At 41.4% G+C, this 60,948-nt stretch overlaps 2 protein-coding genes across 2 annotated transcripts; both read left to right on the forward strand.

Moving 5' to 3' along the window:
* Nucleotides 1-31,706: 31,706 nt before the first annotated feature.
* Nucleotides 31,707-36,355, forward strand: aipl1 (aryl hydrocarbon receptor interacting protein-like 1; the record flags this gene model as incomplete). The annotated part of the gene is made up of 6 exons (XM_083984549.1): nt 31,707-31,811; nt 33,369-33,548; nt 34,928-35,116; nt 35,301-35,477; nt 35,577-35,718; nt 36,156-36,355. The coding sequence occupies 6 exons, from the start codon at nt 31,707-31,709 to the stop codon at nt 36,353-36,355; spliced, it is 993 nt and encodes a 330-aa protein (XP_083840675.1).
* A 3,916-nt stretch (nt 36,356-40,271) lies between these two features.
* trarg1a (trafficking regulator of GLUT4 (SLC2A4) 1a) lies at nt 40,272-58,759 on the forward strand (the record flags this gene model as incomplete). The annotated part of the gene is made up of 3 exons (XM_083985634.1): nt 40,272-40,679; nt 56,933-57,059; nt 58,722-58,759. The coding sequence occupies 3 exons, from the start codon at nt 40,272-40,274 to the stop codon at nt 58,757-58,759; spliced, it is 573 nt and encodes a 190-aa protein (XP_083841760.1).
* Nucleotides 58,760-60,948: the final 2,189 nt, after the last annotated feature.

The raw sequence follows: 60,948 nt of genomic DNA on the forward strand, positions 1-60,948 counted from the left end.
TTTAGCGGCGGTGACATTTAAAGGCCACCGAGCAGGGCGCGCTCCGGTGCGACCGCAAAGCCGTTTAATTGCGTTTTATCGTTTTACAAAGATGTGGTGCTAGTAAAAAAAAAAAAACTGGAGAAACGGAGCGATCTGGTGCCGCTGATGGTGATGGTAGTGTAGGTGGCGCTCGGTCGAGGCCTATGTAAAATCTTTATTTGCTGTATGTGCCAGCGATACAGTGCGAGGACAGAAGTAGAAAATGATGGGGAGGGTGTGTCTTTATAGCAGGGCAAACGTCTGGGGCGTTCAATGAATCTAAATCCAGCAGGCGAGGAAGAAGGGACGTAAAGAGTTGAGGGGGGAGGAGGAGGAGTGTGTGTGTTTCGGGGGGGGGGGGGGGGGGGGGGTCTACATTAGCACTAGTCTCTGCCCGACTTGTCCGAGAATATCGAAGAGTCATTCCGTGGTGTTGGGCCTGAGCGACGCGTTTAACTCAATCATAATTGAGTGCACCGGCGGACTGACCCTGTGTAGTCCTAATTAAGATAAGCTTCAAGTCGAGAGGAAAGCAGATAGAGTGAATTCCTGAAGGCCCCACCCTTTGTAGCGCAACATGGATGTGGAGAGTTGCCCCCTCCTCCTCCTCCTCCTCCTCCTCCTCTCTCTTTTTCTCCCCCACTCTCTCTCTCTCTCTCTCTCTCTCTCTCTCTCTCTCTCTCTCTCTCTCTCTCTCTCTCTCTCTCTCTCTCAATGTCTATCTCTCTTTCTTTCTCTCTAGGCATCATTCGTTTCCCCTTTCAAGCCTTTTTCAACCCCCACCCCTTCAGTATTACCAGGTATCTACATTTGATCTTCTTGTCTTCTTAATCAACTTTATAGGTCATACCATCAGGATCTACTTCCTGGAGTCTGCAGAGGTGTGAACTGATGGAGGTAAGGGTTGTGTTTGCGTCTACCTGTGGAATACCGCTTAATGGTTAAATGTGGAGCTAGTGGGGGCACGTAGTAATTTTTATACCTCCAAAACTTTTTTCTTTCTTTTTTTTTTTTTTTTTTTTACATTTTCCGGTTGCTTGCTTTTTTCAGTCTTCCTTTTTTTATTATTATTATTATTATTATTATTGGCACCCTGGTTATTGCACTGTGTTCATCACCCTGTTGCAAGTTTAGACAGTTTATGTACTCTGCTCCCCAAACACACACACACACACACACACACACACCACCCCTCCCAAATCCAATTTTCTATGAATTCTAGTGGCAGGGGGTTATGTAATCTTAAAAAGCTTCGTTCAGAGCTCTCAAACCTTTGCTTATGCAATCTTGGTTTAAAGATTTCAACATTAAGGAAAGCAATGGGCAAACATATGACAACTTATCAACACTCAGGTTCCAAAGCTGAAATTTCTGTGGTGGGAAACCTAAGTCTGCCCCCCACCCCCCACCCCACACACACTCCTTCTCCACCTTCACATCGTGTTCAGCAACCAGTGGCTTTTTCCACCTGCATGCCATGTATGTCAACCAGAACGCCAGCTCAGACCTTGTCGTCTCTGATCTGTGCACGACATAAAAGCATGTGATGGATAGTTTGACCTTGTGTAAATCACAGCCACATCTATCGGCAGATGCCTTTTTTTCCCCCTCAGGTCATATTTCTGAAGGACTCATCAGCGGTTCCCTTTGCTGCCTATTTTCTAAGTGGCTTGACCAGTTTGCTTGAAAAAGTAGCATTGTCCTTTTTTTCTCTCTCTCTATTCTTCTTCGTTCCTCCTCGTCCTGACAGGATGTCTCAAAGACAATGTACTTTTCAGGCTGGAGATGCTTTGGGAAATGCTTGTTAGTTGCACAGGGTTCAGTTCTGCTCCCCCCACTGCTTACTCTTTCCCCAAGAGTGCCAGGCCCTGCTGTAATTATCCTCTCCTTGGCTATGAATAGTGAATTATACATGATGCTGCAGGCCGGTCAGAGTCCAGGCCACTGGACACATCTGGATTATGAGGATGCCACCATTTGAATGTCGAGGCCATGTGCTGTTTTTTTTTTTTTTGATTTAATGAAAATGAAGCTCTGTTTTAATAACGTCGGAGTCCCAGTACATGCCCCACCCACATTCCATGCAGGAAGTGCTGTGTTGGAACTAGTTTCTCCTATGGGGAGTGGATTGTGATAATGTATTTACAAGGCCTCAATGACTTTAGTTACAATGGCGTATTATGAGTGTTAAAAGACAAGTATGGGGGAAAAAAGGATGTGAAACTTGTTATTGTTAGGGGATGTCATTGTGAGGAATTCAACTGCATGAAATAGGCTCCAGATTACACAGTGCACATCGCTGTCATGTTTTTCTTGTTAAAAAGGAACTGAATCTGCAGCCTCAGTAGCTGCAATGACTGTTGATTTCTGAAGATTTTAATGACTTCCACTGAATCGCTGGTCAGATAACATCCTACTCCACTGCTGTTCTATACTGTACAGTGCAGTGTACCACTCTGTACCATTAAGAAGTTATTCTTTCTTTCCGCCCGCTCTCTCTCTCTCTCTCCTCCTTCTCCTCTTTGCCATTTTGTTTAAGTGTTTGCTTTGTCTGGGCTCTGATTGTTTAGCCACAGACTCACTGAACTACATACGTGTGTGTTCGTGGTTAGCCGCCACTGTCGTTATCTCTGCGTGGCTAGATGTGATTAATACAGCAGCTCAGCAGTGATGTCCATTGCACCACTCCCCACACGCGCACACACACACTTGCACACAAATACGCACACGGGGCATGTAAGAAGGGAGAAAGATTGGAATCTGGTGTTTGTCCTCGGGTCTTATTATCTAGTTAAATGTCAAGTCATCCTGAAAGCCGTTATTTAGTGCATATGAATGCATTTATTGTTGTGCGTGTGTGTTTGAATATTTGCTATATTTTATGCAGGATGTGTTTGTGGCTCTGCAAATTGGGAAGGCAAACAGGCCTTTTACTTAACTTCACTTTCCAAAATACCCGCAGAGGGATCTTGAAGTGTTTTACTCTTGACAGATTTGCTAACATTGATCAGAACTAATGGAGGATAGAAAAAAAAAATCTGTCGTTTGATGAGTCACTCCTCTTTTGCTAACTTAAGGTTATGAATGAGTACCACACCAAAGGACTTGGTGTGACTGAGCAGAGCTGAACATTGACTGTTATTGATGGCCAATCAGAGAGGGGAGGATCTGCGGAGGAAATGCGGTAGCTGCAGTGAGGTTGCACATTTTTCTGGACACACCCTGACAGCCTCATAGGGCTAGCTTGGACTAGCTTAGGCAAACATTAGGATGCATACAGCATGGTCGATTGAATATTTAAACGTTGCCTGTTGTTATATTCTTGTGTGATTGTAAGAGATTGATTGGTACAGAATTTGATTTATTTAAATCATTTTTTTTGTGCAGCGCTAAATCACAGCATGCATTATCTCAAGGTACTTATACAGGGTCAGGTCAAGACCTTAGAAACATTATATAGAGAACATAGCGACAGTGGATACATCTGTGTAAAAAGGGTGTGTGTCTGCATCTGGTTAAGAAACCCAGAGCTCCTTGGCAGGTGTTGTCACGCTGTGCATCGGTGCGTTCATGGTATCGTCTGATGGAGAGACAGTACGTCCTCTTTGTCTGTTGCTTGCATGTGCACACGCACACTGGAAAATGATGAGTGGGTGGGTGTGTGTGTGTGTGTGTCACACGGCAAAGTCTGCAGATATAGTCGTTGGCGAAGAGGCACTAACAGTATTCCAACTGTGTCCCACAATATAATGTGAGGGCTCCATATGGAGAGAGACTGTCACCACTCCTCAGCAGGGCTGTGTGTGGTTTACCAGCCTAGCCCCACACTCATATGGAAAACACATGTTGCACTATGTGTGCCTGTCCACTGGAAAAGTTCTCTCTGGCAGGAAAAAAAAAACTCAATGCTTAGGCTACATCAGATGAATTGTCATCTGTTAAATAGAGATGTAATGTGAAGTTAACCTGCACTAGTTTGGTGGAGTAATAAGAGACACCATTTCTTAGGTTCCTGCTAAGGTCCTATATGGAGTTGCCAGGTTTAGCTTTTCACTCTTTTCTGTGGGTGACCCAGTTAAAGAACAGAGGCTATTGTAGCCTATACAATTTACACACACACATACACGTAGATAGAGACAGAGCTAGTAGCCTGAGGGTATGAAACCATCACAGCCTGTATGCAAAGAAAGAGCTAAATGAAATGTCATTGATGGCTCTGGTTGGGTCTTCAGTACTTGAGTTTTAATTGATGCTTAATAAGGTCTAGCCTCATTCAGGCATAGGCTGAGCTAAAGTAAAGCTGTGTTCAGATTATTTTAGGTTGAAGAAATGCTGTAGCACACTTAGCTGTGGGCTGGTCTCTGCCGGGCCAGCGGTGAGGAGCGGTGGGCCTCTCGGCAGACCGGCTGGAATGTGGACCATATGTAGCAGGCATCCCAGGAATGTAACTCAGCCTTGCTGAACTGACCAACCTAAAGACACAGAGAGAGCAGAGCAGGATAAGGAGGAGAGGGAGGAGAGGGAGGGATAGAGCCAAGGTGCCACAAAAGCGGTGATACTGAAGGACGAAAAGAGATCACAGGAGGTGAAAGGAAGATGGAGGAAAATGAAAGCTCAAATGGCATAAGAAGTGAGCTTAACAAAGTGCATGAGAAATGAGCGTGGGGGGAGAAGTAGAGAGGCTAAAAGTACTAAAGGCAGGTAGATGCTCCAAAAACTCTGGTGCAAATTATTTAGTAGAATGAGGTTTACTTCAACAAATGGTTTTCTTCGGCATACTGCATTAATGGTGAGTATGAGATGGTTCTTTTAGTGTAAAGGACACTGGGGTTATCAGTATAATGACCAACTCCACTAGCTAGCATATCAATTGCATTAAGTCTTAAAATATTAGCTTCATCTACAATAGGGATGATTTATGAAAAAAAAACTTTAAATATTCAGTTAATCATGTTTTGTTTAAGTTTGATTTAAAAAAAAAAAAAAAAAAAAGTGAAATATTTACTCAAGTGAACAGCATTTGAACTTGAATATGTCACTTGTAACAAACAAAATCCAGATATCAGCCCTCGCTTTTTTTTTTTTGACATTTCATAAACTAATGGATTCATCGATTAAACCAAAATGTGAGAAGTTAATTGATAATTTATTTAATTACAAGATCTAGAGTTTTAAAGTGTATGTCTTCCCTATTTCTTAGGGGGGGAAAAACCTGATTACCTCTTTGCCTCACACCTCATTAATCCAGGTGTGACGTCTCATCAGCTGTAATTAAAGGAAGAAATGTCCGAGGTCTGAGTCACAGTTGCTATCCTTCTCCATTTGCAGAGCCAAAAAGAAATTACCAGACAACCAGGGAACTGGTAATTAGAGGGAAAACTGTGTTTATTAAATGTCTTTAAATGTCAGGATGCAAGTAAACTGAAATAAAGAGCACTCAGAATGGAGTTGGTTGGATTTTGCTTGTGAAAACGCATCAATAATTACAGTTTAGTCATGTGTTACTTCCATTAGTAAAGGCTTCATTTAAGACCTTAAACTGTTGGATACTAGCTTTGAGACATATCCAGTGTATCTAGTGAACAACCATACAGTGTAATAGAGAATTAGCTGTGTCCTCTATGGGTGAAATGTGGATCTGTGTTATGTGCATCCAGAGGTTTGGTTGATGAGGTAAATGGTGTATAGATGGTGTCAAACTGCAGCACTCCTCCAGCTCACCAACTCGGGGTGAATGTCTCTTTCTCGTTCTTGTCTCTGTTAGCTTAGCACTCTGTGCCTTTGGGCCATCTGGGTACAGCTGGGGCCAGAACAGCAGGAAGCACACACACATACACACACATACAGAGAGAGAGGGAGACAGAGATACACACACTTGTACAAACATTCTCTCTCTGTCTTTCCTTTTTTTTCCAACTCCAACATACCCCCGGTCATGCCCCCTACAGACACAAACACACACCATGTGCAGTGGAGTGTGATGGGTTGGTGGATCAATGGTCAGTATTTCATTGAACAACCAAACTGTCATCATCTTATCATTTCACCATCTGATAGACACAAGCTTCTTGATCCTGTTTCATTCTATCTAATGGGGAATTGAATTCATGAAACAAGGGGCCGAGTGTGAGAGACCTGGCACAATATTTTTATGGTTGGCTGAGAAAAAAATGTAATGTCCAGCAGAGAGACGTTCGTCGATCACAAAAGAGAAATTTGATGTAATGGCGTTAAAATAGAATAGCTCCACCAAATTCCTAAAGCAAAAGGTGAATGTTCGCCTTTTCCCCATTGCTCCACTTCAGCCCCTCTGTTGAGTTCCTCTCAGTTGGGAGTGAACCTCAAAAAAGATCAAACTGAGGATCAGACCATAGATTCCAGCTTTTCTGCAGTAATAAAAAAGGAAAATTTGGTCCTCTTTACACATTGGCTTTGTAAAATTGTGTCTGTGCTCTGTTCCCCTTAAGGATTAACAATTGCCTATTTACACATCCAATATGGTGCAGCAGTAGCATTCATTCGAACAAGTCTCTGTGGCCACCCTGTGAATGCATGTCCCATAGTAATTGTCCTTTGAGCTCTGTTTTTGGTCTCCACCAACTCCTAATGGAAATATCTTGCTCTATCGCTGCTAAATGTTCCGCCATGTTCACCTTTTAGTCGCTAATAGTGACCACCTGCTGCTTGGCACTGCGGCGTACAGTGGCCACGTAGAGCTTTTCTTTAGCCACTGACTACTTTGGCAAGGAAATGAGATTGATCACTGGCGAGATGATCTATGGTGCGTTTCAGCCCTTTACCCCTTCTCTGGAGGGAGGATGGGTGGGGTGAAGGGATGACACTGAGGAGAGTCTCTGGATTCGTACCACGCATGGGCAGCTGCCACTTCTTATTCATTTGCCCTACAGGCATTTCCTGTCTTTCAGCACGCAAACTAAACTGCTGGTTAGAGGGGGAGGGTGACAAAGGATATATATACAGAAAGAGGGAGCGAGAGAGGGAGGATGAATTCATGGGGACTACAGCGGCATTTAGCCAGAGCAAGGGATGGACACAAACAGATACATAGAGAGAAACAATGTACTCTTTGACACACTTCATCCCAGTGGTAGGAAGGGAGATGACGGCCAGGCGAAGCACACAAATCTTTTCTTTATGTTGGGCCTCTTTACCCAGCGTTCACACCCCTACTTCCACCCCTCTGTTTCTGTATCTCACTGTCTCAGGAGCCCATTTCTCCCCCTCATTTGATCCTTTTTGTGTCTGTTTATATGTGCGTATATGTAAAAAAAAACAAAAAAAAAACACACACACGTACGCACATTCAGTTATGCTGTGTCACTGTCTCATCTGCGCCTGGTGGCAACACCGATACCAGGTTGTGTGCTTCTCACTTTATGACATCACTGAGGCAGATACCATCTCAACACACACACATCCAACACACACACACACACACACACACACACACACACACACACACACACACACACACACACACACACACACACACAGACTCCATATTGTTCCCAAGCTTGCATTCCTGGCCACAGATGCTTGGTATAAAATCCTGCTGGACACTCTGGACGACTTTACTGGAAGAGCTATTTCCTCCTATCTTTTTCCCACCTGCTGACTTCCTGCCAGTTCACATCACCTCTTCCTCAAGTAAATAACACCGTGCACTTCCAGGAAATCAGGGCATTAACAAGCTGTGCTCTTTGGATCAAAGGCTGTTGCAAAATTTCACGTGTTTGGATAATGACTATAGCGTAATTGCTGTCAGGTTGTTGTAGTTTGAAGTGTATTTTTGGAGCAAAAATGCCCTGGTGAGATACATACTTGTTGTGTGTGCATGTGGCTGAGTCACTTGTTTATGCCTTGTTTCATGGGCCCCACCCAATCTGCTGTCTTTCTCCGCGTCCCTCTCCTTCACCCCCTCAACCCTCCCTCGGCCCCCAAATTAGAAGAAACCTTCTTATTACAGCACTTTGTGACATGACTGGATGTTTCCTACCAGGAGAACAGCTGTACCAGACAAAATCTCATATGAGGAACACATTAGGCTTTTTACAGGGCATCGGCCCACGTTTAAAAGACCGGCTGAAGCATGTTCCTGGTTTCATTTTCAATCATTAATTCATATCCAGATAAACAGCAGCTGTGGGCACAAATAGAGATTATACTATAGACTATAGAGGCACAGTGCTCGTGCATATGCATGTACGTACAGACTTGCACACTTGCTCATTTTCTGTCAGCAGTGTCAAGTGGCATTTCATGATTCACACGGTGTTCGTGTGTGTAGAAGAACGAACTGGTTGCCCTTCTATAAAACAGGGTGTGGACCCCCCTCCCTCCCATCCACATGCATGCATACATTTGCTCACTCACATGCCACATGCATGTACATTATCCCTATTGCACACACATACACACACACACACTCACAGTGATCGCCGCCCCTCCCCTCATGTTGGTCATTTTGAGAGGCCAGCAGCAGGACTGATGAACACGCTCTGACAGAGTGCTAGTCTGAGCATGCATCCCCACCAGAATTACACTTCAATGTTTGCTTGTGCGCATTTGTGCGTCCATACATCTTGCCTGAAATTCATTCCCCTTTCTGCCCCACTAATCCCATTCAAGGCTGTGAGAGGAAAGCACTGGCAAATATATTGATCCCCTCTTGACTTGAAAGCAATTTGTCATGGCCTTGGAAAAAGGATTATGGGGGTTGTGGGGTGCAGAGATGATCAAGTGCAGACCATTCAAAGTTGGGGCTGTGGCTCCCTGTGCTGTCTGTGTGTGCATCCTTTCCACCTGAAAGCTTAAGAGCAGGATGTTTTAACCGTGGTTCCAGTTGGTTTTGTCCAGTTGCAGCTAATTCAGATATTTAACATGGCTATAAATTGTTTTTAAAATCTCAGAAGTGGACAGTTAAAAGGGTGTTGGTTTGACTGCATGGTTTCCAGTCACACTGGATATCATAATGTTTACCAGGCAGAATATTTTAACTTAAAAAATCAAAATGTTTTCAAGCTTGAACTTCTACAATCCCAGCTTCCACAAATGTTTTGGTTGGGAGTGTTAATGTGAGAATATTTTCTTTCATGATACATGACAAACTGGATTTGCATATGAAACTATGCCAGTAGGCCCTATTTAGCTAACTACTCTCGGCTGTGCCTTACGGTTGCTGTAAGGCACAGCTAATGTTAGCTGCTCTGCCAAGTTCACGGCTTTCAAGGGAAAATACTTTAGATCAGTGCAATACCATAAAAGACGAGGGCTGGATGCTGCTGCTTGTTAACAGGATATTGTTGATGTCTTTAGAGGAAAGATAAGAGACTTGCCAGAATCTATTGCAAAGCCACTCTCACCAGCACGCACATATGTAAGATCATCCTGCCTTACTTTGGTAAACTTAACAATAGTATTAGTCCTACGTGTACTTACAGTGAGCAGTCGAGGATAAATCTTTGTATGGTGGTTTTAAGTATCCCTGAGTTAGCTTTTTGTCATCTCATGTTGCAGGAGAAACATTTTGCCTCCTTTGCCACTTTTTCACTTGACACGCTGAAACTATTCAATGTCACAATAATGGGCTGGATGCATTTTTTCTTTTTTGCAATCACTTCTGGAGAAGAAATGGCATTCTTTGAATGATTCATGGGGCTTCCCATTCAATTGTTTTGGCAAAGTAATTCCTTGCATACCTCCTGGGATATGTTGATTTTGGCAAACATGCATAGGCCTATATTTAATCAATTCTCTGTCCTCTGTTTATTTTTTTTTGTCATACTTCAGCTATTAGATATCAGTTGAATGTACGGAGAAATACCATTTCTCAAACAGAACCCCCAAAACAAGTTAAGATGTATTGAAAACAAATAGGGATTTTTCCTGTGTCCCAGAGGGAGCACTCGTTGAGTGAAGTCAAATCACTTTCTGTACGAGGGCATGTTGACGCTGTTTTGCAAAATGTCAGTAGGTCAGGATTTGGTTTTACAAGTGTCATGGTGACTTTGCATTTCAAAGCATTTTGGTTAAAGTGTTACGTTTTAACATTTTCACCATTCACCACCACTCCATCTCCGTCACTACTAAGCATACCTGTTTGTCATTGTCTTTGGGGCTTAACAGGTGTGAAGTCCCTCTGTCCCCTGAGCTGCCTCTGGGAAAGCAGAAAACGCTTTAAAATCCAAACCTATACGGGATGTGTCTCTGTCTGCTCATGTTAAGAGTAATGCAGATAATAGGCCGTGTTCTCCATGACTTTATCGCTTGCACACAGCCAACAGTGACTGAATCACTCACACACTCATGCACTGTCTGTCTCTTGTGTGTTTGCGTGTTTTGTGCGTACAAACTCCAAGGAGCCATTTTCAGCCTGTTGCTTAGGCTGGCTGTAATTGTCCTGGGAATCGTCAGCTCTGTGTAATAAATCACTCCTCTGGTACACTGTGTTCTCCACTCTGGGATGGCCGCTGTGTGCGTGTAGTGTGCATGCTTAACATATCGTGAGCAGGGAAAGAACATAGCTAAGGAATAATAGGGCTTGAAAATTACATTTACGAGGGAAAAAAAAGCAGCAGCTCTCTGTCTCAACAGGCTTCTGTAGTTTGCCAGAGGCAAAACCTCATTTTTTATGCTATGTGAAAACCCAACCAATGCATGTAATTGGTGTATAATGAAGGCGCAAATTAATTTCATATAGTCCTGTTGTCTTGCACCTTTTATTATTTATTCCTGTCCTTCCCTAAATCCCCCCCTCCCTTCAGCCTTGCATGTCCTGACAGCAAAGAATTTCTCTGTTTCAGATTTACATACTTAAGAATTTAAAGTTCAATTGGATGTTGCAGTCTAAAATAATTGGGCTAAAATTTACACGTCACCCAAATATGAATAAGTTAACGAAAAAAATTATATTTTGTTTGCTTACTGCGGTGTAAGATTTGTCAACAAGTGTGTATGCTTCATATTAAAAATGCTACAACCTCAGACTCTTCACTTTTGTAGCTGATATCTCTATTAGCCACAGTTGGCAAGCAATTTCGCTTAAAATATATTGCACATTGTGATTTGAGTAGAAAGTAAAATTTGTTAGATTTTAGTATTATACCGGAGTGTAGCTCGCGGTTTCATCCAGTGTCATATCTAAGAACTGAATGGTTTTCTCTCTTGCAGTGGTTTTGAACTCTGACCTTGTTGGTGTTTGCTGATATTTCCACTATCCGTTTTCTTTTTTCCCTTTTTTTCTCCCTTTACCTCGCTTTCCATCCTTGTACAAATCTGTCATGGTCTTGCCAGTTTAAATACAATCTGGCAGACACCGGTAGAAACTAATCTTCTTGCTGTTAACAAAGGCCAATGGAGCTATCAGGTGCCTCCTTACAAATTTGCTCAATGAAAACAAAAGTAAAGCCTTTGCCCTGGATCTCATCTCCAATGCTACACACCCTAAATGGATCCCTCTGGATTCAGTACAAGATCAAGTCCCACAACCCATTCAGAATTCTTTTTCAAACTAGTCTCGGTCACATTGACAGAGTGTGAGTGTGTGTGTGTGTGTGTGCGTGTCTCTGCAGTCCAGAGCTTTCAACTGTTGCTCAGAGCAGCGTGGGGTTCGCTGAGTTTCTAGGGGTTGCTGGGTTCGTGGTGCTGCTGAGAGCTAGTTTGCCCAAAGTCCTGTCCTTGAACTGTGAAAGAAAATGCTGCTAGGGAAAGGCTTTTCAGACTGACTGACTGCAATAGTTGAAGTCGGTCCAGCTGAATGGAATCCAGGCAAGACAAATCCTGGGCTACTCGTAAGTATTACACAGTGGCCGCCTGAAAAGGGATGTTAAAGTGGTACATCACGTAAAGGGTTTTCTTGTCACTTTTAATCTTTAACACTTGATTAGGCTGTGGTTAAACTTTCACAACAACTTCATAGCAAAGGAGTTGATGGACCAAATTGGCCCTGTGTCATTATTCTTAAGGGCTTCATCCTTCCACCAACATTTCTTAAACTTGACGTTCATTCCGATGGAAATTTGCGGGGTTTTCTCAAGGTGAAATAACAAAATACTTGACATATTAGTGAAGCAGGCGCATACCCAAGGGAATGGAAGTATCTAAACTAGAAGGAAAATTCCTCCATTCAGCCCTGTATGGCTGCTGTAAACTGAACTGCCCCGTGGGAGGAGAGCTGTTTTCTATCAGGAGATCTAGGCTGTAACCAGAGGCCAGGCTATCTAGCTAGCAAGGACTTCTGTATTCAATTAGAAGCTAAAGCAGAGAGAATGCTAAAACAGTAGGCTGGCATGTCTGATGCAGACTAACTCTGTGTCGGTACGCACACGCAGCTTGTTTGTTTATGTGTGCGTGCACACTTAAAGACTCTGTAAACCGCAGTATTCACAAATAAGGACAAAAGAATGTTATGGAGTTTTCCTCTCTTGTATCTTTCTCTCTACCTCCTCACCTCTTTCCCACAAGTTGCCCTTAAAGCTAGCACAGAGAGAATGAGTGTGTTTGTGTGTGTGAATGTATGTGTACCAATTTGAAACCACCATAGCCAAAAGCTGAAGGTGATGTGGAAATGTCTTAAGATATAGCACAAGTTATGGTTGCTAAATGTTGGCTCCCCCCCAAAAAGTGCATCTCCAACTGCAAAAGAAAAATACTCACAATCAACAGCTTGATTAACATGCTAATTAGTGCCTTGGTGATGATTTATAGAGTTAGTCTTTCTCCAAGGAGATGTATGTTTAGAGGTGCACTTGCTTGATTGACAGGTGTCTCATCCTATTAGCCTCAGTTACAGATGGCAGCGAGCAGCAGATTGATTGACTTCAAAAATGTTGCATGGTGCGTATAAATGCACGTTGGCCGTAAGGTGCTCTCTGGCTGACCTACAGCAGTTCTTCACTGGCAAGCTTTATGTCCTCATGTACCAACTAAAGCTGCCAGCTGAAGAACTGTTGTGGTCGGCTCTTTCCTGCACTGAAGACTCGTTCGAGCCCGGAGGAAGGACACTGGGACGATGCTGGGATCAAGTCACAGAAAATAATGAGTGTTATGACTGTCACTTAATGCAGCATGCTCATGTGTTCAGATTCAAACCATGACACCTGCTGTATCATGTAACAAAAGTATTGCATCATGGAAGACCTCTCCGTCTGTTTTTAAATTGGAGAAAGACGAAGACATAGAAGTGTAACAAGTGATATAAAATTATATAATTCTGCCGCAGTAGGACATGATGTCTGACAGCTTTTTCTGATTATAGATTCATAGTTTAACTTATTAAAAGAAGAGAGACAACTTGACTGAAGGAAAAACAATTGTCATTTAGACTTAGTTTTTATGATAGCTTTGCAGTTTAGTGCTTGGTTTTACTGGTCCGTCATATAATGTTTTACAGTGTTGGCACAATTGTACGTTTCACCTGGCTTGCATCACCCCAAAAAACACATTTTTAGTCAAGCATGAGCAGTCATATTCAAGTCTTCTATTTTTTTCCTACCTGGTAAAATCCTAAAGGAACACAAACATCTGACATGGATTTCTCAGCATATTGAAAATTTTCCAGTGAAATTTCTCTTGAAGCTGATCTTCTCAGACTTGACACATTAACATCTGAAGGAGTTTAGGAACTGGCCACTAATGCCGGGAGCGCAGTTGTATCAGTAATCACAGCTGAAGCTAATAAAGTTGAAGGCTGGGGATCATCAAAGCACTGACAAAAGTGGCTCCACTTTGTCTTTATCGTTGTTGATGCATATCTAGAAAAATCCTAATTGCTAGTTATGACAGCAGAAAGTCATCATGCCCTTTTATGGGATCTGGATTTGTATTCTGAATGAATAGTGAGAAACCCCCTGAACTAATAACACTTAAGTAAAGGGATTGGAAGCTGAGGTCTGCTGTCATCAACATGTTTCTGCATATAGTCCTTGTCATGAAAGACGTATGACTTTTCTCCTCTGTAACAGCCCTGAGTGTCAGGCAGAAGAAGAGCTTGCATAGAAACAGACAGACATCTTGTCTGTGACCCTCAGCACTCGCAAATCAAACTTCAAGAGAGAGGGCAATGCCCAGAGCAGGATATGAGTGCGAACGTGTCCCTTTAAAAGCTGCCAGCCAGAGTCGAACAGAGGGAAGGAATGTTCTGGGGCCTTAACAAAACCAGATGCCCCGGCTTACTCTCCCTTTGCACACATGCTCTTGGCTGCCTTCTCTCACTCCTCGAGCTCTTACTTAACACCACAGATGGAACGAAGAACTGGGCAGACTCCCTCCTCAGCCTCTCTGAAGTACATCATCTTCTTTATCAACCACCTTTAATGTGGTCTGGCTCCTCGCTCCCTGTCTGTGCCCCAATCTCCTTATCTTCTTGTCTGCTCCTTTACCCTCCTGTCCTTATGCTTGGCAGACCTCTTACTCATCCCCTTCCACCCAACAATCCTCCATTAGATCAACAGACAGACAGACACACACGCACGCACGCACGCACGCACGCACGCACGCACGCACGCACGCACGCACGCACGCACGCACGCACGCACACACACACACACACACACACACACACACACACACAGGGGAAACACCAACATGGGATTATTCCACTCTTTCTCCTGTACATCCTCTTCAAGTAGCACTGCCAGTACCCCGCATTAATGCACCATACCCGTGCATATAAGTTTCACGCCTTGACCTTGTGTGCTCTGTAGATTTGTTTCAGGTCAGCGATTCGCCTCCCTGATCCACTCCCAGGGAATCGGCCTGTGAGTGCATTAAGAGATTGCAGAAGGAAGGATGCATGAGACTTGGAGGAGAAGCACCCGCAGTAAGATGAATCCACCTGATCCAAAAGGATGTGGCCATGGTGCTTTCAGCTCCTGTGTATTTCGATGCACTAGTTTGAGTATGTGCATCCAAGCCTCACCCCCACCCCCCACCCCCCAACCCAACCAGATGTGCCAGACCCGTGCCACTAAACTCAGGTGGCCTGTACCTGTGCCTCTGCCAGCTGCTGCGCCAGCTGTGCAAGGTGAGAAAGCAGAGCAGCATCACAGAAAGACACGAACAGGCAGCTGCTGCAAACAGAGAGGAGCATCATCAAAGGAGTGCTGAGACAGCCTGCACAGCCTCAATCATAATATATTTATTATTTACAGCAAAGACCTTATTATTAAGTGTCAGGCATTTGAAATTGGAATTGAGACTTTATATACACAGAGAAGAACTGTGTTATTATAACAAGAAAGGTGTTTTGTATCTACACATTTTAAGCTCCTGTATCATCTTGGAGTAAAAATACTGAACTGAGACCTGTTGCAGTGAGGGATCTCAAATACAAGAACTTTTTACAAAGGTTAAATCAACAATAAACTGTATTCAATACACATTTGTCAGTCTCCTTGTGTTTGCTTGCAGGTTCAGACTCACATGTTTGGTGCTCCAGGCTCCAGGCTTATGGACTTACCTAACACACTTCCTGTTGGAGACATACATTATACTGCCAGGAGGAACATAAACAATAATCTTCTTAAGGTGTGAGCTGCTCCGTGAGCAGTAATAGCAAGTCCTTACTCAAGCAATTTACTGTATCTGAGCATGAGATTGTGACTAGAGCGGCTCCATAATGTGGTATTGAAGTGCAGTTGTTTTCTCAGGCACCTGCTACTGAAAAATTGACTGAAATGACAAGATTCCTGTGTGAAAACATGAAACAGGCTGTTTACATTGTGACTTAAATAAAAAGAAGCAGAAACTGACGTGAAGATAAATATGTATATATTAACAATGATTCACTTAGGTGTGACAGTGAGCTGCATCATGTGAACTTTCCTTGAAATTAAAATTAAAAAAAGTTAAGGTTTGCTGTTATGCAACCATTTTTCACTGTTGCAGTTTTAATCAACATCAGACAGGCGGCTGCTGAGGGTTAGTTAGTGCACAAAACAGCTCAGCAGGCTATAATCTCTGTCTCAGCTATTGAGGGGCTGCTTGAACTCAGTCAGAGATAAGACCTCCAGAAAATGGCAGAGGGAAAGTAGATCCTATATCTTTTTTTCACATCTGTGAAGACAAAAGCACACCAATTTAGAGGGGCCAGGTTTTTAAGTATTGTTAATGTCTACACATTGAAGCCCTTTTCACCCTGGGGGATTGTTTTTTCTTTGTTTTAATTTGTATTATTTTATGCTTTATTTTATTTTATGATGTGTGTCACTTTTGATCTTTCCAAAAACAAGCACCTTAAGATTTCAATCCGAGTTACTACCAAGATGCAAAAGTCAAAGATTTGCTTGGACACAAGGGATCACTGGGACAGCTCTTCCTCCAAGGACAGGGTTGCCAGTGCCCTGTGGAATATGCGATACCAGCAGCACATCAGACACCAGGCCACTGACTCTGACCCCTGACTGTTAGTAGATTAACTTCATCTGTTCAAGTTCATCTCACCCTCGCGGAGAAGGTCACAGAAACTTCCTGCAGTCTATTCATGTAGATAAATCAGACTGCACTGTTCTCTATCTGCTGTGGAGATGCTCTCTCAGGACGTCTATGCACGATCTGATCTAATGTTCCTTATCGCTTGTCCGTCTCATAGTGGTGCTTTCGGTGTAATGGCTAATGGAGTGATAGCTGATGTGTTTCAGGAATGGTTAGAAATAGAAAGCTGAGGACAAAGAGCTAATGGACAAGTTTGAGTGCAGGAATAAGAAATTGCAAATGAGCAATGGCTTTTTTTTGTTGTTGTTGTGTTTAGAGACTGAACTATTCTCTGGTGTGGTGTCTGCTGTACAGCCCTTGTTCACCTCTTAAGTCAAAGCAGAAAGAAGCTCCAAGGCCAGGTCTGAAGAGGTTTACAAACCTCCCCTAAATTCTTCCCTGTGGGTGAAATCATGTGAAAGCTGCTTAGGCAGATTATCCCTGCCTCGACGGCAGCTGGCAGTGAGATCCTTGGGAGTGCACCTGACTCAATACTGCTGGTGACGCAACCGCAGGCTGTGGCGCAGCGTGCTCCCACAATCCTCCACGACCTTTAGCCCCGGAGGGAAAAGTGCATCTTGTGGCCTAAAGCATGCAGGAACTAAACCAGGAGGTCACACACACATGCACCACGCCGACGCCCTACTCAACACAAAATCACAAAACTGTTCCAAATGGAGCTTGATAATCAGTTCAGTTGATTGATCAGGGATGTGTGTAGCTCTTCGGGTTGTGTAAATATGAAAAAATATTCAACTTTTGGCAACTGACCCATGTTAAACCTTCAATTTTGAAGATTGAGAATTTGTTAAATTATTAAATAATTATTGAATAACATACTTAATGGGATGATTAACCAATTAATTGATTTCATGATTGGATCTTCTTTATATTAAGCCGAATTGAATTGAATTGAATTGACTTTGTTTCAAACATGTAAGCAAAGGCGCAAATTTGGATGTAGAATGTTATGAAATTACATAAGAAAGTTGTAGAACAAAAACTGTCAAAAATCATAATAATTTCATTCGTCATACAGTTAGAAGAAGGAATGTTTATTAAATCCCACCCCTTCTCCATTAATCATTAATAAAGACAGAAAAATCAAAGGTATACTTACATTTATGTAGCCTACATTCATTTAACATAACTAAAATAAATCATGGCTTTTGAGAAATATATTTATATAGATAGTATATAGTATATGATCATTCTGAGCAATATATAATAAAGATATATTTATAATATGTATTTACTTGTTGGGTTCTGGAAAGCAGTTGTCTGGACTTTTTTCCATCATCATTGTCCCTGGTGTTCACAAAGCCTCTCAGAGACAGAATCAGAAAAGACAACTGTGGAACAAGTTTAAAATAGAAAACTATCTCAGCAGTCACTGTCCTGTCCTCTTAAATGCACTGAATTCTGATTTGGGAGGCGGTAAAGTGAATAGAGACATCCTGCGATTCTACAAACTATACTCAGTACTTCAATAATTTGCAGCTCATATTTCATTGTGACTCACAAATCAAATATGATTAAATGAGTTTGCAAAAGTGTAATGTAATAGTCTCCAGTCCTCCTTTGTCATGTCGCCTTTGATTGAGACGTCATACAGTGAGCTGTGCAGTGTGTCGTCTATGATGTGGTGTAAGATATGAAATGTATTGATTTACTGTATGTGGCAGGTCCTTTGGGACATTTAAAATCTGGAGGAAAAGAAAAGCTTATTCACATGTGTTCAAATGAGATGCGAAAATGCGTCATTGTTGAAAATATAAAAAATAGGTGTCAACTGAAGAAGGAAAAGAAGAATGATCTCTCTCCAAGTGTACTGTATTTTAATGAAGTCCCAAGTGCACTGTCACCTCATGAAAACACAACGCGCCAATAAAGTCCTTGTTTTATTATTTTATCCAAGTTTTATTAAAATTGAAGGGACTTCTGGTTGAGTGCTTTACACTGGACAGCTTGAGCTGAGGAAAAAAAAATCGGTTGCAGAACAATGGTCAGCTGAAGTGAGGGACACAGGTTCCTAAACTGGGCGGTTGGAGCTGTTGGATCGTTGTTACAAAAAAACTTAAATTTCAGAGGTTGTTACACAGTCTACAAAAATGAATATAAGAAGTGCTCTGCTTGGCCAACAGCTGTATGGTCTTCTGACTAATCATTCAAAATATGAATATAGAAAAGTCCAAGTTGTAGCCTAATAAGGATATATTCTCTATTTACACACATGAATACCGCAGATGTAAAAGCCTATTTATGTGTAAATGTATGATTCTTTTTAGTCTTTCAAAGTGAAGTTATTATGTCCTACGTCGGCATTTTCAGCTGGTCCTGTCCACTTGTATAAAAAAATATATATTGAAATGAAGTTAAAGGAATAGACAGACCCTAAAGAGCAAAAAAAAAAAAACCAAAAAATATTGATTTATTGGGAGCATTCACTTGCTTGATGTAGTAAAATGTGCAAATGCCCAAAAATGTCAGCAACACGCTTGTAAGGATTGAGAAGTAATTGTAGAAATGTCAGCAGCTGAAATGTGGTGAGCTCTGGTTTTTCTCTGCTGTTTTTCTTCAGCATTGAACAGTCTTGTTTTTAACTGTGGATTGATCACGGTGGTCTTCTGTTTTGTCTCATGTAGCTCTTTTATGGGGGGACTGACTTGCTTTGATAAATAGACAATAAATAAAGTCATTTATTGAAACAATCAATAACTGTCTTTGAGAGTTTCTTTTTTGTCATTTCTCCCAGTACAGTGTTGGTGAACACAATTCATAGGTGGATGTTCAGTATCAGCATCTCACTGACTGCAGAAGCTGTTCAGTCGTCATATGAAGCTCAAGAAAACTAATCTATTTAATAATTCATGAATGTTCTGAGTTTGAAAATACACAGGCGTAAATGTAATCAGGCACACGGGATAGGTCAAGCAGAGACAAGTTACACCAAAGCTCTGACTTTTAACCCTTGTTGTGATACTACTCTAATGCTTACAGTAATCAAAGATAAAACTGTCATTCAATGTGTCTCAAAGGGTTTCATATCTGTTCTTAAATCAATGTTACAGCGAAGGATTGAGAGATTATACCAAGTAGCCTACACCCACTCAACATGGTGCGTAAGGCCAGAACACATCCTGTCTCGAAGGGGCCCCTACCCGTGATGTGTTCTACACATTGCAGCCGATACTTGGCCGGCACCAGGCTCCCAAAATAGACAGTAGTTCCAGATAGGTGGGCTGTGAGGCGAAAGAGAGAAAAAGTCAGAAAGGAAGTGAGAGTGGGACGCAGGACAGTGTAACAAAAGGAAAGAGGACCAGTATTGTGTGTCTGCAGTATGCATGTGTGTGTGTGTGTGTGTGTTGTGACGTCAGGAAAGGTGCTCTTGTCAGTCGGGTGCTCTTCAGTGAAGGCCTTTTATGTAATTCTTTGGAAAGTCTGAACAGTAGTGGCCAGACAATCTTGTTAAATGGCTGTGATGGGCGGGCACACACACACACACACACACACACACACACACACACACACACACACACACACACACACACACACACACACACACACACACACACACACACACACACACACACACACACACACTAAAACATGTAGATACAATATTGCACCCTTTTTCAATACAGTTTGGATGAAAACAAACACACACAAAGGCAGCCAATGCGACCTGTTCCCCTTGATGATAAAGCGGAACACAGAGGCCCATACATGTCAATGTGCTGAAGTGGGCCGTAGAGAGTGGAGGCTTACCCAACAGAGTTATAAATAACCACACGGCCTGCACCTTAAGATGGTTTTGTCTGGGTGGAGGGCTCTCAGAGTTCAATGTAACCTGACAACTTAATCCCTTGTAAGAGAGAGAGAGACAGAGACAGAGAGAGAGGGAGGCAAAGGGAGACTGGTGAAAGTGGGGCTGTCTAGGATTTCTAAGCTACTGTTCTTATTAGCACTTAGAGAGGGACAGCAAACACTGGGTCTTTTTTGGATACAGTACAGCTTGTGCAACACGCATGCAAACCGTGGACACAATCACTTACACGAGACATGTGGTGGTCGCTTTTCCTCTCACACTCACATGACTGTAATAGTTAGATTACTGTAGCTTGGCCACGTCGTGAGCACCCGCAGGTGAAATCACATTATGAGATTAAAGAAATAGTTTGACATTTTTTGGGGGGAAACATATTTCCTTGTTTTCTTGCTGGGAGTTAGATAAGAAGATCAATATCACCGTGGAGTGGAGTCTTTGCTGGTTTCTTAGCAACAATCACATTTACGCTTGTGCCCAGCCGAAGTGTGGTCCAACACATGGCCCACTTGTTCAAACACAATTTGGTATTACCACACTTATTAGCTACAGTAAGACAGAGCTAAGATAGCCGCCCTCGTTTCCATTATTTATGCTAAGCTAAACCAACAGGGTTATGCCTTAGCCTTATAGCCTTAGCCTTAGCTTTACCTTTAGTTGTCATCTTTTATCTTCTATCTTACAGTAAATCTGAGTATCATGAATATAGGTCTATCATAGCTTGACATTACTGCAATTCATAAATCTGAATAGTTGCCTACTTCACATACAGTGGAGGAAAACCAGACGATGGTGAACAGGGGAGTAACATCTGAGTATTTTTGGAGGAAATGAGAAGTAACGACAAACTTTTCTACTCTAACATACAAACATACAGATATCCAGAAGTGTTTTTCCAAAGTCGTGAATGTAGGCCACCCCCAAGCTTCCGCTAATTTAACTCAAGATAAAAAGTAGAAGCTGAATCCACTCTCTAGTGTCTTCTTTTGGACGCATGCCCATGACCAGAGGCAGTTTTCTAGTGTTTTACTGTAAGCACAAAGGTTCAGTAAGAAGAACGTATGACCACTGTTTTTTTTTAGATAGATAGATAGATAGATAGATAGATAGATAGATAGATAGATAGATAGATAGATAGATAGATAGATAGATAGATAGATAGATAGATAGATAGATAGATAGATAGATAGATAGATAGATAGATAGATAGATAGATAGATAGATAGATAGATAGATAGAAAGACAGACAGACAGACAGACAGACAGACAGACAGACAGACAGACAGATAGATGGATAGATATGTGTGTCTGCTCGCCACATGCAGCACCCATGTGAGAGCAGGCTGACCTTTGATTCTAGCTGCATGCGACAACTCCACTCAGATGGAAAAAGTGTGTGTGTGAGTGTGTGCGTGCGTGCGTGCACATTTGTGTGTGTGTATGTGTGTGTGTGTGTGTATCTGGGAGTGTCCCTCTCTGTGTGCATCTCACGCATACTTGCGGAAATTGTCAATAGTTGCTCGTGAAGACGAGGACCGGCTCAGCTCCGCCCTGCCCTCTGCGAGCACATGGTCCACATTAAAGCCCATCAGACTCTGCAGTCTCCCACAAGGGCGTGCTCGCCATCAGGTTCACTCCAGTCTGTCGTCTGGCTATTTCACTGGTCTTCCTCGGTCAGGAAATGACATTGCATTTGAAATAGGGTTTGTGAGTGGATAATCTCTCCCTGGAGTGTAAGCAGAGATGTCCGAGTTCACTGGGTTTGTGCTCAGTCATGCAGACTGTACTAGTGGGCTGTGATACTGTAAGGCTTGGATCGATGCATTATTCACATAACTTGGTTTGGCTCCAGAACGCCAAAGCAATACAGCCTTGTCTCCTTGTACAGATACACAGTGCGTCTCAAAGTCATAACTAAAATGTGGAGTTTGTTGTAATCTGAAGCTGATCTGATCTGATGTCTCTGTAACAATGGTAGGCTACTACTATTATTACCTTGTTTCGGAGGGGAATGAAGCTTAGAGTTGAGCCAAGTTTCTGGTGTGCTACAGGGGGTGAAATAGGTTTAATTTACATAAAAAATAATTTGATATCCATACATTAGATAAAAAATGTATAACAATTCAGAAAGTATTAATAAAGAAAAATCTGCTACCCAGACAGGTCTTGTCTATACTGTATTGGAGAGTTCCTGCATCTTTTTGCAGCTTTAACCTTCTGCTTCCGAACAGGTAGATGATTTGTCTTAAGGACTGGGCCAGGTTAAGTGTATTGAGGTCAGACAGGATGGCTGCCGAACACCACCCATTTAATCCCTTGACCTGGTCCAACAAACAGATTAGTCCAGCTTGTTGGGGGAAAATACTCAGGTTGATCCTGTTGCTCTCTGTTGGCTGCACTTCAATCACATTCAATATCCCACTTCCACCTCTCATATCCCTACTAGCCCAGCAGAAAAGGTCACATAGCTTGATCACAGCGCAGAACTACTTTAAACAATGAGTAATGACGATAGCACAATCAGGATTTTGTAATAGGATGACTTCATGGCATTTAGTTGTCGACAAAAAACTAAAAAGGACAGACAATAAAACCATAAGCCAGAGCAATTCCATTAAGGTAATCAAGTTGGCTACCAACACAGCATAAATACTTCTGCAGCAGGTTGAATAACAACTGCAACGCACATAATGAAACAATTTCTGTTTGTTGATTTTAATTAGGCCATGTCTGTGATACCAGCGACACATAGCATCAATGGTGAAGTCATAACAAAAGTTACAAGGATGAAAAGAAAAGACTGTCCAATAAGTTAATTTTACCTTATATCCTCATCAAGGTGTCTAATATTATCAAATTGTTACATGGCTAAGAAGATGGTATGTTTTATAGTGAAGAGCTGCTCTGCTGTGTAGGTGATGGCAGTAACTCGCCTTGTCACAGTTTAATCATTTGTGCAGAGGAGTAGTTAAAGTGTAACATACAAGACTCAGAGAAATGTGTTACAAAATTCACTTTTTTTATGTGTTTGTCATTAACTGACCAAAAATGGGCAACAAAAGCTGTGTGGAAAAAAAATAGAAATTTGACATCATGCATCTGGTCTGCCTTTTGTTAGGGAACGTTCTTCTGCTGTGAAGAATTCATTTGGTAAATGAAGTAGATTTCATTGCCTAATGTCTCTGCCGTTGCATGCTGCTAAATGAAAAACAGTCAAAGTAGCCAGGCCTTGTTAACATTGCTACTGTGGCGACATGTGGCGACTTCAGCATGTGTCTACTCTCAGAAGAATCGAGGCTAAATTATACTCAGATTCACTTTGGACAATGGATTATGGGGTATGATTTTAATGTTTTGACCTGTACAGTTCGTGTTGTAGTAGCAGAAATCACCACACTGATGAATGTGTCTGTGTACAGTCTCAGTTTGCATTTTGTTTGACATGCTCTGGGTGTTTCAGTACATGTCTCATTACTGGCAGGAGCTCTTGTTGAAAGTAAACAGTAGGATTAGGTCTGAACAGATCTGAACAGGCTGGTTGGTCTATCAGGTCAATTAGTTCTATTAGCTCACAGCATGGGCATGGGAGGATTTGCCTTGTCTTTGTCAGTGTCTCATCAAAACTATACTGTCAATTACTACTGTCACCGCTGACAGCTCACAACCGCCTGGATATGACAACAGATGCACACTCTCCAAATTAACCCCTTCAACCACAACCCAGGCCTTAAGAGGTTAATGATTTTGAAGATGTAGAAATGCCTTTATGAGATTTGTAGTCCTTAAAGGGACACTTCACTGATTTCATATTTTTAAATCAATGTGCAGGACACAGGGAGTACTGCTGTGAAAACAGTTGTGTAACGTCTTCTGTGGCTGTGGAGGAGCTTTGTAAAGTCTGATCCAAGAAGAAAAACTGATCCAGTGACATAATCTTAGCCTGGCCTTGGACGCTCCGTTTATTTAACAGGAATGTTACAAACTAGGGATATGGAGTTGAAATTATGTGGGTATTTCTCAGGCCAGCGAAAGAAATTGTCAAGATGCATCTGGGCCAGCGCAGAGTCCACAGCTCTTGACAAACATTAGGAACTAAAAAGCAGGATGTCCTCAAATCTTCTGCATTTATACTTAAGATTTTTTATTATAATTTTGTCCCTAGTAAATCCCCTGATTTTATGACATTGCTTTAATAAATCACTAAAATTTCTAAACAAATCTGCATCACATCCATTGAAATGTGCAGAGCCTCACTTGTTAAAAAATCAAGTGTACTTTATTAAATATAAATATTATATAAGATTTAATATAATGGTTAATGGAAGGCACTTGTCAGATTATTGGCCCCTTCTCTGTCTCAGATTCTAGCCAACTGGTCACCCTGCCTAACGGCTCATGTGATTGTGCGAACTGTAAGTCTGCATGTGTGTGTGTGTGTGTGTGTGTGTGTGTGTGTGTGTGTGTGTGTGTGTGTGTGTGTGTGTGTGTGTGTGTGTGTGTGTGTGTGTGTAAAACCACTTCTTCTATCTCATTGCATATCACAGACCAAGAGCCCATAACTCCTGTGGCTCAGACGACACCTTTGTATTAGTGTGTGTGGGAGCCAGTATGTACTGTATAAGCATGTTTATGTGTCATGTGCATTTACACTTTGTCCTTGCTGCTATGTGTTCTGGTATGTAGCTAAAGGTCGGGGCCAGGCGGAGAGCAGGACGGCAGGGGCCCGGTCAGGGGGGAAGCTGTGGCTGGGAAGAGCCACAGAGCCAAAGAGCCAAAGTCCAGCATCTCCGACGAGAGCGAGGGATTAGGACGGGGCCGTGAATATCAGAGTAAAACAATACACATGCTTGTGCGCTGGCTAAAAGATTACAGGCTATAGAATGCAAGAGGAAATTCACTTACTGAGCTATGTATTCTTAATTTACCTCTTATGGAGACTGCTTCAAGTTAATTGTGTGTAATTGGAGAGCAGAAACTGATGCAAGCACGTTGAGAATCTGAGCTAACGTGTCATTTCAGAAACATCTCGTCTGCTGTTACCCGCTGCATGACTTCACAAGACTTCAGTGCAGGCTGTTCCCGAGAATTTGGCAAGTCAGGACAGCTACAGTGCACACAAACACACGCACACACAGATTGACACACTTAATGAGTTATCCAGCAGTCCTCCCGTTGGTCAGAAGAGGCACTGCAGGTTCAAAAGTCCCTTCTCAGAGATTTAAAGAGCAGCAACTCTGATCTCTGACCTTTCCTGCTTTGGCGAGCAGCCAATGGTCGGCTTTGTATACTGTATGTCAGGGCAGCTTTTACTGAATGCCTAGAATAGATTTACTCACTGAACAGAGCGCTAAGTTATCACTTCGTGGACCTTGGTCTGTGTGATGCAGAGTTAAATTTCTCAGCCGCAGAACAAAAATGATCATTGTCTCGTTGACTCGCAGCAGGATTTTGTAAGACACGGCTGGGAGTGGGCCCTTAGTTATGCAATCTTTTCCAATCTGTAACCTTGTTCAACAATATGTGTCCAGAATTACGAGCTAGTGGAACATTACAAGGGTCGGAAGCGATATCACAAACACCTGTATGATCTGGCGATGAACACTATAGATACGATGAGGAGGAGGCATGAAAATCAGGAACAGACGACTCTCGTTCTGCCATGTATTAGTTCAGAAGATACACTGTGAGCAGTGTATCTTCAAGCGGGTCAAATTCCACAGACATCTGTAATCTATGAATGAGAGTTGTGTGCACAGCTTTCCTGCATTTTGGTCAGTTAGATAAATAAAGCATACGCGCAGTTTAAAAAGTTAAACAGAGGATCCAAATATGAAATCGCCTGCGCCTGGAGGATTTTACTGGCTCGACTGAACCGCTGCCATCTCGCTTATCCTTTTCAAATCTTTGGAGGAAATATGAGGGATGGACTGGAAATCTTAACAATTTCGCTTCTAATCTGTGAGACTAGAGGAGAAAATGGAGTAGCTTTTTACTGTCCCATTCATCAGTTTTATTGTCAGTTGCCATTAAAAATGATACAATGTGGTGAGACTCGGACTCTCTTTCTCTCTGTCATTGGATACCCGATGTAGCGTAGATGTTGTGTAACAATGACTTGTTAGTTACGACAAAACAAATTGCACTGCTTTGTTATTCCAATGTCCTCACCTATTCAGGAAAGCCGTCATTAACCTATGACAAATGGTGTAACACTGAATGGTATTCAATGACGTATTATACATCAGTATGAAAGAATTGCTTTGAAATTTTGAGAATTTCCCTGAAGGCAGTTTGTTGTTCATCATAACAACCACAGCACAGGACGGGAACAGAGCAGCACAGCACAGAGCAGCACCAACCCCTGATCATTTGCGTGTTCGGGAAGACAAAAGTATTTTCATGCATACCTGTTCTAGATGCTGCCCGTAAAAGAACATACTTTTCAATGTGCGATATGAAACTTTACATCGGCACATAGAAAATAGTCTTTCTGCTGGGGCTTTTGTATGTTACCAAATTAAATGTCAGCTACATCCTAAATACTGTTACAAACTCAGTTGAGTAGTGAATGACAAAGTGTTGCTTGCTTTAAGCAGTGCAGCTGACTCAGTACCACATGTTTTGGCCTCAAGCTTTAGCGTAGCTGCGTGCACTCGCTGCTTTTTTACTGTTTGTTGTTTTGCATTTTGATTGAAATGGTTTTATTGTCTCCAGATTAAATTGTTTCTTATGTATTAATCTGTCATCATACTTTATACGATTTGGTAGAATTTATTTAATCTACTCACAGTAAGTCAAATAGAAACCGTTCTTGATTTAATAAGTTATCCACTTTATGTCTCCTATGGCTTAATATCTTGTTGGGAAGGAAATAAATCCTATTGTTTCATTATCACATTATCATGTGTTGCATATCCTGTTACAGTAATGCTTCCTGTACTGTGACCTGGAAATACTCAATACATTTAGACTTGGTGAATACTGGCGGAAAAAAACACTCAAACATCCCTGCACTAATGTGTTCCACACTGTGTGTCTACATCCTGTTATCTGTGGCCTGATGTAAGCGGCTGCAACACGCTAATGACAGGACAGAGCACGACTGGACTTTGGAAATAATGATCCTAATATAATAAAGACAAGTTTTCAAAGTTGTGTCACTGATTCTAGTTTCTTACTAATGCACATCTTATATAATATAGTATATCATATTATTTAATTTATCAGATAACAGCTATGGTTCCCTTAACATTGCCTCTAATGGCTGATGTAGTTCAGATAGTTTAAGAGCAATTTGATATTTCGAGAGTAGCTTGAAACTTCCTCTTAAAATTGCAGCTGCTTCCAAGTATTTCATCCATGTAGACCAAATTGTGCAAAGCAAAAAATTGCAGAGAAACTTTGGCAGACGATCCCAAACCAATATATCATGGAAAAAAAACAGCAGAAACTGATTCAATAAAAGAAGAATAAAAGCTTCTTCAGGCAGCACATGTCATCATAATTGCAGGGAGTGTTGGAAAGCATGCGTCGGTTGGAAGTTTTCTGGTGATTTCCTTCCGAAGTCCGAGCAGACGAAACCTCTGGCAAGACGTGAAGATGTTACAAGTTCTGTTATACGCATTACTGATGTGTGAGAGTGTGTGTACCAAAAATAAAAAAAACATCTGTGCATTTGTCTCCAGAGCTGAATGTAGGTGTATACAAGAGGTAGATTAACCAGAGCAGCTCTGTGTCTAAGAATATGTGTCCGTATAAGCGTCAGAGAGGCTGTGATTCACCATGTAACCCTCCTCCTGTCACTTCTCCTCAACCTGAGGAATATGCACACATACACACAAACACAGAGGCAGTGGATGTGCGGAGCCTTAGCCTTGATCTCTCTGTGTGTGTGTGTGTGTGTGTGTGTGTGTGTGTGTGTGTGTGTGTGTGTGTGTGTGTGTGTGTGTGTGTGTGTGTGTGTGTGTGTGCGCAAGCTGGAGGAACTAGACCTACTATGTGGAACCTGCACTAAAAATTACAAGTATTTCCTTCAAGCTATTCCAGTCATATGATTGTATTAACAGTGGTTGAAATGATTATGTGTCATGTGAAAAGTGTTGCAGTGTCAAACTCACAGACAGACGTACACATACTGTATATATAATATATAACCTGACTCTGGAGTTCCCCTCAGCTCAGAGTGTTTTTCCCCTTTAAAATAATTGTTTTGGGCTTTATAATCCTCAACTTTGGTTCACTCTGTTCTCATTAGCTGTGTAGACACAGAGGGCTGTCTTCTAATAAATCCACAATATGCTAGCTTTAATGAATCAAATATCAGACAGACAAAGTTTGCAATTAGCTGTTCAACATAGTGAAGTATCTAGCAGCTTAAAAATCCACATATCTCCCTCAGGAGATGGTGAAGACTAACAGGAAATTGAATGTTGGTATTGTTTATTTATATACTGTAACAATATTTCAGATGCAGGTATTGGTTAAAGTATATGAGGCATTATTGACTAAATCTGATTCAGATTTCAAAATTAAAAGTATCAATCAGGCAACAGAGGATCTCAGTATCAATAATAGTGTAGAGCTGGATACTGATTATAAATGCTTCGATACATGAGCAGCATTTCATGGTGAAATTTGAACTCAAAACTACATTTACACAGTGTTAAGTAGTACGTACAACAATTCATCGTGTTTCATTGTGCTTGTAGGGTTTTGACATTAGTGTCATCGAAGGAAGTAGGTGTGATTTCCCAAATGTGTGTGTGCATGTGTCTCTGTGATGTCTCTTAGACTTGCCTAACAACCCTGACATTGCTTATTGGCTGTTTCACTCCCTTTTACATCTGCTAGGTCAGCTCTACATGTCAGTCTGACAGGGAAAGAAAGGATTCCCTCTCTCTTTCTTCCTCTCTCTCTCTCTCTCGCGCTGTGTGTGTGTGTGTGTGTGTGTGTGTGTGTGTGTGTGTGTGTGTGTGTGTGTGTGTGTGTGTGTGTGTGTGTGTGTGTGTGTGTGTGTGTGTGTGTGTCCCACACTCGCTCTCCCTGTGCCTTGTTCCCACAGCAGAAGCACAAAAGGTTTACACATTCATAAACATTATGCTATGTGCGTGTACGTTGTGCGTCATGGAAGGAGCCTTGCCCTGTGTGTTATGTATATGAATACATGGGCCTGAATGAGTGGCTCCTCCCCAGGAAACCCATGACTGTACTTTCCAGAAATAGAGGATGACTTGCTTAAAGTGGAACTAATGCATCAGTGACGAGTTTCCACCAGGGCTCCAAACGATCGAGACCATGTCGTACCTCCTGCAGGCAGGACCGACTGTATAGCTGAACCTGCTCTGCTCTCAAGGACTTGGGATGCATGCGGTTCAGCAAACTGCTACAATCGATTCCCCCGCTCTACACGCCACCTGCAGCAAATTCAGGGGATGCATGTACACACAAACATACAAATGCACCTAGACACGCATCATCGGCAAGAGCAGCAGAGAAAGGTGTAGGCGGTGTGACGCAAGCGGCATGAGTCACTCTGACACAAAGCCCGAGCTGCAACGCACACCATTGTCATAGTGTTACCTCTCCAACAGGTTGGATGGACTCCTGTTCTGCCTCTCCCACGGGTGAGGACATAACAGAGGTGAGGACGCTGATTCAAACTTTAAATCACTGTCTCAAGACCTTCTTCGGTACAAAGCGCCTCTGAGACAGGGGCCCAGCAATGAAGATTAATCACATTCTCTTTTTCTCTCTCTCTCTCTTTTTTCTTTTAAAGTCTGAGATATCATGGTGATGATGTAAAAGCCTGTAACTATAGCAACACAAACCTGTCATCCAAGAGAAGCACCCCCACCATATGCCCATGTTGCATTTTCAGTGTTTCCAAAAAACCCACAGAAACAGGACGAAGGAGCAAAAATCCAAGGAGAGGACAAACAATCTCTATATTCCTTAAACTATAATTATAATACAATTATGCCATTCACATCATGATGTAATAACCATGAATTCACCACCTCACCCATCTGCCACCTGAGTAGCGTCACAATTTTCAAGTGTAGCTATCTGACATTTTGAGATTCATTATGAATATATGTGCCACAGCAAGTCCATTGAAGTTTATTCATGCAACTCAGTGTTACATATAAATACCATGTTTTTTTCACATTTGTTCACAACACTCTCAGGCCGGGCTCAATGATCAAGACGATGAGAAACTCTCGCTGCTGCACCAACCTCCTCCACTAGAGGGCATATAATCTATTCCCTGCATGTTACCTTGGGAAGCTGCCAAGTGCATACCAAACTGTTGCCCAATGCTGTTTGTCACATCAGTCGGGGGGGAAAAAAGGGACAAACTTGATAGTATGGTGCAGCACTTTTCAAGGATATGGAGGTCTTATTTGAATACAGATAAGACAGCAACCTTGCCTGATGATTCGTGGTGAAACACCCACCCCTTCATGTTGCTCCACAGGGGGAAACACAAAGCTGTAAAGTTATACAACTGTGAGCATTGCCAACACGCAGTTATGGGGTTTTCTATTTGTGCAATTAGTACGGAGTAAGGCATTGACACTGGGTAATGCTTGAGAATAATTGCCCCCTCAAACTGCTTGCAGACTTTGTTAGCAAATACTACAGGAGCTTTGGATTATTCTCTCTCTCTCTCTCTCTCTCTCTCTCTCTCTCTCTCTCTCTCTCTCTCTCTCTCTCTCTCTCTCTCTCTCTCTCTCTCTCTCTCACACACACACACACACACACACACACACACACACTCAACCCAGATGGGAGACAGATGTTTAATAGACAAGGTCAAGGAGTCCATACAGTAATTGTCTGCTCCACCATTTCTCAGTATTCTCGGCATTGTTCAGATCACCACATCCACATAAATCCAGGAAATTTCCTCTAGAATGGAAACCATGTCCTACTCTCACAGACTTGTTTGTGTTTTCTCTCTCTCTCACACACACGCACACACACACACTGCCGTTCTGTCCTTGTGGTACATTCAACAGATTCAGCCTCTCCTCCCCTCCCGTAAGGCGGTAGTCCAAAATCTTGCTCCTCTCTTTCTCTGACTTGCTTGTTTCTCCTCCCTTCTGGATGTTTCTGTGTGCGCAGATAAAAGCGCTGATGATGACTGACTAATACACGACGAAGCAGCAGATAAATGATGAAACATAAGGAGAGGAGGAGATGTTTCTAATCTCATTATACCTACCTAAGCTAATCCACCAGGAACGCCACCCTCCTCAGATATATACGCCCCGACACATGTTGTTGTATGATACGCACAGATACATGACCGTATATGCATGGTATTCAGGTGAGCCAAGACAATTACAAAAAAAAAACAGCAACAATGTCAGACATGCAGGATACAATGCTGCTGGGATTAGAGGGAATCAAGAAAACAATTCTGCATGGAGGATCTGGAGATATCCCAAGATTCATCACTGGAGCAAAGGTACTTGAGGCCTCTACTACTTTATCTACAGTACACTTCTGCAAATCTAGAATCTAGAAAATGGTTAAATTAATCTGAACTTGCATTTAGTCTTTCAAATAACTGAGCCATCATCCAGTACAGACCAGTCTGTGTGGGTCACAGTGAGTTAGTTTACAGGGTCGTGAGTGAATCCAACAAAACCACATTTCAGATAAAGAGCAGCTGCAATATGGTTTGCACAAATGAGACAGGGTGAATTATAAAATGACTCACAAAGCTTGTTTCTATATTCTAAATCCAATTACAGGTACTAATGAAACTCAGCATATGTGCTCAATTATCATACTGTGCACAGCATCATATGACCAGGGCAAGACAGTTTTATGTGAACAGTAGTAAAACTGTTTCAGAACAGAAAAAATGTCATTATATTTATATTTATCCATTGTTCTCAGAAAACACTGTATGTTTCTAGTAAAGGACCACAACAGCTGTTTGCACAGTGAACTTAAGAGAAATAAGACTGTCATTGACAATATGACTATAATATATTTGTATACTGTTTTTCAGTTTGGACAGCTTCATTATTTGTGATTTATGGATTTCATTTTCCTGACTTGTGCCAATTGTAAAACTGCTGCGGTTCAACAGGATGAGTGAGCGAGGGAAGACACGTTTATGTTGTTTCAATTCCCAATGGCAGCCAGTAGAGGCTGATAGAGGACATATATCACTCACTGGCCCTTTCATGTCATTTTAATCTAATACACTTTAAACCAGCTGCATCAGGTTTGTTAAATTCGTCTGACAAAAAGAATACAGTGTGTTATACCGTACAAAGTGTGTCAGAAGCCTTAATTTCCTCTTTGAGAAGAACTTTCGACCTTCCCTTAATGTGGGATATAGGCTACTATGTGTTGATGCCATGTTCCTGTTTACATTTATAGCTGTGTGATGCTAACAGCCCACAGTATGTGGTTTATTGACTTTTTATGGTATCAATACCTTATTTTCTTTCCCACATCTTCATGATATCAGGTCAGGTCAACATCATCCTACGTCCATAAGATCCTTCTTGACTTGTGCTGGTATTCTGCATTAGGGCACCAACAAACTGAAATATGGGAGAAGATCTTGAAAGCCAGAGTGAACCACAAGTGTACACTCAGTTCTGCTGAATGGTTTTCGCTTTCTTTGGATATTATACAACCATGCAACCTTGGCATGTCTGTCCGCCCTGTTGAATAACTGAGCTGTGTGAAGCTTGTGACATAATGTTTTTTTTTTGTTGAGACTGATGCTCAGTTGTGTTTAGTGGAACCCCTGACATGACATCTTTGTCAGTGGGTTTTATATTTCAGTTTGATTTGATCATCTGCACTTCAGGTCCCCAATTATTCAGCGTGTTTGATGGTTATGTCATGTACATTGCTGCGTTACCTGGAAGAGCCAGTGTCTATTTTTACACCTGACATCAGCCTTTATGAGTTTTCCATCCATGAGTTGTCCACACTGTACACAAGCGTCATATATTTTCAGTGAAATTCTTCAACTCTGTGGGTCTTCTGTCTCCAGGTGATGTTCCACTTCCGCACCCAGCTGTGTGATGACGACCGCACAGTGATAGATGACAGCAAAGTGGTGGGGACACCCATGGAAATTGTGATTGGCAACATGTTTAAACTGGACATCTGGGAGACGCTGTTGTCGTCCATGAGGATTGGCGAGGTGGCAGAGTTCTGGTGTGACATAATTGTGAGTGACAAAGAAATATTTATATTTAACCTCTTTTTAATATTGTTTTTGAAGCACAGTGGATTATAGTGTGTAGGTACAAATCTCCTCTGAGAAGTGTGACTCTGCACTTTGGACAGAGTGACGGCACACTGCAGATGTGGAAGTTGTCGACACTGCTTTCAATAACAAATCAGCATGATAAGACACATTTCCCATGCTTCAATTATAAATGTAAAGCCTAGATATATATCACAATCATCTATTTATAGTGGCCTCTATAGAGCTCAGTGTACTGCAACTTCAGAAAACACATGCAAATACAAACATTTGCAGATTAAAAAAAAATTCATCATAGAACTCATTTCCTTTTTCTTTTAGAGTGACGTCTTGTCTTAAAGGGCGTCGTTTCTATGAGACATCCCTCTGTTATGAAATATCATACAGATATCTGCCACATGAGCATATGCCCCTGCACCAGAGACAGGTGTTATGAGGCAAACAAAGCTCCTCTGGAAGTGTTGATCTAGGGAGTTTCTTATGTCATCTATAATTTGTTATGTCCTGTGGTGTGTGTTTGTGTGTGTGTGTGTCACGCTGTCAGACACAGATGCATCGAGGCATATTGTCATTAATCTGCAGCCGCCTCACTCTCTACTAATCGGCTCTGAATCCTGCTGAATCAGCGGGAACCGACTCCCCTCCGCTCTGATTAGATTTGATTGGGCTTAGAACGTTTATTCACTCCTCCAACCAACATGGCAGCCCCGCACGCTGCACTGGACGGGTTCTGCAGCAGCTTTCCCATCCAGTGGAGGGCAACCTCAACCTGTTGGACAGAGGAAATAGGCCAAACCATTATTGGTCCGTATGATGCAGAATTAATAAGATTTCATGTCTGTGTTTCACAACTGAGGATGTTCTGAGGTTTCTCAATAAAAAAAATACATTACTACTGTAAGTGGATGATTTTCTGTTATGCTTGGTATTATAGTATTGCAACAAAAGCCTTTTTATGAATGCTAATGAAGGTTTTGTAGAAATGGATTTTACTATAGAAGGCTAATAATTTCATAATAATGCTGTGATGAATATAATTATGCAAAACAGAAATAAGGCCACATGCAAAAACTGTTCACAGGGAGAGAAAAAAAACATTTTTGTGTGAAATGCGTACTTACAACTTAGAATTACTTCTTTTTTTTTGGAAACAGATTCAACAGACATCACTGTCACCATGATTATCATTTATTTCAAATAAAGAAACTCTAATATCAAACACTAGTCACCATGAGCTTGTAATGTAGATTAAAAATATCATTATCATTATCCAGATCATTATGATTCCATGATTCATGGAAGTTTTGACTTCTGATCATCTCATCTCCCTCCTCCCTCAGCACACCGGAGTTTACCCAATTGTGTCCAAGAGTATGCGACGTATCGCAGAGGGTAAAGACCCAGTCGACTGGCACATCCACACATGCGGTATGGCCAACATGTTCGCCTACCACAGCCTCGGCTACGACGACCTGGACGAGCTGATGAAAGAGCCGAAGCCTCTCTACTTTGTCCTCGAGCTGCTCAAGGTGAGAGAGAGCAGAGACAAAGACACATAGAGATGTGTGTCACAGAGTAGCTGCATCGGCGATGAGATCATAAAACAAAACAGATCTGGAGAACATCTGCTTGTAGGAGGCGGGGAATAGCGGTATACGTTAGGACCACTTAGTCACCATGTTGTTTTAAAGTGCTGGAACTTGTGTTTTATAGGTGCAGCAGCCCAGCGAGTACAACAGAGAGTCGTGGGCTCTGAATGATGAGGAGAGGCTGAAGATTGTCCCTGTGCTGCACGGCCAGGGGAACAAGCTCTACAAGCAAGGACGGTACCAGGAGGCCACACAGAAGTACAAGGAGGCTGTCATCTGCATAAAAAATATTCAGACTAAGGTGATAAACAAAACAAAACAAAAAAGTCACTCAAAACAAACCAAATGTGTATAGTGTCCATGTATTGACGTGGATATGAACTGGTTCTCCATCCTCCAGGAGAAGGCATGGGAAGTCCCCTGGCTGAAGCTGGAGAAGATGGCCAACACCATAACCCTCAACTACTGCCAGTGTCTGCTTCGCATGGAGGAGTACTACGAGGTCATCGAGCACACCAGCGACATCATCAATCAGCACCCAGGTTTGGCAGTGGCACAGACTGATGATGTCAGTGATATTGTAAAGCGGAGAAAAGTGCATTATTATAGTCCAGCTACAGAAGTTAATTTATTTGTGTGAATGACTATTATGCTGTGTAAGCATTACGGCTTAACAGTTTACTCAGCCCTAAACTGTGTTGGGTATGCTTTTTACCACGTGTGCATGCATTTCTACATTTTTATGGCAGCTGTAAATGTATGTCTAATGTGTCTATAAAATCCTGCCTCTGTAAAAGGTCTGGGGCCTCTGTTTTGTTTCTACATTAACATGCACAGCCCATTAATAAGTACTCTTATTTCAGATGCAGATAAATGTAAGAGATGCTGTTACAGTTATTCATTTACCTACTTCACACAGGTGTCCCTCACATGAATGGCTGGTGTCAAAAGGAGTGTGTGTCTTGTATCTGTCCTATAGGTGCCATGAAGGCCTTCTTCCTGCGAGCGAAAGCACACATGGAGGTGTGGAATGAGGCAGAGGCTCGGCAGGACTACAGCAGGGTCCTGGATCTGGATCCCGGCATGAAGAAGGCCGTCAAGAAGGATCTGGCTGTGCTTAACATGCGCATGGAAGAAAAGAACCAGGAGGACAGGAGTAAATACAAGGGCATGTTTTAACTGGGCTGAAGAGAAGAGAAGAGTGAAGTCGATAAATCGCAAATCTCTAAAATGAACCTGGTTTATTAAATCAGGAAATTATATAAACCCCACCCTTTCGGCCTGTCTTTCTTTTTCCTCCAAACCGTGATTGAGACAATTTGTATAAATCAAATTAAGAATGTTTCAACCTCATAATCTCATATAATGTGATTTGGTTTCATGGATTTGTCTGTATTTCATGGCTTGTCTGTGTTGTATTTAGGCCTACTGCTGTACATATAAATGCAAAGACTGTGTGATATGGGTAATGATAACACTTCAAGAAAGTACAATTGTTCGCTTTCTTATTGAAATTCAAAAACTTCTGTATGCTAAATATCTAGCTGGAGCTATAGCAGCCACTTTGTTTAGCTAAGTATATGAAAGGGGGGGACAAAAGGGGAAACAGTGATCCTGGCTCTGCCCCAAAATAAGAAGCAACACAGATAGCCAGCACTCATAGGTTTATCCTCTTTATCCTCCCAAAAACAACACATAACACAATATATCCTACTGTATAGCCTATATGTCTAACTAAAGGGAAGTTGTAGCAGTTGTCAAATCCAGCTCTCACAGGAAAAAGAGAATTGGTGTGTTTCTAAAAATGTCAACTTATTCCTTGAACGCTTCTGGTAGGATTTTTGATATTGTTTGGCATATTTTATATCCATGTGTACAAAAAACTCATCCAACCATTCACCTTTCTATATCAAAATTATTGCAACTAATAAACTGATGGAATGACTTTGTATAAATATCAAGGACATGGAGTGGTGGCTCTGTTGTTTCCCAACGTGTTGATCATCCAAAAGTTGTGTAAGCACACTGCCCTTCCACATGGTGGCGCTCTGACAACGATTATCCTCTGTCCCATGCTGAAAACACCCTCAGCCTATAAACAGCGTTCACATCTTCATGAGGAGTCTGGAGGCTCGTAAATATAAATGATCAGTCTATTTACTATCTGCTGCTGCCTCTTTCCCATCATCCCCCTGTGCAAGTGCTCACTGTATAGCGTTTATTACACTGTGGTGAGGTAGACTGAGAAGAGTGAGAGATGGGGGGAAACAGGGGGGAGTGTGGTACAGAGAGGGAGTCACAACTAATACATCTCCTCTCAGGGGTTTAATGCAAGCCCGATCAAAACAAGGACACGTTCACCTGGCTGGAATAAAAGATCCAGAGGAGCACACCACACTCGGGTCAGTCTCATTCAGTGTCAATTCTCCCCCTCCATCACGACAGAGGGGGTCACAGAGCAGTGTAGGAGTCACTCTGGGAAATGAGGCTGACGCTAATGCACTAGTCTAACGATGAAGAAAATCAATAGAAGCAGATCAAAGAAAAAGAAAGAAAGAAAAGAAATCGTGATTAAAGCAGATATCAGCTTCACGGCCGTTTCGGCTAATGCTGCGTTCAAGGCAGGCTTTTGAAACCGTAAGTTACAGCTTCAAGTCACAACTACGACTTGGTAGCGTTCCAGGTAACCCGTAGCTCGTGTTTTTACCATCCTGTTGTCTGTGAAAGTTCCCTATAACGGCCACTCGTAACTTTCGACCCGTGAACTCGTACCAGATCGAACTGGTATGACTTCACAGGAAGGAAAAACACAAAGTACGAGTTTCTTTGAACGCACCATGAGTTAGCAGCCCCCGCCCTTGTCAGGCATCAATTGGTCCTCGTGCTACGTCACCACATTCACGCGCATCCCTTGGCTGCACACACAGCCCTTCATGCCGTTCTCTCTCCTCATTGGATAACACTTGTATCCCACAAGGAAAATTTTCTCCTCGGGTTACAGCAGAGCAGAGTGACGGAGAGACTCGTGTTTAGGCTGAAATACTTCATGTAAGTGATTGCTGACGGAAAATAGGACTATTTAGGACTTATATTAACAAAAACATTCCACTGATATCTGCTTTAAACATTAAAACCGGCGTTCAGCCCATTACAGCAGCCACCCATTCTAATGCAGCTTTTAGTGTTGCCCGGACTGAGGCAATTAAAAAAGAGAGACGGAAAACCGTGGGCTTTCAATACAGCGCTCCTCAGATACCAGATACAATTTATCTCAGAGGAATTGCAGGCTATTTTCTAATTTTATAAATCTGCACACTTGGATTTTCCTCTGTGTCATTAGAGAAATGTGATTAAAAGAGTTGATTTGTGCCGCTGGGACTGAAAACACACTGCACACAGTAAATTCTGCATAGCAGCACAATCCGCCGCTGGCATTCCTCCATAAACCACTGGTGCTGATGTTGAGAGGAGCAGAAGAAAGAGGGGGAGGAGGAGGGGGGCTGAGCGCCAGACTGCCCTGCTCCAACACGAGATGCATCAAGTTGGCAACAGGGAAAACAGTCCCGCGCCGGAAGTGGAATCAAGAAATCAAGAAATCAAGAATAACAGTAAATAAATTGATAAATAATAAAATCAAATAAAATAGATAGATAAAGTGTAGTGTATTTGTGTGGAAAGCCAAACTAATCATAATTTGCCTCCTTCACTCACCATCCTGACTAATTCCTGGTGTAGTTTCATCATTTAACTCAGACTGACCTGTGCTTACTAAGACAATACATTTGAAGTGTGGACCCAAGAGAGGCAGAAGGAGAGGCCACACTAATCAAGCATTTGATAGGGGTAGCCGACTGCTTGATTAAGCTATAAGCATAATAAAAGTCTTGATTTCAATGTTGAAATCAATTTTATTAAACACGATTTGTCCAAAACAAACAACAACAACAAAATCAATCTGTGTGGTTATTCCTGTTTTACACAATACAAAGTAAAGATATCAAAGCGTGGAATGCACTTTTATCACCAGTTACAATTATTCCTGCAATAGGCTATAGGCTACTAACCTATATAACTGGTGATCATTGAATGTCAAGTAATAATAATAAATTAATAATCGCATTCAAAAACGTCTTGGGCACACACTTATTAAACGCCTATGTGTGAAGGAGACAAATTATAGCTATATGTTTTAGGCTACTACAACAGGTTCTATGTCTCTAGAAAAGTTTATTCCAAACAGGCTTGACCAAGAACTGAATGTATTGATAGGCTGTAGGCTATAGTTTAATTAAGATGTTGAATGCAAGTAAATAATATGGAGCTGAACCTCGGTGGAAGTATTAACCCTTGTTGGCAAATAAAGCTTTTATTTTGTACCTCGTACCGGATGTATTTTGTTTACACATGGGCACTTTACAGTGGTCCCAAGTTGAGTGGAGTGGCTGTGCTGCTGCGGCGTGGAGACAGAGGAGGAGAGGAGGAGAAAGTGGCTCGTTGTGTTGTCTTCTCAGAGAAACACGCTTCATCTCCATCATCCTTTCTCTGGAGGAAGAGAGAAAACAAATCGCGCTACTTTCCCCGTGAACAGACCAGACTCAGAGTGAAGTGTCGGGACTGGATCGAGGCGGACACCAGGAGATTTCCCACTCTGACTGGTTTTGGATGTTGGATGTTGAGGAGGAGAGGGTTTTTTTTCCTGAGCTGGTCCCTGTTGGAAATGAGTGAAACGGTGAAGGAGGCTGAAGGAAAAGTGATCCAAGTGGAAGAATGAGATCTAGAGGAATGCCACTGCTTACGTTTCCTCTCTGATTTTATCCCACTTGTTTTCAGGGGGTTGAGCCATCACACCCTGAGCTTCCACAGCACATCGCCTTTCAGACTATCTCATTTTCATCCATCCGCCACACCTCGGCCGGTGATGACAGTCTGCTCTCTGCTCATTCAGTTGAAGTTTGATCCCAGCTTTAGTTGTCCAAACTTGCATTCAGTTGAGGTCTATTATGGAATACCGGCTGCTGACTTGTAAAACATCTTAAACCAGTTTGATAAATATTTCTGTTCCCATATAAATCTGATCTGAAGTGAGAGTTTGGACATGGCCATCAACACGGACACCGACTTCCTCAAGTCAAACTTGGGTGAAGGTGGAGGAGGCATTCAGCATCCGCAATTCATGGAGACGGAGAAGCTGCTGGCGGTGACCACGGAGCCCGGGGGGAACGGGATGAAGATGTCCACCTCCTTCACGGTCAACGTGGACAGCGACAAGGGCCTGGAGGCCGAGCGGAACGGCCACAGCGTCGCCGTGAGGTCGGGCTCTGTGGGGCAGCTGGCGGCCGCGGCGCCACTCTCCCCGTCCAAGGTCAGTCTGAGCCGCTCCTCCACCGGGAACGCTACCGTGCAGGAGACCCCGAAGCCCAGGGATTACCTCATCCTAGTCATCTTCACCTGCTTCTGCCCCGTGTGGCCCATCAGCATCGTCGCACTGGTGTACTCCATCATGGTGAGTCCGTCGCTGCACTAAACTGTCTTTGAAGATTATCAAAAGTATCCAAAGGCAACACTCCTATATGGGTCATTCCATGAAATCGGTAACTTTTGCGTCCCCAAGAAGTAATCAGTCATAAAATTATGATAACAACAAATTAATATGTAATTTAAAAATATAACATTACCATGTCTTCTCTCCTTACTATAACATCAAATTAAAGTCAATTAAATATAATTTTAAATAATTAAAATGACTTTTATGCTGATGAGGGTGAGGTTTTTGGCCTGTCCCTCACTGTTGTTGTTGTACGTCAACAGGACTTTTAATATGTAAAATGTTGGCAAAATGTTAAAACGTTCACATTTACATATTGTTATAAGTATGATCTTATTGTGAAACAGTGTTTTTGGTAATAATATATATTAATTATTATAAATATTTACCAATTTATCGGTGTCCCCTGATTTTATGTCAACCCTGTTACCCTAACCAAAAAACCCTAAAAAAACAATGGTACATCCCAGATTTGACATGGTTGACAGGAGTTTGCATCATCTGTTACCCAGGATGCTAACAGCTCAGTAACAAGTAGCTTTCTCTCATCTCTTATGTGCTATTTTTGATGTTTTTTCAAGGTTGGACCGGGGGGGACAAGCATACAACGTCAACCCTGTTACCACTTTTTAACATATAAATCTAAACAATTTTCTATTTCTCATAATATAATCAATATCTACAGGTAATTACCTTTCAAAGCACATAGCTTGCCCTTTAGCTAGCATTTATTTCAGCTAGCAATGGGCAAATTAGCTTGAAATAGTCAACCCTGTTACTGTCAACCCTGTTACCTTTGCAGTGTAGGCCAATAGAATGTGTGTCCTGTCATCTATTACTCTTGTCAACCCTGTTACCATAACGTCAACCATGTTGTTGTCATTAATTTGATAAAAATGTTTTTAAAAAATGGTATTTCAACTGTTACCATTATAATTAAAACTATATAGACTATATATAGAAAAAATTCTCAATAAACTCTAATTAGAAATACTGTATATTGTAAAGTTTATGTCGGTAACAGGGTTGACAAGATTAGGAAAACATTAAAACTGTAATAAAATATGGAATTTCACAGCCTGAGATGGCACAACATCATTTCTTGTCATTTTAAACTTTCTTTGATTCCTGGCTACTTAAAAAACATTAAATAAATATAGTTTAAATTTTAACTTTTCAAAGTTGAAAAGTTACCGATTTCATGGAATGACCCATATAGGCTACATCAGATAGACGGATAAGTAAATAGAGCTGGTGAATGTGATGGACAGACATTTAATGGAGAAATTAGGAGAAAATTGCCTGTAGCTTGTATTAAAGTCTGTAAATTCAAACTTATCCTACAATTAACAGGGACATTCATACAGTATTGAAAATATCTTTAATGTTGACATAATCTTCTGATATAATTATTATAATGTATAATGATATCTATATCCATTTAGAAATCAAAATGGATTTTCTGAATTATATCTGTCATAAGTTCACAGAGAACACGATACATGCCTCAGTATTTGATTTAAAATAGATAAAAGCAGCATATTGTTTTATATTTTAGAAGCTGTATCAGTAAATATTTGGTTTTGTTAGTTAAATCAATAATTTAATCAGTTGTCAATATTCACTGATTCATTTTCTATATTTGACTCAATAGTTAGATTCTCTCAGAAATGTACTTTCTCTTTTTAACCATCTCTGCTGACACTAGTGTCTGCAACAATGTCACAGTCCAGTCTAATTTCTTCCTCTGAAGGCTGCATTCATTTGGACTTTTTGAAGAAAAGGGCTAATGAAAGCTGTTTCTACCCCTCAGATGAAGTTGTGCAAATCGTAAAAGAAAAGTTGTTGAGTTAATTTCAGCTCAGCATCTTAACTGAAGATAAACATCCCCCAAATCATCCAGATGTTTCTTATTTCATTGAAGAAGAAAAAAGCAGTGCAGCTGTGTCTGTCACCTCTGATACACTCATGAATATCAGGGTTTTGCTGGTGCACAGACATACACGCTTCAGTGCATCATCAGCTTTCTCAGTGGCGAGGCTTTGAAGGATCTAAGGATCTCAGGTCTGCTGCTGCCACTCAGCTGCCTGACGCTCTGGGTTTGAGGGGCTGACAGATGATTAATCCTCTCACTCTGACATCAGGCAGCAGCAGATGCTCGATACGCTGCTCTAGTGTTCAGTGCTCTCCATTTAGTAAAAGTCTTCTTGGGGGGAAACCTCTCTCAGATGGTTTACAACATTATTTCCAACACAACGATGCATCACAACGGCTTTTCATGTGTGCCAACAAAGCTCCATGTTGAGTATCGAACTGAAAACTGACACTTTGTCACTGTCACCCGCTGCAGCGAAGAGAGGTCTGCAGTAAAAATGGTGGACTTCTTAAGGCTGTTGGAGATTGTAGCTTTGTTCAATTCAAATAATGTCCCAGATATCAAAGTGAGATATACACATGGGAATTCAATTGAAAAATGCAAACATGATGTCAATATCATGTGGGACCTGAGAGCAGAGAAACCCGTCAGTCGTTTGTGTCTGACTATTTTTATGTCACAAAGGGAGAAAAAACTAACCTAACTGTGCAGTTTTGATAAAGTAGGTTACACTTCACTGATGATGACTCCTAATTCACTTTGGCACACACATAGACAACTTGTGTTGTCTGCGTCAAATCTTTAATATTCTGTCCCGTTCTCTGAGTTTAAAGGGATAGTTCAACATTTTGGCAAATTGGCCGATTGCCATAATCCCTATAGTCATAGCATTAGGTTCATTACCTTTATTTGTCGGTGCAAGCTGTTTTTAGAACGGTGGAGTGGAGCCGCAAGCTGCTCAGAGCTACGCTACGGAGGCTAAAGGGATTTCTTGGTTTCCCTCATCAAACTCATCAAATACACAATCCAACAACTCCAAAACACTCTCGTGGACAAGTTGTGACCTACACATTCACCACGCTATGACATAATAATGTAACGTTATGAGACAGAGCTGTTTTAGAGGTAAATGCAGAGACTGAAAAGCTGCCACTGATGGGAACGCGCATCAGTGGTTTTGCATGAATTTACCTCGAAAACAACTCCATCTCGTAATGTTCGGTTATTATCTCGTAGCGTGGTGAATGTGCAGGTCACAACGTGTCCACAAGAGCGTTTTGGAGTTGTTGGATTGTGTATTTGATGAGTTTGATGAGGGAAACCAAGAAATCCCATTAGCCTCTGAATGAACCTACTGCTATGACTATAGGGATTATGACAATGGGCCAATTTGCCAAAATGTTGAACTATCCCTTTAACAGATCAACATTTTGTTGTAAAGTGAAGGTGCTACACATTGATAAAAACAAAAAGTAACTTCCTGCATGAAAAAGCTGTGATATGTGGTGTGATTGATCCAAGCCTATCAGAATTGTTCTATACTACGTTATAAGGTCCATCATCCCACACCTCCTTTGAAACTCCTCCATCTTGATTGACTCGGTCAGAATACGATCATCAAGTGGAAATGGCTCATGTGTTCTGGAAAAATCTCAGGGATTGTTGCACACACATACAGCACAGTCACGTAACATAACAGAGCTGAACTTGTGCTGTGCTTAAAGCAGAAGTAAGCGATATTTTTGTGTTAATATAAGTCTTAAATAGTTATATCTTCCAACAGCAATCACTTACATAGAGTGTTTGGTCCGAAACATGGGTCTGTCAGTCCCTCTGCTCTGCTCTGAGCCGAGGAGAAAACTTTTCTCGTATCCTACAATTTGTATCCAATGAGGAGAGAGAACGGCATGCAGGGCTGTGTGTGCAGCCCATGGTGCAGCCAAGGGATGCGCCTGAATGTGGTGACGTAGGGACGAGGACTGTTATGGTGCGTTCAAGGCAACTCGTAACTCGTGTTCCAACCTGTGAAGTTGTACCAGTTCGATCTGGTACGAGTTCACGGGTCGGAAGTTACGAGTGGCCGTTATAGTGACTTTCACAGGTAAAACAGGTCGGAAAAACACGAGTGGGTTGCCTGGAAAACTACAAAGTCGTAAGTCGTGACTTAAAGCTGTAATTTACGGTTTCAAAAGCCTGCCTGGAACGCAGCATTAGCGAAAACGACCGGATCGCTTACTTCTGCTTTAAGTCCCCTGCATTTATTCCTGTGTTGAACTACACCACATTGAGGGGATTGTGCCTGGTCCCATGTCAAAGCTATGGTGATGGATGGACATCACTACAATTCTTTTAAGTTTTCAAGTTTTCTGTTTGCAGTTATAAGGGTAAAGGTGAAGAAATTAAATCAGATAAGATAATATAATATGTAGTTTGGATAGTTTGACTGAAATGAGTTAACTTAGCCACTAACACTTTAGAGCTGGTTGTGTTTTACTGTAAGCTTGTAAACTAGTGATAGCTGCACAGTGTTTATCAGCCATGTGCTAACTTTCTGGCACTGCATTGCACAGTGGATTTATTCGAGTTTTGTGAGAGATAAATTAAATATTATTTTGGGAATGGTTATTTACCACTTAGAAAGATCCCAAAATATCCAAATTTTGTAAAATCATTGTGTTCAAGAGTTTCCTTTCACATTGCTACATATCGGTGGTTGATTTACTCAAGGAAATAATGACTGAACATTTTCATTTAAGACACAAAGCTGATAATGTTCAACACAACTTCAGGCTTCATTATTCTACTACTCCAGGATGTGCCACCATCACTGCAGAGAGGCAAGGTTAAATGTGTCAGATCTTGAATGTTGGTCATTGTGAGACCTTCAACTCTTGGATCCCCCCGTATCTAGTTCATGATTGTTTTGAAATTGAAGAGTTCCATGGGCTAAGGAAAACTTAAAAACAAAACGCAAAATATCATTTTGACCTCCACTTCCCAGACTGTGCGCTCTCCCTTTATTTTTAACAGGGATATCGACAAACACAATAAAGGCTGTGAGCTGTGGATCCAGGTGAAAAATCACGTGGATCATCAAGCTCTATAACAGCCACAACAAAGCAGAACAAATAGTCTCATTATATGCAACCTCTACACTATGTACAGCAGCCAGGAAACAACAGCAGAGAGGGCAATCAGCTGTATCTGAGTGGTGCAGATAAATAAGACTCCTGACAGAGCTCTGCAGTAATGTCTAGCTATATTCTACCAGGAGTCCTTTACTGTAGCACCATCAGTTGTAACTCTCTTGTATCAGGATTTAACTCCTGTTGGCTGATAGCAGCTTAGTTACTACTGACACAGCCATTTGTGTTTTTCAGCGCACTTTACTTCTGACACTGTACAGCAGCCAAAATTCAGATCTACAGAGAAACAAAGCAAAGGCAGTGCACTAACCCATTAGCTCTGTAATATCACTCCATCACACCAAAGGGAATATCAGGCAGTGTCCAAGAGACAGCCTTCTTCACCGAGCCATCATCATGAACCCACTGACATTCACAAGTCAGCCACTCGCTAATGGTACACACACCACGCGCATGTGTGTGTGTGTGTGTGTGTGTGTGTGTGTGTGTGTGTGTGTGTGTGTGTGTGTGTGTGTGTGTGTGTGTGTGTATGTGAGTGGAAGAAAGTGCAAGAGAGAAAGAGAGAGAGAGATGCTTTGACAGAGGGCATGAGAAAGAAGAGTGAAGGAGGAAGAAACTGGAGCTGGCCACTAACTCGATAGAAGGCGAGAGAAGTCAATTTGGTTTCTCTGCAGAGGGCAGATTGCTTCAGTTAGCCCGTTTTGTGGCAGCGATCAACATCCTCTTTCTTTCCTGGGGGTATGGAAAGGGGATACGGGCCTCACGAAGAAGATCAAAACATCATTCACTACAAGGGCAGATGAGTGTGAGAGGCAGCAAATGGCCATAAAGTAGTTCCTATCACTGGATTAGAAAGGAATTGAATCAGATACCAGGACGATGCCGGATAAGTGCGAGTGAGTCAGAGCAGGAAAACAGAGGTTTACACTTGCTGTGAATAAATGAATCAAAAGTAATGTGGTTGATAACCACACGATGCAGCCCAGGAATGCAAGATCACTACTAAGTGCTAATACTTCCCTCGCCCATGTGAAATGGATACTTCTGGAAAGTTGAATAGAAAAAAAGAAATTTCTCAGCTGCTGCTGAGATGATATTAATGCGGTGAGGTCAGAAGAAGCAGCCTGGAAAGAGGAGAAATAAGGAGGAATATGTTTTTTTGTTTTTAACCTAATCTGTCATCTGATTGGAAATGCCACACTAGTATAGAGTATGTTATCTGTGTGCCTTCAAAATCAAAGATTGGGTTCAGGTATACACACAAAATATTTTTTTGTACTTTATGTCCTATTATGTAGTGTGTGTGTGTGTGCCAGGTATTCCTATTAAAATTACTACTGCAGACTATAGTATAACCTCAGCTTGAGCTCTGTATAAGCATAGATGTAAATGTATAACCTTTAGACTGTAATATCTGCTGACAACAGATAAACTGCTCTTACAGTCTTAAACCCTCAGAGATTTATCATCCAAACCCGTGGTTCCCTTTCCCTCCACTTCTATTCACCAGTGAGCTGTAATATTCAAACAGGTTTAAATGGAGTGGCTGATTGGTGTGGAGCCTTTTAGTTTAGTTTTGGACCATTGTTTTGGTTTGGTTTTTGTTTTTCAACTCCACTCTCTTCATCTGTTTTCAGGAAGCAGCAACAGCAGGAAGCTACTCTGATGGCAAAAAAAAAAGTTCTGATGAATTGACTGTCCACAATCTCCCCTCACAAGACAGCTGACACACTACGTTAGCAAATGGCTGGAGAGCACAGTGCAGCTTATAGCATCTTGAGAGCTAGATATTTCTTTGATAATTTGGTCAAAACTTAAAAAGCACAAGAATATTGGAATTCATCAGGTACATATAGGGTGACCAGGTCCTAGACATGCGTATTCATACATTCTCCCGCATGTTGATTAGCTGAAGGTTTGTTTGTGTTTTCTGTAAATTATCTCTTGTTTTCAAGACACCACTGCAAGACTGACGTTTTTATATAATCTCACTCTAATAGCTGTGCAGAGAGACAGAAGGGTTTAGTTATTGTGGTGCGTAAGCAATGTCATCATGGAAATCAGCCCATACAGTTGAAGTGCAGGTTTGTTTTTGAAAATCCAACAAATCGTTTATGACAGAGGCTAAGACAAAGTGACATAGATGCTTAAGCTACATTTAAGAATGGGAAGGTATAGAGCTGGGTGAAACAAGAGGAAAGACACTCACTTCTCTGCCAGATTGTTTTGTTGATTTCTACAACCCTAGACCCTCATATTTATGTTTTTTATAGCTTAATCAGTCCCACGGGCAAACTGTTTGGATCTGTTTAGTTTTGTCTCTGTCTGTCTCTGTTCTCTCCGAGGGCGACCGGGACTGGTGCGAGACCCACCTTTGTGGCAGAGCCCCAGGCTGCACTGTCTCAGTTCTACATACAAGTTTTACATACATTTACAACTTCTAGCACATTTTAGAAATAAGAGCTGTAACGATTCATCAACAGAAGTAAAGAACAAGACAAAGGAAGAATAACATTAACTGCTGGCAAATATGAGCAAGCTGTCCAGATCAAAGTTAAACGTTATCCATTATCCAGGGTGAAAGAGATGAAAACACATTTTTTGGTAGCTGAATAGACTCTGTATATTGACTGATAGCTACAGTAAGCCAACTAAACAGGGAAAATTATAGTATTTGTCTCAGCCAAACTGTCTGGATATTTTAAATTGTAGTAGTAGTCTCTGATCCACAGCAAAATGCCTCAATATACTGTAGGATTTTGACAGTAGAATGTCGATGCTGCCTTACATTAGCTTAGACTTGAATTATTTACCTGACACTAAGAACCAGCCCCTAACTCACTGAGCTTATTGGCAGGTGTTATCTGTGGTTAAAAAAAACTCGCCAGTCACCAGGATGACAGCAGCTGTCAAGGCAGATTTCAATCCAAAGTCAGTGCCGTTACCTGCTGAGCTGTGCAGCACCCAGGTCCACATACTATTACATGTCCTGATAATGCTCAGCTCACTAATGGTGCCTCAAAACACAATTTGTTTTAATTACGGTACTGCAAAAACCTTTCACATCTCTTCATTATAAAACAGCAAGCTCTTCTTCCCACAAGCAACACACTACTGGGATTCAAACCAAACCTCCCAATTCAAAGTCAGTGGCATTACCCACCGTGCTGTCCAGCTGCGTGTGTCGAGTAGGAAGTCCTCTGACTCTCCACACACACTCACACTAATGCACACAGCTCCTACATGTCAGTGTTCGGAGAGAGATCTGTCGGATTAGCTCTGTCTGTACAATGTGTGACTCCTGATGTCAAGGTTGTGGGTTCAATTCCCATGTAACATAGATCATGTCCTGTCAGTGTACTCCAAGGCAACATTTCTGCAAGGATGTTGTAGTCTTGCATTTGGAAGATGACACCGACAGTGTGTGTGTTCACCTTTTACAGTAGAACTAAGATAGAATTTATCAACATTTTAGACTACCTCTCATTTGTAGTGGATGTCCCACATTGTCCCGCATGAAAAAGTCTTTGTCCCACATTTGTTTTTTTAAGTATATATTTTTGGACCTTTGCCTTTAATTGATAGTGTAGTAGTTGAGAGAGACAGGAAATGAGGAGGCAGAGAGAGGGGGAATTCGATACGGGCCGGCTGCAGTGAGGACTATAGCCTCTGCACATGGGGCGCCTGCTCTACCAACCCAGCTAAACGATGCCCCAAGCCCACATATGTTTTTTTTTGTTTTTTGTTTTTTGTTTTTTTTGGGGGGGGGTCACTCTAGGTGTAGCTACACAATATGTGTATATGTGACAAATAAAGTGCCTTTACCTTTACACAAGGGAGTACAAACATTATGGGGTAATAACATGCCAGTCTTACTGCCATATACAAAACACTACTTTTAAAGAAGATTTGTTTTAGTTGCTTTCACTGGACTTGACACCAACCTGAACATTATACTATCTATAGGCCTATCTGTCCATAGTGCTAAATCTGTATTCAGAATTCCAACATACAGTACACAGGATTTTAACTAACATAATTATAACAGTGATTACTAATGTACATGCATGAAACAGTAGACATTGAGATAGTGTTAATTTTATCCTGCAAATGGCTACAATTAACTACAGTACAACTAAGTCAAATCTGCTGATGCCTCTTAGGCCTTGTAAGAGAGTTAGTATCTTTCAGCACACAGTGCACCGCTAACTACGGGACCACCGAAAGTTACATCCATCATCATCCACCACCACTTCCAGCAGCAGGACCACCTAAAAGCTAACTTCCAGCTGGCTGCAACCACAGATCTGTGACAGATGCTCTGTTGGGGAAGGCTTGCGGCTGGCAAACGCAGAAGATGTGCAGTCAATTATGGGGATTGGAGAGGCAGGGGTAATAGGTTTTTACTGCCCTCACCAGCTTATCCCCGTAATGGGAAGGCCCAAACTGCCGCAGCATTATTGCACGCTCTGCAGATTTGCCTGTGAAATATGGACTTGCAATGCTGCACTGGATGGATGACTGTGTATGTGTGTAAATGTGTGTGTGTGTGTGTGTGTGTGTGTGTGTGTGTGTGTGTGTGTGTGTGTGTGTGCGTGTGTGCGTGTGTGTGTGCGTGTGTGTGTAGGTAAATTACTTCTTATTAGCAATCTAATACTGCAGACATAGCGGGAGAGCACTTCATATGGCTGTTTCCAATTATATGAAACCAGTCATAGTCCTACAGCCAGAAAACCAGGAACGATGTGATGCGATGCAATGCAACGCAATGCAATGGAACGCAATGCGATGTGATACGATACGATACAAAAAGACAAGCTAGTTGCCAGCACGAAAGGATAGAAGGGGCAGTAAATAACAACATGAATGCAAACAGGCAATATCGAAGCCTTTATGGGGCAGCTGTTCTAAGGAAGATAACCTCTGGGAATAGCAAATCGTGATCTGTTGGACTGTCAATCACCACCTTTGTTCAAGACCAGAATATCTCAAAAGCGATTGATTAAACTGTCATTAAGTTTGATTCCTATGTCCGTGTCAGGATGATCTGATCACCTGTCGTCCAGTAGGCCTACTTCAGTTTATGACAGCAAAATTAATGACATTCCCATCAGCCTCTATAGCCCCACGTGTTAAGTGCTTTACAAATATCATCTTGCCAAATGCTAAATAATGATGGTGAACATGGTAAACATTTTAACTGCTTAGTAGCACATATTAGCATTGTCACAGTGTGTATGTTAGCATGTCAACTAGCTTTTAGCTCAAAGCACCACTGTGCCTAAATATGCCACATGCTGTAACTAGCATGACTATAGACTCAAACTTTTATTTTCATTGTTTGCATTATCATATTTGCCCAGAACAGTAGTTAGTGGCAAGGAATCTTTTCCTTTTTTTTTTTTTACCAGCATTGTGTATTGTGCCATGGTGCTTGGAACTACATAAATAAAATGAAATAACAATCCCCTGTGACAGGGTTCCCTTATTGGTGGGGCACCAGATCATATGAAAATGAAATGGGATATAGGCTACCATTGTGGTCTTATGTTTTGTAGTGCTAACAGTTAGCACAGGCAGCCTCCTTTTACAGTGTTTCCAGTTCACAAACTAACCAAGATATAAATACTGTTAAAATTTATGAGCTGCAGCAGCAGCTAGAATGCATTTTAGAGCTCCAAGAATGAGAGCAGTGCCATCATGGGTCTGACAGCTCTGATCATCTGAGCGCAGTGAGTGGTTTGCAACTTTAATGGAGACTGATGTGTAACAAGACTGACTCTAAAAGGCCTGCTATAGCTGCCCCTAGAGGCTATGATGCTTCTTACACCCAAACAGACACAAAGTGGTTTTAAACAGAATAAGACCAGCATTCAGCAACAATTACTACATCCTAAATAATCCAGAATCCTCGATATAGAAAAGATTTTCAAATTAAGATTTCAAAGTTGAACAAACACATGTGAAATTTATGAATACATTTACAAGATGAGTAACAAAAAGGGGAATGTTTGATTGGGAATAACGGGTGGGAATGCAAATAAACTATTTCAGTTTGATCAAAGTGACCAAGCAGACATAACTACATACCAGCTCCTGGTTGTACACTGTCACTCTCCACCAGGCTGCTGCTGCTGCTGGCTTTCCATTATTAATGACGAGAGAAAGGGTGCACTTACTGACTTATAGCCTCCACCTTGCTCTGCTGGACATATGAAATAGGGAGAGTAGTGTGTGTGTGTGTGTGTGTGTGTGTGTGTGTGTGTGTGTGTGTGTGTGTGTGTGTGTGTGTGTGTGTGTGTGTGTGTGTGTGTGTGTGTGTGTGTGTGTGTGTGTGTGTGTGTGTGTGTGTGTGTGTGTGTAGAAGGACAATGAACACTGAACAAGACACTTTGAAGGTAGAATTTCCCATTCAGAAAACAAATATGACCAGGCTTACTCTCGCTAGGAATCAATATAGACATTCATCAACCAAGCAAAGCGAACCCCACCCCCACCGACATCACCACTACCCCACACTAAATCTTTTGCAGCCCCTTAAGAAGACATCAAATGCTGAACATACAAGAAACCTGGCCCATAATTCTTCAGTTTTTTTTTATGATTGATGGAAAATGTATGTTCTTATATATTCAAATCAACCTCAATTCTTATTCATCCTTTTCTCTGAGCAGCCTAAATAGCCAGTGTTTTCTGAAAGGGGCTTACATTGATTGAGCGTGCTGATGTAACTTTTCTCTGTGATGTGAGTCCAAATCAATAAAGGCTCCGGTGGGACTGTGTTTGTAACATAGCTTCACATTCCAGTCCTGGAAGTGAGACACTGAAGCCTACCGTCGTTGTCGTTAAAGTCACATTGAAATTGTACCAAAGCCTAATTGGCAATTTTTTATTTTTTTTATCAAGGTTTTATTCTCAGAATTACCTCTCAACTGAAATTGTTTTTGTAAAATGAATCTCTCATCATTGGCATGGTATTATTATGACTTTAGTAAGTACCATAAATTACTGGGTGACACTACACTTGACGGTTAAACCTGAAGAAGGTAATTATGGAGATACAAGCCTGAATTAGCCACACTTTGAAACTATTAAACCAAAAAAACTTCTCAAATGAGATAAGATGAGCTCAGCTGATTCTGTGCAACGTATTCTTCAATTTTCTTCTTTTCCTCTTAACGTCAACTGCTGCTTGTCTCACTCAGCTGCTGCTTTAGTGGTTGCCAAGAGTCTAAAACACACACATGGTCTGGTTGACAGACACGTATGTTATCCAGTCATTGCAATCAAACTGAATCTGATGACTGACGAGGCCACTTTGAGACGACTTTTGCTTTGGCACATGATGTATTATCTTCCCAGGTGTTAGACCATTAGCAACAATACTCGGGCTGTTGCATTCAAACTATGATTGATTGGTACTGAGCGGCCCAAAGTGTGGCAAGAAAACATTCCTCACATCATCACAGCAGCAGCAGCAGCAGCAGCAGCAGCATGGACAAATGGTAGGTCCACGGATTCATGCTCATGCCTCAGGTGAAATCCAGATTAATCAGCAAGGCTGCATTTTTCCAGTCACTTGCCGATAAACTCTGCTCTAGTTTGACAGGCCTGACATGGTCGGTCCAGTCCAACCAGTCTGCCCATTCTCCTCTGACCGACAAGGTCATCAACAAGGCACAACTGCTGCTAAACTGGATGTGTTTTGTTTTTTCAAACTATTCTGAACTATGTAAACAGGTCTGGTGAACAAATATTCCTAATAACGCTCTAAAAAGTGTATGGTTTTTAAATTATGTACTGTTTTTCACAAACATAAAGAGCCGGCTGTTTAAAAGTAGTTCCCCAGGCAGCAGCACCAACACCCAAGGGCTGCACCGTCCCCACCTAGCTGAACAGGGCCCACCAGAGACAGCCTGGAGACAGAGGCACTCATGGGAGCAGGAGGATGAAGTAACTACAGTAGTAGCAGATCAGGGAGGATAGAGGGAGGGCTTTCTCTGTCTTTGTCTCTCTTTCCTCTGCAGTGTAATCTCACACTGAGGCAACCCCAGCTCTGTACCCTCACTATTGATTAACTGAGCGAGGCAAGAAGACACACAACATAGCCTATTGATTTAATATGCAGTGTTATGGATTATTATTTGTTTTTTAATCAGTTGTGAAGTGATGCTGTTTACTCAGAGTTTACCCTTTCACCTCTGTGTCCTACATTTGGACAAAAACTGTGCAAAAATAAATAAATACAAGAAAGACAGAGTAGTCTATCTCAAAAACTCCTCACATCAAATTTCAGTCTAGTCTGGAAAACTGGAAAAACCAGCAGACTGGAAAACTGTGTTTTTATAATGAGGAAGTGGTAAGTCTCTGACTTTCACTGAAACAATGTTTCACCTCATCTTCTCCGGTTGTTACGTCCTTTATAATTATACCTCACTGTTTCATCCTCATCTCCTTTCACAGTCATTTTGTCATTGAGGGTGAAAGCAAGAGGTGAATCATTAGAAAAAGAAATGAGCTACTTTTAATGGGCCATATTCTGTCTTTAATATATGTTAATTTATTTCAGAATAGGTTTAGTAATAGCACGGTTTCTCTATGGAAGAAAGTGTCCTACAGAATTGTAGCTGTGTAATTCAATATAATTGATGGGAGTGGGAGATCCTTTTACTGCTGTACTGCGCTAACTGAAGCCTCTGGTCTGGACACGTTCAGCACCACAGACAGCTCCTATGCTTTCATCAGGCTTAGAAAACATGGGATGTTGCCATCACGAGCGCAAGGCTGCCAACTTATAGAGCATATTAAGCTCTTTTACATGTGATTTCTTCACCTTGTGTTTTTGCTGTAACACTGAATATTAGTGACATTTGTCTAATGCTGTTTCCCCCCGAGTCTGACCTCACAACAGTCTGAGTTTATCAGAGCATGGACCCAAAATGTAGTTAAAACCACCCTGTGGGGATGCTGACTCAGGCTGACTTCAGTGCTTCACACAAGCTGGTAAATGTGCATTTACCCACAAGTAGCTCTAGGTAGAAATCTAGAGAGCGGACAGCGTACTGCATAACCTGATTTCACAGTTTAGTTGCAGTACTATTTTCAGCGTGTGCGGTGCATTATCTCATTAAAAAAAAAAAAAAAAAAACTAGGAATGGTTGGATGAGCACCATGCAATTAGATCTGTATGATTCAGCCACCATCTCATATCCTGATATACAGTAGGTCATTTAATATTCAGATAACAATACATATTGTTCGGCTGTTTCTCTGCTTTGTAAACTGGGGTCATGTCTTTGCAGATTTAAGTTGCAATTTAAGCCATTATCTCCTCCTGTGATTCTTTGTGATATGGTGTGCCACAGGTAAAAGCTTCTTATTTGAGTCTGAGGTTTATTTTGAGCACTCAACACTACTTTGGCATCCAGAGCCCTCTCCTTTCTTTCTCTTTCTCTTTCATTTTGCCAAGAGTGACTGGCATCACAACAAAATAAATCATGAGTCATAATATGAAACAATTTCCCATATATATCATCATAGCACAAACGTAGTCAACGCTTTGGAGTCATGCAACTAGTGTGAAACAACAGGAAGTGGCATTCAACAGGTAATGTTTGCTAGTATGTTGTTTGTTGTGTGACATGTTGCTACAGCTTGTATATGTTACTTAGCACTGAAAAGACACAACAGCTCTGTTAGATCATGTGTTGAGGCCAGAAAAGTTGTGTCTTCCTTAAATGAGCCTTTCAACACTAGAGACTTTCTGATGCTCTGTCCTGTTGGCCTATTTGAAACTCAACAAAAACACATTTGATCATCCATGACTCATTAAGACTGTCAAAACACATTCCCTTGTTCCAGCTACCACCTTTGGTTGTGGGTTCTTATATTTCATTGGGGGTTTTGTTTAGCAGTTCCCTAAAGCCCTAACTCTTTTACAGACTGAATGATGAATCTCTTAATCATAAATTAACTGATAGATAACTAAGTTGATAATAGTATTTTTTTTTACCTTCAGCTGTACTTCTGTCAATGAGTGATGAGCTTGTCAGTGTCTTCAAACAGCGGCCTGCTGGGTGGACGTCCTCTGCACGGACAGCTTGAACTTAAACCAGGCAGCATTATAGTTAGATCAGCACCTGTATACATCACATGTACACAGTGCACTACTATAATTACCTTGAGCCTATAAAAACCCTTTCTTGTTGTGTCATCTGTCCTATTTTGTGTGGACCCCAGGTAGAGTAGTTACTGCCTCGGTTGTGGCTAATGGGGATTGGAATACATACAATGTATATCATAAATGTATGTACAATTAAAGGAAACATATAAACATATGTTGGGAGTAAAGTAGCATTAACTGTGTGAGATTTATTTAAATCACACATGAAACCAAAGCACAAGAACAGAGGATTGTTATCCGTCATGCCTGTCACATACACATGAATCATCCTGGTATGTCTGCTGCATACAAAAAGCAATATATATATATGTGTATTTGAGTATATGGAGACAACATGAAGCTGATATACAATGCCTTCACGCTGCTGCTGTCATATACTCCACCCAATTGGCTCTGCAAATCACATCCTTCCATCAATTCCATTCCGAAAAAGACAATTTCACTTCTCACAGCTGGGAATAAATTATTGTTGGTATTGTTTTTTTTCTGACAGGACTCCACAGCACCCAGTCAACATAACTGCTCTGCATTTGTGACCTGTAACTTCTAAAGTCACTTGGCTGTCGATTAATGGAGAACCAGCTGATAAATATTTTAGGTGTCAATATGGTTACTGCTGATTCAGTTTGCGGCGATCTCTTCTGAGGTCTGTTGCAAAAAACGTATTTCTGTGTCTTTCGTTGAGGTGAAGCTCTCTTTGTGCACTATGACTTAATTCCCCACCTGCGGCTGAATTTCATTTTCCTTCAAATGCCAACAATAACAACATTATCAGTGAAGTCATGAACATGAAGGGTAAGATGTCCGCCCTAATGGTTTCCTTGTTGTGGTAGGAGGAATGAAAAAGATACACGGCCTGAGGTGGTTGTGAACGCATTTGATTCTTTCAGCTTCTACATCTTGGATCCCCTTTATTTAAAACAGTTTACAGGAAAATGCATTAATTGCATAATACTGTCATCAAAATGTTCCTCTTGGTAATACTCTTGTGTGTTTGTGTCTCCAGTCCAGAAACAGCCTGCAGGCAGGGGATATAGACGGGGCCAGGAGGCTGGGACGACTGGCACGTCTGCTCAGTATCGTCTCCATCATTCTGGGCGTGATCCTGATCATAGCCTACATCTCATTTTCAGGTATAATAAAGACAAGGAGAACATTTTAAAGATACAGTGATGTCAATTTAGTGTTGTTAATGAGCATCTTATTATGTCTTTGATATTTGATGCAGCTTCGTCAACATGTAGCATGATGCACATACAATGTATTATTACAGTACAGGTTATGGATATGAATTCTTATATATCACTTGAAAGTGATGTACGATATGTGTGTGTGTTTATGCTCACAGACACACACACACACACACACACACACACACACACACACACACACACACACACACACACACACACACACACACACACACACACAGGGCTTTAACAACAACTGTAGTGTCCAACAACAAAGAATACCTACTGCATTACGATTACAGGGTGATATATGACACTACGGCAGCAGCTTGAGATGTGTGTATGTCTATGTCCATACTCAGCACATTTCCAAGCCCCATTTGTGTGTGTGTGTGTGTGCAGATTGATTTAGCACTGCAGCGACTGTAGTGGGCTGACAGTGCAGCAAAAGGCACCCCACTGCTCAAAGCCATCCACACTAGAGCTTCTCCAGTCAAAATATTAAGATATAATTTGATGGTGAATTTAACCTATAGTTTTTTTTTTGTGCCTCTTCTCTGTTACGCAGCAACCCATTGACTTGGAGGAACCGAGGGGAAAAACAACCCGTGAAAGCCAAACCACGGATGCAACAAGAGAAAAAAAATCCCATTCCAAAAGAATTTAAATAAAACAAACAAAAAAATAAAGTTACACAATTCTGAACTATATGCCATGTTGTAATTACGTCATGGCCACCCTCGGAAAGCAAAAAAAGAAATAAAAAAAAACAGGTAACTTATGAGAGTAGGTATTGCAGCAATTAAACAAAAGGGGGGAAATCATTCAGAGATGCATGCATTAGAATCCAATAACATTTGCTTGTCAAAAATAATCAAATACCTGACATAAAACTGTTCAGGTGAAAACAGAAGAAAAAGAAAATGCAGATTTGTGTGTGGTCAGGAGAACTCTTTGATGTTTCTTTTTTTGGAATAATGGACTTCTTAACATGAAGAGAACGATTGACACGAGAAAGTGAACGTGAAAGAGAAAGTGAACAACAGACTTTTTCTATGTCTGGGATGGGGCTCCTTTGAAAAACAGATTCTGGGTTTGGACTTTGGACAGCTGCGTATAATCCTCATATATTCCTTACTGAACCTCTTGCATTCAAAGCATATACAGCTACAAATATATCTGAAATATAGATATAGATGTACATTTTATAAAGATGTTTGTATGCCATGTGGTGCTGGGTTTGTTAAGACTGTCACAATGGCTGCTTTGTCAGCGCTCAAATTATCAATGGATATTCAAGGGTTTGTGAAAAAGGGGGCAGGGAACACATTTTTTAATTTTTATTATTCATTATAATTTTTTGAACTAAAAAAAAGAAAGAATTGAGACCAACTGCATGCCTGAATGTAGATAACCAAAATTCTGCCTTCCTTTTGAATGTTATTAGTTGTCTCTTTTATTGTGAAGGAATCAGATAGGCCAACAGGTTTGCACATGGAAGAGTGATTTGTGTACATGGCGTGAGTCCAGCCACTGTAGAATGTGTGAGGACTGTGATCTTGTAAGTCTCCAAACCGTCTTTTATCCTGTGATTTGCTCTGGCAGAGACAGAAACGCATGCCAAACTCCCCACCATCTCATAAACTCTCTCTTTCCCTTTCACATCACGATCCAGCCCTTCAGTTTTGTCACTGTACCTTCATCTTGTACCTTTCTTTTCTTTTTCTTTTCTTTCTTTTTTACATCCCACCTTTTATCATCTTTCTACACCATAGCTCCCTATTTCCATTCTGACATTGTTATGCATTGACTGTTAAATACCATCGTTTCACAGGATGTTTTTTTCTGCTCCTTCTTGGTATGGTATGAAATGTATTTATATGGGAAAATATATATGCAATATGTACGCATGCTATGGGCCAAACAGGCTCACACATATTTATTTTTTGTAAATGAGCAGGCCTGTGAGTTTGACTGAGTAACAAAAAGCATTTATAGAATCTTTATTCAAAATGCAAGCACGGTAGATTGTATTCGTCACTTTATCAGAGAGGAGTCACTGTCAGTCCCCTTGGATACACAGGACTGTTGTATTGACACATTAAAGGCTTATGCTACAAGCACAGGCAACATCGCTGTAAAGACCATGTAGCGCCACTTAAGCCACCTCTTTCTTTTTTCTTTTTTTTTGGCTGTGTTTTTTTTTTACTTGTGCGATCTAAATCAGGAACTATTTGGACAAAGTCCCTTTTTAGTGATGAAAAAGTGCTGTCATGTGTGGAGTTCCAGTTGTTCTTTACTCAAGGGCTCGTACACATGAAACCAGAGAAACACCAGCTATGACTGAGAAATTACATTTATCAGACTATGCAGCTAAAGTAATTCGACCAAGTTTTAACCTGAACATCATCAAGACATAGTTGAGTACGGTAACTGCAATCTATCTGTCACGTATTAACACTGTAGAACACAATGTTTTGTGCAAAATGGGTTTATACCGACTCCATTCTAATTCATAAATGTACATAATAAAAATCATGTTCTTTACCCAAACATCCAAAAGCAGCAAAATCCAAAGATCCCTGATGTTTACTACAAAATTAAACAAAAGATGTGCCACACATTGCTGCCAAATGGCAACCTCACTCCTAAGGATGACGGATCACGTGTGGGTTACTGCACCAGCGTCATTCTCCAACATCTATCATCACCAAATCTTCCATCTTCTAATCAGGTGGCCAGGAATCAACTGTCCAGCCAATAAGCACTGCTCTGTCAGTAAAACAGTACAAACCTTCACGACATTTCTATATATTACTGTTTTTTTTTCTTTTTTCTTTGGCAGTGTATTGTATGTGTCTGTTTTCATCTGTGGTGTACATTTTGCATGTCTGGAATAAATGTTACCATGCATGGTCCAAGTGCTGGCCTTTGATGATACAGTTCATGAGGAGTTGTGTGTGTCAACAGCCAAGAACAGGCAGGAATGAGCTTATAGTGTTAGAGGCTCTGTGTCTAGACTTGTGTCTGCTAATGCTAAATGCTAACATTTTACTATGTTAATCTTAGTTTAACACAAAAGCCAATTAACACTAAATATAAAAACAGTTGAGGACTTTGGGAATGTCATTGTTTCTGCAGTTATTTGGTCATTACAACAGTATGGAGCAAGAAAAACTTAAAGCAGGGATTCAGCCGCTTCTCTATTGTAAGTCCAATTCATCCTGATGAGAACATGAAAAGTGGAACCAAAATTCAATCATGGCAGTACACTAATTAATGGACTGATTATTACCCATACCTGTACGTAGGTAAGAAGAGATCCATGATGGTAAGTGCAAAAACAGCTACAAAAGGTTAAAAAAAAAAATAATAATAATAATAATATATATACAGTATATTGGACTGTACTATTTTATACAGCTGTTGCTTTCGTTATCTAAACCCTGTGCATTCAGCAGGTCCTGATACACCACTGCACCTCATCACACAAACACCATTGATCACAGCTGTCACAAGTTCAGACTATGGGGGAAAATAAGGTTTTGTACTTTTAAAGCCAGCAATCCCACACCTTTACAAAGAGCAGAGTAGCAGCTCGATGCAATCCTGAAAACACTTCATCAACCCTGACCAACAAAAAGGTCACTTCTGGGTTTCATATACAAAACGTAGCCTATGTTTTCTTTAAGTTCCCACTTAGACTATTCTACTTAATCTTCAACTCATCTGTAAAGATGAAGGAATTGATATGACACCATTATATCATCAGACAAAGTGATTTATCTCCGCCATTAGTTTTTAAAAAACACTGCTTAAAATAGCTATCTGA

Source organism: Trachurus trachurus, assembly GCF_905171665.1.
Source record: "Trachurus trachurus genome assembly, chromosome: 13".
In the NCBI taxonomy this organism is placed as follows: domain Eukaryota; kingdom Metazoa; phylum Chordata; class Actinopteri; order Carangiformes; family Carangidae; genus Trachurus; species Trachurus trachurus.